The 72,089-nt window shown below is 38.4% G+C and overlaps 2 protein-coding genes across 3 annotated transcripts in view; one reads left to right on the top strand and one right to left on the bottom strand.

Moving 5' to 3' along the window:
* Positions 1 to 15,772: 15,772 nt before the first annotated feature.
* CDKL3 (cyclin dependent kinase like 3) lies at positions 15,773 to 66,539 on the bottom strand (the record flags this gene model as incomplete). Its single annotated transcript, XM_079701811.1, has 12 exons — positions 66,491 to 66,539; positions 66,042 to 66,224; positions 62,529 to 62,723; positions 54,290 to 54,468; positions 29,672 to 29,784; positions 27,284 to 27,423; positions 22,080 to 22,168; positions 19,878 to 20,031; positions 19,443 to 19,771; positions 18,235 to 18,325; positions 16,649 to 16,811; positions 15,773 to 15,837 (listed from the first exon to the last, which is right to left on the bottom strand). Exons 1-12 carry the CDS (start codon positions 66,536 to 66,538, stop codon positions 15,773 to 15,775), a joined length of 1,749 nt encoding a protein of 582 aa, XP_079557937.1. The 5' UTR covers position 66,539.
* A 3,902-nt stretch (positions 66,540 to 70,441) lies between these two features.
* Positions 70,442 to 72,089, top strand: part of UBE2B (ubiquitin conjugating enzyme E2 B) — a gene marked incomplete at its 5' end in the record, with an annotated part of 12,763 nt that continues 11,115 nt past the window's right edge. For both annotated transcript variants that reach the window (XM_079703861.1, XM_079703860.1), the window contains one exon: positions 70,442 to 70,485. In XM_079703861.1, coding sequence (XP_079559987.1) covers positions 70,442 to 70,485 — 44 coding nt within the window. The remainder of the gene's footprint in view (positions 70,486 to 72,089) is intronic.

Genomic DNA, 72,089 nt, shown 5'->3' with positions numbered 1-72,089 from the left:
AGGGGCACAGAGACCACGTAATAGCCCCTGGATACCTGCTATCCATTAAATGAAAAGCCAATTGTGAAGAGCAAGCACCTTAACCCAAAGTTAGTCTGAAAGTCAATCGGAAGCAAACTTCATTTTATTTACCTCTTTGAGTTATATATTTCGTTTATTCTTTCGATACCATCCAATTAAGCAAGCAAATTACTTCACTTATTCTAAGCCAAGAGAGTTAAGTGAGAGACCTTCATAACACTGAGACAATACTCACACAATTTCTCACTCTATGGCAAGTACTAAGGGTACTAATTTAGGACTTGCCTAGTCTCCTGACACGCAGTCACTAAAGAAACAGATATGTGGTGACTTAAGGTGGATAATTTAAAATTCTGACCCAGATACTGTAACTCACTTTGTAGAGCATTATTTCTTTTTACCCTTTCACTTGCCTTACCTGAATTTCCTTGTCTCTTTATAAATTTTGAGATACAATTTTTCTAACTTATCTGAGATTCCTCTGAATTCTGTTCCTAAAAAGCATCTTCCAGTTTTACCTATAAATGTAACTAAGTTTCAATTCCTCCGTTAAAACACTAACAAACTGGGCTTCCCTGGTGGCGCAGTGGTTGAGAGTCCACCTGAAGATGCAGGGGACACAGGTTCGTGCCCCGGTCCGGGAAGAACCCAGGTGCCGCGGAGCGGCTAGGCCCGTGAGCCATGGACGCTGAGCCTGCGCGTCTGGAGCCTGTTGCTCCACAACGGGAGAGGCCACAACAGTGAGAGGCCCGCGTACCGCATAAAAAAAACAAAAAGCAAAAAACAAAATACACTAACAAACTAAGTTCACCTTGTCTACTTCACATTTAAACTCCATGCTAAATGACCGCTATTCATTCCTTGTTCAGCTACTTGAACAATATTAGCATGCTATAGGAAGCACATTCTACCACACCAATAAAATTATTTCATATTTTATTCTTTGGTTTTTTTCAAGTGATTACTATGTAGGTGCTTAATAAATTCATTCATTCATTCACAAAGAAAATGTTATTGAGTGTCAATATATGCTAGGCACTATTCTATGCTGGGGAATATAGCAACAAACAGAACACTAAATTCCCTGCCCTCATGTAGTTCATAGTTTATTGGAGAGACACCATTAATAAATAAAGCTTGTCAGATAGAGAAATGCTATATGAAGAAGTAAAACAGGAAATAGGAATGGGAATGGGGAAAATTATCATTTTAAGTAACATGGTAGAGAAAGCTTCATATATGAGTAAAAGGAGGTTGTCCTGAACAAGAGAAGGTAAAGGAGGGAACCATGCAGTGACCTGAGGAAAGATATTTCTCAGCAGAGGAAACAGCAAAAACAAAGGTTCTGAGGCAGACAGATAGTCAGGAACATCAAGGAGGCCAGTGGGCCTGGAACAGAATGAGCAATAGAGAAGAGAAGTAGCAAATAGCGTCAAAGAGAGGGTAGAGGCATACTGTGTAGGGTCGTGGAGGTTATTGTAATGACTGCGCTTTTACTTTGTGTGAAGTGGGTAGCATGGGGGGTTTTGAGCAGAGCAATGACATCATCTGATTTATGTTTTATTAAGAATACTCAGGCAGGGGGAGGAGTCAAGATGGCAGTGTGGGAAGACACGGAGTTGGCGTCTCCCCACAACTAGGGCTCCTGCTGGCCGCTGGTAGGAGACTCTGACCCCCAAGAAGATGGGAGGAAGCCCAGAGTGAACCGGTAGGATGTAGGGGGACCAAGAGGGGAGGAGAAGTGGAGGCCACACAAGATCGGCATCCCTGAGGCTAGGGAGATCAGGAGAGGCAGATGGGAGAGACTCTCCAGGAAGAGCAGGAGAGGAGGGGAGGGTGACTGCCCCACCCACTTGGGCCCAGGGAGCCTGCTGAGCGGGTCCCCTGCCCTCCAAGACCCGCCCTTAGCCCTCCCCGACCCCCGACCCCGGCTGCATTGGTCCTGGGGGCATAGGAGGGAAGCGGGTGTGGGGGTGGTGGGGGGGGTGGGATCAGGAGAGGCAGGTGGGAGGGGCCCTCCCAGACCCCAGACCAGAGGAGCAGGAGAGGAGGGCATTTGCTCTGCCCACTCGAGCACAGGAAGCCTGCTGGGCTCCCAGGTGAGGTTCCCTGCCTTCTGAGACCAGAGGTGGGGGTTCCCGCCTGGGCCCCTTCTGTTCCCTGAACATAAGCCGCACTCGCCAGAGCTCCCAGGGCCTTTTCCAGCCCTGTGGGTCCTGAGCATTGGCCCTGCCCACTGCCCAAACCTCGCCCTTGCTTAGGCCCTGCTCTCCACAGTCAAGACCTTCCCCAACCCCACATCCCCGCCTTTTTTTTTTTTTCTTTTCCCTCCTCCTCTTTTTTACTATTGTGGTACTGTTGTGCCTTCTGGTTGTTGATTCATCTATATTTTTATTTTTACATTCTTTCTAACATATCTGTTAGTTTCCTAGTCTAATTTTATTTTTTACTTTGTTATTATTCTTTTTTTTTTTTTTGCTGTCCCACGCTGCTTGAGGGATCTTGATTCAGGAGGCTGGGGTCGGGCAGAAGCTCCTGCAGTGGGAGCTCCGAGTCCAAACCACTGGACTGACAGAGAACCTCAGACCCCAGGGAATATTCATCAGAGTGAGGTCTCACAGAGTTCCTCATCTCAGCACCCAAACCCAGCTCTACCCAACAGCCTACAAACTCCAGTGTTGGAAGCCTCAGGCCAAACAACCAATAAGACAGGAACACAATCCCACTCATAAAAATTTAAAAAAAAAAGAGACAGAGGAAGAAGCAAGGCAAAAACCTATAAGACCAAATAAATGAAGAGGAAATAGGCAATCTACCTGAAAAAGAATGCAGAGTAACCATAGTAAAGATGATCCAGAATCTTGGAAGTAGAATGGAGGCACGGATTGAGAAAATACAAGAAATGTTTAACAGAGATCTAGAAGAACTAAAGAACAAACAGATGAACAACAAAATAACTGAACTGAAATGAAAAATACACTAGAAGGAATCAATAACAGAATAACAGAGGCAGAAGAAAGAATAAATGAGCTGGAAGAAAAAATAGTGGAAATAACTGCCGAGGAGCAGAATAAAGAATAAAGAATTGAAGACAATCTCAGAGACCTCTGGGACAACACTAAATGCACCAACATTCGAATTATAGGGATCCCAGAAGAAGAAGAGACAAAGAAAGGGTCTGAGAAAATATTTGAAGAGATTATAGTGGAAAACTTCCCTAACATGGTAAAGGAAATAGGCACCCGAGTCCAGGAAGCACAGAGAGTCCCATATAGGATAAACCCTAGGAAAAACACACCAAGACACCTATTAATCAAACTAACAAAAATTAAATTCAAAGAAAAAATATTAAAAGCAGCAAGGGAAAAACAAAAAAATAACATACAAAGGAATCTCCATAAGGCTATCAGCTGATTTTTCAGCAGAAACTGTGCACGTCAGAAGGGAGTGGCAGGATATACTTAAAGTGATGAAAGAGAAAAACCTATTACCAAGATTATTCTACCCAGCAAAGATCTCATTCGGATTTGATGGAGAAGTCAAAAGCTTTTCAGACAAACAAAACCTAAGAGAATTCGGCACCACCAAACCAGCCTTACAAGAAATGCTAAAGAAACTTCTCTAAGCAGGAAACACAAGCTACGAAAAAGACCCACAAAAACAAACCCAAAACAATTAAGAAAATGTAATAGGAACATATATATCGATAATAAACTTGAATGTAAATGGATTAAATACCCCAACGAAAAGACACAAACTGGCTGAATGGACACAAAAATAAGACCCATATGTATCCTGTCTACAAGAGACCCAGTTCAGACCTAGGGACACATACAGACTGACAGTGAAAGGATGGAAAAAGATATAACATGCAAATGGAAATCAAAAGAAAGCTGGAGTAACAATACTCATATCAGATCAAATAGACTTTAAAATAAAGACTGTTACAAGAGATAAGGAGGGACACTACATAATGATCAAAGGATCAATCCAAGAATTATAAATGTTTATGCACCCAACATAGGAGCACCTCAATACGTAAGGCAAATGCTAACAACCATGAAAGGAGAAATTGACAGTAACACAATAATAGTAGGGGACTTTAACCCCCACTTACACCAATGGACAGATCATCCAAACAGAAAATAAATAAGGAAATACGAGCTTTAAATGACACAACAGATATAGACCAGATACATATAACTGATATTTATAGAACATTCCATCCAAAAGTGGCAGAATACACTTTCTTCTCAAGTGCACACAGAACATTCTCCAGGATAGATCACATCCTGGGTCACAAATCAGGCCTCAGAAAATTTAAGAAAATTGAAATGGTATCAAGCATCTTTTCTAACCACAATGCTAGGAGACTGGAAATCAATTACAGGAAAAAAAAAAACTAAAAAACACAAATACACGGAGGCTAAACAGAGTGCTACTAAATAATCAAGAGATCACTGAAGAAATCAAAGAAGAAATTAAAAAATACATAGAAACAAATGACAATGAAAACACGATGACCCAAAACCTATGGAACACAGCAAAAGCAGTCCTAAGAGGGAAGTTTATAGCAATTCAATCTCACCTCAAGAAACAAGAAAAATCTCAAATAAACAATCTAACCCTACACTTAAAACAACTAGAGAAAGAACAAAGAAAATCCAAAGTCAGTAGAAGGAAAGAAATCATAAAAATCAGAGCAGAAATAAATGAAATAGAAATGAAGGAATCAATAGCAAAGATCAATAAAACTGAAAGCTGGTTCTTTGAGAAGATAAACAAAATTGATAAACTCTTAGCCAGACTCATCAATAAAGAAAGGGAGAGGATGCAAATCAATAAAATTAGAAATGAAAAAGGAGAAATCACAACTGACACTGCAGAAAAACAAAGGATTATAAGAGACCACTACCAACAACCATATGCCAATAAAAAGGACAACCACAAAGAAATGGACAAATTCTTGGAAAGGTACAATTTTCCAAGACTGAACCAGGAAGTATTAGAAAATATAAACAGACCTATCACAAGTAATGAAATTGAAACCATAATTAAAAATCTTCCAAGAAACAAAAGTCCAGGACCAGATAGCTTCACAGGCGAATTCTATCAAACACTTAGAGAAGAGCTGACACCGATCCTTCTCCAACTCTTCCAAAAAATTGCAGAGGGAGAAACACTCCCAAATTCATTCTATGAAGCCACCATCACCCTGACAGCAAAACCAGAAAAAGATACCACAAAAAAAGAAAATTATAGACCAGTATCACTGATGAACATAGATGCAAAAATCCTGAACAAAATACTAGCAAACAGAATCCAACAACACATTAAAAGGATCATACACCATGATCAAGTGACATTTATCCCAGGGATGCAAGGATTCTTCAATATATGCAAATTAATCAGTGTGATACACCACATTAACAAATTAAGGAATAAAAACCATATGATCATCTCAATAGATGCAGAAAAAGCCTTTCACAAAATTCAACACCCATTTATGATAAAAACTCTCCAGAAAATGGGCATAGAGGGAGCCTACCTCAACATAATAAAGGCCATATATGACAAACCCACAGCAAACATCATACTCAATGGTGAAAAACTGAAAGCATTTCCTCTAAGATCAGGAACAAGACAAGGATGTCCACTCTTGCCAGTCTTATTCAACATAGTTTTGGAAGTCCTAGCCACGGCAATCAGAGAAGAAAAAGAAATAAAAGGAATACAAATTGGAAAAGAAGAAGTAAAACTGTCACTGTTTGCTGATGACATGATACTATACATTGAAAATCCTAAAGATGACACCAGAAAACTACTAGAACTAATCAATGAATTTGGTAAGGTTGTAGGATACAAAATTAATGCACTGAAATCTCTGGCATTCCTATACACCAACAATGAAAAATCCGAAAGCGGAATTAAGGAAACAGTCGCATTTACTACTGCAACGAAAAGAATAAAATACCCAGGAATAAACCTGCCTAAGGAGGCGAAAGATTTGTACTCAGAAAACTATAAAACACTGATGAAAGAAATCAAAGATGACATAAACAGATGGAGAAATATACCATGTTCTTGGATTGGAAAAATCAATATTGTGAAAATGACTATACTACTGAAAGTAATCTACAGATTCAATGCAATGCCTATCAAACTACCAATGGCATTCTTCACAGAATTAGAACAAAAAATCTTACGATTCGTAGGCTTCCCTTGTGGTGCAGTGGTTAAGAATCTGCCTGCCCATGCAGGGTACACAGGTTTGAGCCCTGGTCCAGGAAGATTCCATATGGTGCGGAGCAACTAAGCCCATGCGCCACAGCTACTGAGCCTGCACTCTACAGCCTGCGAGCCACAACTACTGAAGCCCGCGTGCCTAGTGCTCGTGCTCTGCAACAAGAGAAGCCATCCCAATGAGAAGCCCACACACCGCAACGAAGAGTAGCTCCCACTCACCACAACTAGAGAAAGCCTGAGCACAGCAACGAAGACGGAACGCAGCCAAAAAAAAAAAAAAGAAAAACAAATCTTACAACTTGTATGGAAACACAAAAGGCCCCGAATAGTCAAAGCAATCTTGAGAAAGAAAAACGGAGCTGGAGGAGTCAGGCTCCCCAACTTCAAACTATACCACAAAGCTACAGTAATCAAGACAGTATGGTACTGGCACAAAAACAGAAATATAGATCAATGGTACAGGATAGAATGCCCAGAGATAAACCCATGCACATATGGGCACCTATTTTATGACAAAGGAGGCAAGAACATACAATGGAGAAGAGACAGCCTCTTCAATAACTGGTGCTGGGAAAACCGGACAGCTGCATGTAAAAGAATGAAATTAGAACACTACCTAACACCATACACAAAAATAAACTCCAAATGGATTAAAGAACTAAATGTAACACCAGACACTTTAAACTTTTAGAGGAAAACATAGGAAAAACACACTTTGACATAACCACAGCAGGATCTTTTTTGACCCACCTCCTAGAGTAATGGAAATAAAAACAAAAATAAAGAAATGGGACTTAACTAAACTTAAAAGCTTTTGCACAGCAAAGGAAACCATAAACAAAACAAAAAGACAACCCTCAGAATGGGAGAAAATATTTGCAAATGCAACAAGGGACAAAGGATTAATCTCCAAAATATACAAACAGCTCATGGAGCTCAGTATCAAAAAAACAAACAATCCAGTTAAAAAATGGGCAGAAGACCTAAATAGACATTTCACCAAGGAAGATATATAGATGGCCAATAGACACATGAAAAGCTGCTCAACATCACTAATTATCAGAGAAATGCAAATCAAAACTACAATGAGGTATCACTTCACGCTGGTAAGAATGGCCATTATCAAAAAATCTAGAAACAATAAACACTGGAAAGGGTGTGGTAAAAAGGGAACCCTCCTACACTGTTGGTGGGAATGTAAATTGATACAACCACTCTGGAAAATAGTATGGAGGTTCCCTAAAAAACTAAAAATAGAACTACCATATGACCCAGTGATCCTACTACTGGGCATATACCCTAAGAAAACCATAATTTAAAAAAGAGACATGCACCACAATGTTCACTGCAGCACTATTTACAATAGCCAGGACATGGAACCAACCTAAATGTCCACTGACAGATGAATGGATAAAAGAGACGTGGCACATATATACAATGGAATATTACTCAGCCATAACAAGAAACGAAACTGAGTTATTTGTAGTGAGGTGGATGGACCTAGAGTTTGTCATGCAGAGTGAAGTAAGTCAGAAGGAGAAAAACAAATACCATATGCTAAGGCATACATATGGAATCTAAAAAAAAAAAGAAAAAATGGTACTGATGAACCTAGTTTCAGGGCAGGAATAAAGAGGTAGGCATAGAGAATGGACTTGATGACATGGGGTGGGAGGGCAAAGCTGGGGAGAAGTGAGAGTAGTATCGACATATATACACTACTCAATGTAAAATAGTTGGCTGGTGGGAAGCAGCAGCACAGCACAGGGAGATCGGCTCAGTGCTTTGCGATGACCTAGAGGGGTGGGATAGGGAGGATTGGAGGGAGGCTCAAGAGGGAGGGGATATGGGGACATGTGTATGCATATGGCTGATTCGCTTTGTTGTGCAACAGAAACTAACACAGTATTGTGATGCAATTATACTCCAATAAAGTTGTATTAAAAAAAAAAAGAATACCCAGCCGGTGAGTTGGTAAGAAAATGAAGGTTGAACAAGTGTGAAAGTAGGAAGATCAGTTACTAGAAGACTACTACAAAATCCAGGCAACAAATGTTGTCAATAGCAGTAGAGTGGTAAAAAGTAGTCAAATCCTGGAAATAGTTTAACGGTAGAGCTGAAAGGACGTAGGTTAGAGATGTAGAGAGAGAGAGAAGTCAAGGATTACTGCAAGATTTTTCTCCTGAGCAACTGGAAGAAATGGAGTTGCCCTTAGCTAAGATGGGGAAACACGGAGGAGCAGCAGAGAGTGGGGCAGAGATCAGGACCTTAATTTGGGACATGATAAGTTTGAGATACCTATTATACATTTTAGCAGAGCTATTGAATGGACAACTGGAAATTTGAGTCTGGAGTTACATGGTCAAGTCCAGGCTAGAGAGAGAGAATTAAGAGTCATCAGTATATAAATGATATTTAAAGTCATGCATCTGGATGAGCTCACCAAGGGAATGTAGAGAGAGTGTGGTCTATTCACACTTGTCTAATATATTGTCACTCATCCTAGGATTGCTAAGAAATAGTTATAATTGATTAGTTATAGTTGTTATTTGGAAACCTATCAGAAGGCAGACAAACATAGCACCCTTCTTCAAAATGTCATTGGCAAAAGAAGAACAGATTTGTGCACCTTAATTTTGAAACTTGAAGACCCAGAAAGAATGACCAGTTGGTTTACAGTCATTTGGAAGAACAGTAGATAATAATCACTATGAACTAATAACTTTTGACAAGTATTAGCAGCCAATAAACTATCCAACCTGTCTAACTATGTCTACTGCTAAAGTTCTACTGGCAAACTTCATACTTCAAACTTTCATATTATTGGCAAAGAATTTACAGAATAAATGATCATTACAATAACCAGAATAAGAACAACAAAAAGCACAGGCAAGTCCCTACAAATTCCTGTCCCCATATCTATATCCTTAGGGATAGTCTTAAACTAAAAGAACAGACAATCAGAGACATTTTTTATAAGATAGGGCTACAACTAGTGACTAGATCTCTCCACTTTCAGAATTCTTTAACTAAACTTCTAGTTCCAGCCATGATTAATAGGTATTGATATTACATTAAACAATGGTAAAACTGGAAAAAATAAATTAAACAACTGTTTTCAGACAATGAACAGCAGATAAAGGTCAATTTCATCAGATATATAATAGTCCTAAATATATATGTACCCAATAACAAAGCTTTAAAATGCAGAAAGCAACTACTACTAGAACTGAAAGGAGAGATAAATATATAATTACAGTTGAAGACTTTAATATTCCTCCCTCAGCAATTAATAAACCTGTATACTGAAAATTAGTAAAGATATGAGACATAAATACCTCATTAGCATAAACTCAGGTATGGTTGAAAGGGGTTTATTATGAATAACAAAGATGCTCCTCTCACTCCTATCAGTCAGGAAATTATAAAGGTTTTGGGACCTCTGTGTCAGGAAAAGGGGACAAAGACCAAATATTTGTATTTCTTATTATATCACAATATTACAAAGAGCAAATTAAACACAAAATAGAGGAAAGAAAAGATCATAAATCAGTAAAATAAGAAACAAACAATAGAAACAGTAAAACCAAAAGTTGGTTCTTCAAAAAAATTAGGAAAGTTGATAAACCTCTAGCTAGACTAACCCCCCAACAAACCCCTACAAATTACCAATACAAAAAATGATAAGGGGAATATCACCTCTTAAATGATAACAAGGGCAAATGATAAACAGTGTTTACGCCAATAAAAATCAACAACTTTGATGGAATGGATAAATTCCTTGAAAGAGGCAAATTACCAAAACTGACACAGGAGGGACTTCCCTGGTGGTCCAGTGGGTAAGACTCTGAGCTCCCAATGCAGGGGGCCCAGGTTCGATTCCTGGTTGGGGAACTAGGTCCCACATGCATGCCACAACTAAAGATCCTGCATGCCGCAATGAAGATCCCGTGTGCTGCAACTAAGACCCAGCACAGCCTAAATAAATAAATATTTTAAAAAACAAAAAACAAAAAACCTGACACAGGAGAAACAGCAAATCTGGATAGCTCCATATTTATTAAATAAATTTAAGGAAAATTGAAGTTGCATCTTAAAATCTTTCCACAAAGGAAACTTTAGGCCCCGCTGGCCTCACTGGTGATTTTTTTTTTTTTTTTTTTTTTTTTTTTTTTGTGGTATGTGGGCCTCTCACTGTTGTGGCCTCTCCCGTTGCGGAGCACAGGCTCCGGACGCACAGGCTCCGGACGCACAGGCCCAGCGGCCATGGCTCACGGGCCCAGCCGCTCCGCGGCATGTGGGATCTTCCCAGACCGGGGCACGAACCCGTTTCCCCTGCATCGGCAGGCGGACTCTCAACCACTGCGCCACCAGGGAAGCCCTCACTGGTGATTTTTAACAAATGTTTAAGGAGGAAATAAAATCAATCCTACACAAATCCTTTCAGAAAAGAGAAGAGGAGGTAAAACTTCCCAACTCATTTTATAAAGCACCTTAACACTGATATCAAAAGCAGGCAGGGCTTCCCTGGTGGCGCAGTGGTTGAGAGTCCGCCTGCCGATGCAGGGGACACGGGTTCGTGCCCTGGTCCGGGAAGATCCCACATGCCGCGGAGCGGCTGGGCCCATGAGCCATGGCCGCTGAGCCTGCGCGTCCGGAGCCTGTGTTCCGCAACGGGAGAGGCCACAACAGTGAGAGGCCCGCGTACCGCAAAAAAAAAAAAGCAGGCAAAGACAACACAAGAAAAAAAAAGGGACTAAAATCCCTCATTAGTGTAGATGTCAAAATCTTAATAAAATATTAACCAATCAAATTCAACACAATACTTAAAAAGGATCAAGTGGAGCTTAACGCTAGGAATGTAGGGTTAATTTAACATTAAAACATCAATTAATGTAATTCACATTAACAGAACAAAGGAGGGAAATCATAAAACATCTCAGAAGATACAGGAAAAGTATTTAACAGAATTTAATACCTGTTCATGGTATGCACACTCAACAAACAGAAACAGATGGAAACTTCTTCAATATAATAAAAATTATCTAATAAAACCTACTATTAACATCATACTTAATGGAAAAGGGTGAATGTTTTCTCTCTGGTATAGGAAAAAATGTAAGAATGCCCACTCTCACTACTTCTGTGCAACACTGTCACACATCATAGAAACACTGGAAAGGAAGAAGTAAAACTATCTTTATCGGCAGATGTTATAATTGCTTATATAGGAAATCCTAAGGAATAGACTAAAAAAAGAAGGAAGGAATGAAGGAATGAAGGAACGAAGGAAACCTAATAGAATAAATAAATTTAATTTAGCAAGGTCTCAGAATACAAGATCACAATAGAAAAACAAATTGTATCTCTGTAATACTAGCAACAACCAACTAGAAGATATTAAAAAACAATACCATCTATAATAACATGAAAAACTAAGACACATGGGAGTAACTTTAATGAATGATGTATAAGACTGCTACAAAGTATTACAGAAAAAATTTTAAAATCTAAATAAATGGAGAGTTTATACCATGATTCTGGGTTGGAAGACAATTTCTAAGATATCTATTCTCCTCAAATTGATGTATAGATTTTAACACAATCCCAGTCAAAATCCCAGCAGGCATTTTTGTAGAAATTGAAAAAAAAGGACAATCCTTTGATGTAAGGATCAACAAATATATAAATGTAATAGGCAATGGGCAGAACTATATTTACCGAACCCACCACAGGAACAACTCTTAATTTCCCTGGATGAGATTAGTTACTAAAGCTAACAGGGAGTCTGTTAGAAAGATATGTTATATATAATAATCTGAGCTGTTAATTTTAATCAACCTTTTAATGAGTTGAAAAGAGATCATAATATTGTAATAAAGAAATTATGTTTCCTTTGTTTTTCATGTCTATTTAGTAAATACAAAATCAGGCAGAGTCCTTGTAAAATACCAGATAATCCCACTTTATTGTTTTTTGAAAAATATGACAATCAAGAATTTTGGTAGTATACCTCTTCTGGGTCATACATAAATAGAAAAAGTTTGTACCACATAAAAGGCACTATCAGACTGAACTAGGAAACTGGAAGAGTGCTGTCAGTTGTTGAAAGGGATAAAAAAATTAACATTTAAAGACCATATAATTTTCTGATACTTTATAAATATTATAAGTTATAAATATTATAACAGAACATGTTAGTCAGCTATGTAATCATGTAATAGTAATGAACTGCTTTTAGAAAAATGTCAGATATTTCATTGAGCACTCACTTCAGGAAGCCTGAGCATTCTAGGAAATAACTAACACTTAGGTTATGTGACTAGCAGAGGGCAGAGAGCAGTATAAATACAGTGTGTGTTACCTACTCAGTAATCACGGCAAGTAAAGAAGCAGGCAGAGAGGAGATGACTTTATAATTCCAAATCAAGACATCACATCAACAGAATTCTTAGAAGAAAGAAGAAAACAGTGAATGGTTTGCTAACAAAACAAAGTTGGATGATGGTACCAACGAATTGCTGTCTCAACAGCTCATGTTACATTTCTATTGTACATAAAATTAAAAGGGAAGACTTGCCAATTTGTATTTTTAAGATTTAAAAGAAGACACTACCAAAAAAAAAAAATCTGTTCCTCTTCAAATTCTTCCCCTTACAATGGCCATCTCCACCCTAAAATTAGAAACTAAGCCAATAAGTGGGATAAGAATGTAAATACATGTTGCCAAAACCTTGCCTGTATTAATGTTAAATTATATGTAACAATATATTCTATATAAACTACTAAATGATAAACATGCTGGTCAAGCCAAAAGATTTGCTTCAATGCTTTGCTCAATTTCCATCCTTTTAAACAACCTTCATGATGTTTAAATACTGCTCCAGAACGTCCAGTGTGAAACCAAACCCACGTTTCATGCTTATTAAGTGTATTTGTTTGCTCAGAAATGTTTGGTGCTCCCAGACATTGAGATCTCACTTTATTACACACTTAGAAACTTTTCCATCTATAATTATAAAGTTCTGAACCAAAGCTAAGAATGAGCACTAATCAAACATGACTGAGATAACAGGTCATCAAATAAAATTATATGACTTAACGCAAGCTGTAGTTTTATTAGGATGTACCAGTCAGGAATTTTTTATAAATTAATGTTCAAATTAAGAAAACATGAATAATTTAAAGATTAATAAATTTTAAAACAAATTTAGGTGAGTATACACATAACTACACCGGATTTACGATATATCTGTAGAATTCTCTAGTCAGCATTTTTGTGTATGTAATATTAATAAAAAGGATTTTTTTTAACCATACAGTGATTCTGGGATTCCCTGAATTTTCAGCTGCTGCATTTTCTACTCTACATCTGGCAGGTTCTTCTTCCTTTCAGTTTGTGCATTTCCTGTATTCTAAAAAGTAAATAGAAACAGGACCTTAATTGAGGAAATGGTGAGTCTTTGGCTAAGGAAATACAGCCACAGATAAGTACTTGTAATTTGCACCTAGTGGTTATTTTATAAGGTACAGGAAGACTATTTAGCAAAGTATTCCTTATTATCATCATGAGACAAAACTGAAGGTGGCTCTCCTATGGACTCTTCTCTCTTGCCTAACTCACTCATCAGCAGTAATTAGAATTTCTCTCTAGGTCACAGAGTCTATTCAGTTCATGTATATACTATTAACTGGGAAGTGCCTGGATGTGACTTGGTAATTCAAAAACAAATCAATGAATAGAACAAATAAGTTGCCATTCCCTATCTTAGTTTTTAAAAATATGTCATATTCTCTCAAGCTCTAAACTAACAAACTACCAACTCGAAATTTAGGAAATTTTCTTAATTCTGACATTAATTTATTAAAAGCATTTGAACCAGTCATATGCAATTTGAGTAGCTTGTCAAAACTGCATTTGAATGATTAGTACAAATAAACTACAACCATCATTGATGACTTCTGGGTATTTCTAACAACTACAACTCTTTAAACGTTACTTTTTTTTTTTTTTTTTTTTTTGCGGTACGCGGGCCTCCCACTGTTGTGGCCTCTCCCGTTGCGGAGCACAGGCTCCGGACGTGTAGGCTCAGCGGCCATGGCTCATCGGCCCAGCCGCTCTGCGGAATGTGGGATCCTCCCAGACCAGGGCACGAACCCGTGTCCCCTGCATCGGCAGGCGGACTCTCAACCACTGCGCCACCAGGGAAGCCCTCAATGTTACTCTTAAAAAGATCGTCTTTTCAGGAGTTCTACACCATATGTACAAAAAGGGGTTTTCCTTTCCTACTTACTTTTGTATTTTTAAAATGACAGAACTGTCTTAAGAGTTCCTTTCTTCCTGCATTAAAATGTAATTTTAGTTCTGGGGGCTCTCATAGGACAGTAGGATAAACACATGTAGCACATTACTAGTCTGCCCAAACTCAAGAGCCCTAACTCACCCAATCATTCAAAAAATGTGCAAATGGTGTGCTGTTCAACATGCTGTGACCCAGGTTTAAAAGTTTAAAGCCACCTTATTACTTTTTATAACAAACTAAAAGATGACCATTAATGCCTTTCTTGTTCTACTTAGAAAATATTTCTTTTCTGCAAAGTTGACTGTGGAGTTGTTAACAAGTTCTAGTCCAGGAATAAGGCATAAATGTCACTGTGAAAATATATCTAACAGTGTCTGATAACTCTTACCTGAATGTTGTAGAGATTAAATAGACTTAGTTAAAATACCTTCTTACATAATTTCAGATCAAAGTTTCTATCTTCTAATTTCTTCAAATTTCCTTAGGAAGTATGTACTAATTTTATCATGAATAAAAATGTAGTCAATTTTATTTAGAAAATAAGAAACTGAGATAAAGTTAATGACCTCACAGGTGTACAGGATAGAAGGCTGTCAATATAATTTAATTCAGTGGGTGCTCAGCATAATCCCTTTCCCTTAAAAGAGTACCTTTAAAGAGTATTCATTTAGATGTTGATGGCTTCAAGATTCCCAAATAAAATTCAAGATTATCTGATAGCTGAGAGCAAATCTTTGAAGATAGGACAGTAGGTAGAGAGCAGAGATGGGGGAGTAAATTGTACAAAAAAACAGGAAGAAAAAGGCCAAAGACAAAATACATATGTTCTTGTGGCCAGTATAATCCTATGTTTATACCATTATTCCTTTCCTCTGGCATGGTTTACCCACCACCAGGTAGTACACATAACACACATACTATTTTCCCTGAGTACCATATATTCAATCACTCAACATTCAAATGAGAGTTCGTATTTACTACCCTCAAAAAATAACTTTTAAAAACCTTTCATAATTGGTTATTCTAGGAAATTTTAGTTCTGTTTCTAGAGGTCAAAGATTACAGAATTATGAATTTTTATCTGACTTTCCAACAGTAATAATTAAAAATATATACTCAGTCAAGGGTTCTAAACAGCATTACTTAGTACAAGCTATAAATAAAAAAGTCTTACCTCTTGTTTTTCTTGATATTGATCTGTATTAAGTTGGTATTTTAGATGAATCTGTTTTCTTTGATTCCCTCTTCAGCACTTTTATCTGTTTAACTTTTGCAAAAATATATACAACAATGAGAACTTGTTACTCCTACCTTGAAATTTTACTTTCCTTTTCAAGAGTTTTAAATGGAAATTCTGATATACACTAAAGTCAGTTTCTGAGTTTATTATAAAGGAACTGAACAAATCATGAGTTGTAATGGTATGATGTGCCAAATATAAATGATTTGTTATATAATTTTACTAACAGTCTACCAGCCTGTCCTCTAAATAAAGAGGACATTTATTTATAAAATTCTGAGTATAACTGATAAGTGGATCAGATAATTCCTCTTGAGCTATGCAAGTACTATTTTCTTGCTATTATATTATCTTTTCACAAGGTGTCACTGTTCTTCAAAGAAACATAATAGCACTGCAAAGAAATGAGTTTCATTTTATGAGCTCAGTACATGTTATAAATCTTAATCTACTAAATCCTTGGATGCCTGAAGCACACATATCATTCCTCCTATTATATGGGCAAGTTATCACAGAGAAACAGAAGAAACTGATTTACCCCAGGTCATATACTAAACCAAAACACCTTCCTCAAATACTGTTCTAACATTCCAACAAAATTGAGCTAATGAAAATTTTACTTTTTAAAGTTTTCTTAACCCTTTTTTAAAGTTATCTCCTTTAAGTCTTACCCATTATTTGATTATGGGAAAAAATTTTTCATCAGCTGAAAATATTTTGCATAGCAATATACTCCTTTCTACCTAAATCACATTATAACATCTAAGTTATATTACCAAAAAAGGTCTTGTAAAAGATTAAGTCTGTAGATTTCCAAAGCTATGCAACAAATGTGTACCTTCCACTCCTTTCATCTCCTTTGACTGTACTGTGAAAGGCAATTCTGGGAAATGGAATTCGTTCCTGTTAGTTCTGGAAAAATTCAGCTTCCTTTTGTTTCCATTTGCCATTTGGTCACTTTGACCTGTTCGCTCATTAAACACACCCTTCTCCATTTGGCTCTAAAAAAACCCAAATAAACAAGAGTTAATTTGAAGAAAGGTATGTAACTACTTATTGAATGACAAGCCTACGAATGCCAGCCATTTCGATGGTATAAGATAGGCATACAAATAACTATCTTTGCAAGGTTATTTTAATAAGTAAGAAGTAGAAGAGAGTACCATCAAACATATAAACAGATCAAACTCCAATAAAAATTTTATAAAGTAAACTTTTTCTAGCATATTCAATATGCTGAGAATAGTCTTGATCACGAGAACCACAGTCTCAACTTTTAATTTTTGATCCTATTCATTGCATTTTGACTTTGGACAAATTGCTTCAGTTCGTTTTATTAATAACTTATTTTTCTATTTACAAAATGATGTGCTCTGGACACTGGGAAAACCCAAAGGAAAAAATTACTTGTGAACTCAGCATTTTGGAAAAACTTTTGTGTTACCTGTTTTTGCTCACTTGACAACAGATGATAGAAACTTTCCTAGGTTAATGAACACTCTTCTACAATGTAATGCATAGTATCCCACTGTGTGGATATACTTTAACGTACTTAACCAGTCACTTGCTCTTGGATGGATTTGTGTTGTTTTCAATGTTTTACTATTATAAATAACACTGTGTTTCAATTTTTTTTTTTTTTTTTTTTTTTTTTTGCAGTACGTGGGCCTCTCACTGTTGTGGCCTCTCCCGTTGCGGAGCACAGCCTCCGGACGCGCAGGCTCAGCGGCCATGGCTCACGGGCCCAGCCGCTCCGCGGCATGTGGGATCCTCCCGGACCGGGGCACGAACCCATGTCCCCTGCATCGGAAGGCAGACTCTCAACCACTGTGCCACCAGGGGAGCCCCTGTGCTTCAATTTTTAATTGAACTATTTTCCTATGTGAAAAATGAGGAAATGAACTACATTGATTATGTTTTTTTGTGAAAAGATTTATCGATTTGGTAATTGCTCTTAATCTAAAAAGTAAGATATTAAAATCATTTCTTGGAAGTGAAAAACCAAAAAGTCTTGTGACTTTTTAAAAATATATATTTATTTATTTATTTGGCTGTGCCAGGTCTCCATTGTGGCATGCAGGATCTAGTTCCCTAGCCAGGGATCGAACCCGGGCCCCTGCACTGGGAGTGTGGAGTCTTAACCACTGGACCACCAGGGAAGTCCAGTCTTGTGACTTTTAAAGGTGAAAATCTTAACTTCTTTTCCCAAGTCACACATTAAATACACAAATCAAGTTATAAGAAATTAAAATTGTGAAAGCACTAAGGAAATGATGACCTATTTTCACCTCAGGAAAAAAAAAAAAAAGGAAACTAAAAGCACGTTAAAAAAAATGTTAGAGCCCCAAACATAGAGAAAATGACAGAAGGTGGGGGGATAATGTTGAAAGAGGCCATATTTTAATGACGAGCTTCTTGCCTTACTTGAGTGGGACTTGTATCCTCATGCCTATTAGATATAACTTGTCCAACAGATTGTGAAGAAGTACGTCTCTTTTTTGCTCTTTCAGTTAACCTATTATTTAAAAAAATGAGAAGTTATTAGAACTTCCCAGAAGTGCTTCTGTTTTAGCTTCAATAATGATGTTATACCATGGTAGTCTACTATTTGAACAATAAGTGCGAAAATGCAACTGTTAGTCCTTAAGTACCAATTGCTCTAAGTAAAAAGGTGAAAACAGTGCAGAGAACAACTCACTCATGGCTAACATCAGTGGTGACAACCATGTTGTGAGGTTACTCCAGCTGGCCTACTTGGTCCCTTCTGTCTGTTCTGAACCTGGATCTCTTAACTACTGGGTTCATGAACTTCCGAGCTGTCTGACCAAGGCTAGTTTGTAACTATGGTTATTGCAACTATGGTTTAGGAGTCACCTCAAGAACGATTGGACACCTGCTGTCTATATTCTGTTGTACAGACATGTCCACTTGCCACCTCTGCAGACCACTAAGCTTCACAACTTATAGCCCAAATCAGTCTGTTAGGATTGGCTTAGGATAACTGAACTAAGCCTCCTTCTCCAACTAGAGCCATAGTAATTTCCCTAAATTTAGAATGGGCCCTGATGCCTTGCTAGGCAGACCCTTGTCATCCATTACACTGCCCTTGATTAACCAGACTCATGGTACCAGTCTCTCAATCTGTATTAGTAGTTAAATCTAAAATCGGTCCAATATGCTGTTTTTCTCCCAAAATTTGACCTTGAAAAGCTACTTGACTACACACGATTATTTTCAACTATCTTTTCTCCATTTAGACAATTTGCTATGATACAAAAATAAAGCTTACTTTATTATTCAAAGGCACATCAATACCAAAACTGAGGTCACACTACATTTTTCTCTTCAAATGGGAAGTAATTTTTCTGAGGGACTTTTTTTTTTTTTAATGAGGTTTTTCCAAACAGCATTAGTGAAAAACTAAACACCTAGATAGCCAAGAAAAGTTAATTTCTTCTGTAGCATTCATACGAAGCACTTAGTAATGGCCCATTATATGATTATAATTTCAATATACCTTCAAATTCATTTATATATAGACACTACGAAGTTGATTCTTTGAAATACCATTATATAAAAACACTGTATTACTTATGTCCATTATCTTCTGTTTCTTTTCTATTAAAACTCACCTTGAATTGTAATGGGAGAGATTTGAATTAGGATTTGAAGCCATCAAATTCCTGCTAGTTAGACTGATGGGTGGCATCCTCATACTACTTCCAGCATGTGGATTGTCTTTCATGACCACAGAGTTAGTGCTGGGATTGACAGGGTTTGGTGGTTCACTGATTACAGGTTTTATATCTTGAGACATAGTATGAGCAGTTTCAGCTGCATCCTGTTGACAATGTCCACCTTCACACTCTATCTTTTTTGGTTCTAAGATATCTCCTTTTCCTCCTTTAACTTTAATAACTCTGACTTTGATTTCCTTGGGCTTTTTCTCTTTTTCCATTTCCTAGAAAAGATACATCCAAAATCTGAGTCAGGAGAACAGTTATTTTTATCATTAGAGTACTAACTATAAAATAGTTATACTGGCTAAAAAGAAGACCGATTTTTACCTTTCCCAAAACTGAAGTACTTGGCAGTGTATTGGTATAAATTGTTTTTCTATCATCTTTCATAAATTCATTTTCTTTAGAATTCTCTTTTGGCTTTATGAATGAATTGACTTTTGCTTCTTGTAGCAATTTAGCTCTCAGTTCTGGTATGAATCTGATAAAACAAGCAATATCAAATACTTTTATTTATGTTGATAGAGTATTTTATCTTTAAAAGACTTTCTAATCAATTAATTTGCATTTGAGCTACAGCATAAATAAGTTATCAGTAATGCATGCCGAGAGATGGCACAATATTTACCTAATACAAATTGTTTCCTGGTAAAGATACATCTTTCTAAAATTTTTCCATGGTAATCTACTATTAATAAAACTTTTACAAGATAGACATATGAATTAGATTCCTTTTGTGATGCAAAGTTTACTTAATAAAAACATCTTTTTTTTTTTTTTTTTCGGTATGCGGGCCTCTCACTGTTGTGGCCTCTCCCGTTGCGGAGCACAGGCTCCGGACGCGCAGGCTCAGCGGCCATGGCTCATGGGCCCAGCTGCTCCGCGGCATGTGGGATCCTCCCAGACCGGGGCACAAACCCGTATCCCCTGCATCGGCAGGTGGACTCTCAACCACTGCGCCACCAGGGAAGCCCAAAAAGCATAGTTTTTAATTTTGATAAATATACTATTATTTTCAAGGAAGACTCAGCCCACTTTGTCCCTTTTGTGGTTCTTCAAAGTAACAGGACTTAAAAGATGAACTAGTTTCTAAAATCTTACTCTAGACAAATATTTTCAGAACAAAATGTAATAGAATACATCAATATTGAAGGGAGATTGTTTTGGTTTTAGTTAGACTTTTTTAAAGTTATTTATTTTTTAATAGAAAATCCATTCACATGGCTCAAAACTCAAAAGGTTATACCGAAAAGTCTCCTTCCCACCCCTCTCCCGGAGTTGCACAGTTTCCCTCCTTGAAGCAGCCATCAGTTTGGGACTGAATGAATTCTACCATGAATGAATTCTTCCCTAGAATTATAGTAAAGGGTAGTGTGAGGAGATGAAGAAAATAACCAGTATCATTAGTTTGGCTGAATAAGAAAATGCACATTTCTGTTAAAACTTCCTTGCATTGCAGAAGGTCCATGAAAAAAAGAGGCCTCTTATCCAAGTAAAAGGTCTTCCCCCAAACATTTTCTGAGGCTTCTATTATTGGAACTCAAGAACTTTCACCCCATAGTAGTAAAATCCTAATATCTAAATACCCAAGAGAAATCAGTCTATGTAGAATTGATAGGAAGCAATTTTTTTATTCAGTAACTGACACTTCTTATCAATGGCACTTTTAATATATCTTCTCATTTTTTTAGATTAAAATTCCTGAAATGCCTGAAGTTCTAGTTACTCTCAAAGATTCCCTTTTCTTTGCCTTTTTCTATTTTGGTCTATCTTCAATGGAGGTCCTGGTCTTTTCTATGCCTGATCTTAACTCCATCACATTTTTAATTAATATTCATGTTTGTGACCTCGTATCCAAAGGCAAACTGAATGATTTTTCAATTAATGGGAAACTTTTCCTGTTTCTTTCAAAGCCCAAATAGAAAATGGTGTGTTTTTTTAAAAAGCATGGCTGACTTATGAATCTACATTGTCATTATATATTTTAGATACAATGTGAGACAGAGACAGGCTTTAAGAGGCATGGTCCCTGTCTTCAAGGAACTTCCAGTTTGATGGGGAGAACAAAACAACAGGAACTGCAACAGAGAATATGTAAAGCAGAGAAAAAAAATCATCTGTGAAATGAATGCTAATTGTAATATGTAGATCAGAGATGCTATCAGAGAGGAAAAACTGGACTATTCTGAGTCAGAGGTCTAAATGGTAACAAAGCTAGAAACTATTGATTGTTTATTTAATGTTATCTCTGGCCTATAATGAGAACTGAAAATGCATGTGAAGAGCTTAGCACACTGCCTAGGACATAGTAACTGTGTAATGAATGTTATGTACACTTTTTTTTATTATTAGAATTTTCACCATGACACCTGTAAGTCTACCATATACTTAGTCAATACAGAAACTCAGTAAGTTTTTGATAAATTGAATTCTTCTGTTGTGTAACATTAACCTACATAGCAATTTTCATGCTAGTAAAACATCCTAATATAAAACACGAAAAAGTCCACACTCACTCAAAATGCTTACTTTTCAATAAATCCATCTCTAGTAAAATACTCATGATGCAAAAGATCAGTAGATGATATCCTCTTAGAAGGATCAATTTGTAAACAAGCCTAGAAAATGAAAAAAGATTCTATGTTAAACAAACTCTTAACAGGGTTTCTAAAGGTAAATGTTAAATTTATTTCACAAATGTAGGTGTAATTAATTACCCAGAGCTAAAATAGTTCTTGAAAAGATGGAATTAGACCTCAGGAACTTCTGACAGTGAGTTCTGACCACTTATTTCCCTAAGAAATTTGTACTTGTAAGGCATTATTACAGGTTAAATGGTCTGTGATTCTAGCCAAAACAGAAGTCTATTTCTGCTGGAATTAGCAGGAATTAATTAGCTCATTTTGATCCTCTTATCAGCCCTGTAAGGTGGAAAGTTCATGGATTATCATTTCCATTTTACAGAACTAGAGGCATGATTAGTGATTTTCCAAACTAGAATTTTAATTCATATTGTCTGATTACTAATCTGGTGCTCTTTCTATGGCATAAAAGTTTCACAAATATCCAAGCCCCCAAATCTTTCAATAACCCATTATCAGAACAGCTCTTTTCTGTTTCCCTATCTTGGGAGGACTTCAACTGAATAGAGAACCAAAAAAAACCCCACAAAACAAAAAGAGACAATGGAAGTAAGAGTTTTGGATAAGGGGCTTCCCTGGTGGTGCAGTGGTTAACAGTGTGCCTGCCAATGAAGGGGATGTGGGTTCGAGCCCTGGTCCAGGAAGATCCCACATGCTGCGGAGCAGCTGAGCCCACGTGCCACAGCTACTGAAGCCCACGTGCCACAGCTACTGACGCCCGCGCACCTAGACCCTGTGCTCCGCAGCAGGAGAGGCGACCACGGTGAGAGGCCCGCGCACCACAGCGAGGAGTGGCCCCCGCTCGCCGCAACTAGAGAGGGCCCACGCACAGCAACGAAGACCCAATGCAGCCAAAAATAAATAAAATAAATAAAAAATTTTAAATTATTTTAAAAAAGAGTTTTGGAAAATAAGATGCACATAATGAATCTATATATAATTAAATAATATAATTATAAATAGAACACATTTCTTTAATCAAAATATTAAATATAGAATTTGAATAAAACCTATTTGCCTTATAATATTCATTCTTCCTCTAAACGAAGGCAAAACATACTAATAATAGTTAACTTCTATTTATGCTTACTATGTGCCATACAACACTCTTATCTAGCCTTTTCCTATTACTTGATCCCAACAACAATCCTACAAGGTGGGTAGTATTACTATCCTCATTGTACAGATGAGAAGACTAAGGCCCAGAGAGGACAAGTAAGTTGCCTAAGATCTCATAAATAGAAAAGATAGTTAAAGTCCAAAATATCCAAAGTAATTGCATACGATATTACACTTTTGTTTATTTCAAAAGGTGTATGTTTAAATTGATTCACAGAAAAAGTTGTAGAGATCTGCTATACAACAATGTGAAGATAGTTAACACTGTATTGTACATTTTAAAATTTGGTAAGAGGATAGATTATATGTTATGTGTTTTTTACCACAATTAAAAAAAAGTTGACTCACAAAGTAAAACTGAGTCCGTTATCATCTTTATGATGTGGGAATATTCAGATCCTTAAGACTGCAACTAGCTAAAAATATGTACTTATTTTATTTTATTTTATTTTATTTTATTTTATTATTATTATTTTTTTGCAGTACGTGGGCCTCTCACTGTTGTGCCCTCTCCCGTTGTGGAGCACAGGCTCCGGACGTGCAGGCTCAGCGGCCATGGCTCACGGGCCCAGACGCTCTGCAGCATGTGGGATCTTCCTGGACTGGGGCACGAACCTGTGTCCCCTGCATCGGCAGGCGGGCTCTCAACCACTGTGCCACCAGGGAAACCCTGTGCTTATTTTAGAACATAATAGTTATCCAACAACAAAACTTAGGAAGAAAAATGCTAAAAGGTCATAGCCTATTAGAAGCAGATAAATATTCTTTCTGTGAATAATATAATTCACAAAATTTAAATACTTGCCCTAGTTTGGAAAATGTAAAATACCATACTTTGAGAAACAGACTGGCAGTTCCCCCCGAAAATAAAAATACACATCTACACAAAGACTTATAAGTGAATGTTAATAGTAATTTTATTTGTAAAAGCCAAAAAAGAAGAAACAACCCAAAACAGGAGAATAGATAAAAAATTGTGATATATCCATACAACGTAATACTACTCAGCAATAAAAAGGAACAAACTACTGATACACACAAAAACATGAACTGAATCTCTAGACTACAATGCTGATAAAGAAGCCTGACATAAAAGAGTATATACTGTTTGATTCCATTTGTAGACTATTCTAGAAAATGTAAACTATAGTGACAAAGTAAATCAGTGGTTATCTGGGGATAGGAATGAAGGGAAAGATGGATTACAAAAGGACGCAAGGACATTTTGGGGAGTGATGGAAATGTTAGGTATCTTTGTTGTAGTGGTGGTTTCACAGGTGTATACATCTATCAAAACTCAACAAATTATACACCTGAAATACATATAGTTTGCTGTACAGAAATTATACCGCAATAAAATTGTTTAAAAAATTTAAATCTAGGAAAAAAATACATTCTACACCAGGTATTAAGATGTATTTTAGGGAATTCCCTGGTGGTCCAGTGGTTAGGACTAGGTGCTTTCACTGCTGGGGCCTGGGTTCAATCTCTGGTAGGGGAACTAAGATTCCGCAAGCCGTGTGGTGTGGCCAAAAAACAAAAAGATGTATTTTAAAGTTACACTAATCAATCAAAACTGTATCTGTACTAGAATAAAGAGAGAAATCAACAAAATAGAAACAGACCCAAGCATGTATAAGCATTTTGTCTATGATAAATGTGGCATTCCAAATCACCAGATTATTCAAGTTGAAAAAAAGTAGTTACAACATATACAACAAAAGACTAATATGTTTATTATTTTGCAAATCAATATAAAAAGGTACTTGAAATGACAAATAGGTTAAGGATTCTTAAAATAAGAAATACAAATGAGCAATTAATATTAGTAAAATGTCCAACTTTCCTGTAACAACCTAAGTGCAATTTTAAGAAAGGTACTTTATTTCTAGTTTATTAAGTTGGCAAGTATTTTTTAAATTATAATATTCTGGGACTTTTTTGGTGGTGCAGTGGTTAAGAATCCGCCTGCCAATGCAGGGGACACAGGTTCGAGCCCCGGTCCAGGAAGATCCCACATGCTGCGGAGCAACTAAGCCCGTGAGCCACAACTACAGAGCCTGCACTCTAGAGCCCGAGAGCCACAACTACTGAGCCCATGCACCACAACTGCTGAAGCCCACGCGCCTAGAGCCCGTGCTCCTCAACAAGAGAAGCCACCGCAATGAGAAGCCCATGCACAACGATGAAGAGTAGCCCCACTTGCCACAACCAGAGAAAAGCCTGCACACAGCAACGAAGACCCAATGCTGCCAAAAATAAATAAATAAAATTTAAAAATAAAAAAATTATAATATTCAATGTTAGATTGAGAATGGAGATTTATATCCAATGCTACTTGAGTATAAATTAATGAAAGCTTTCTGGAGAAAAAAACAGCAAAATATATCAAAAGTCCTAAAAAGTGTAAACCCTTTGGCCCACTAGTCACACTTCTAGGAATTTATCCCAAGCAAACAATACAAGTTCATAAAGACATATAAAAGATGTTCACTGTAGCAACTTTACCAATAGTGAGAGAAAAAACCTGAAAACAAATGTCCAAATTGCAAGATCAGTTAAATAAACTATAGTACAGTCATACAATGAAACACTATGTAAACCCTAAAATTATGATGTAGCTCCACATTTACTGACATGGTAGTATGCTTAAAATATACTGCTAAGTGAAAATAAACAGGTTACACAGCAGTGTGTAAAATATGATACCTTTTAAAAAGCATAAACTTCTATGCATGTAGTTGGTTGGGAAAAGCCCAGAAGTATATAAACCAAAATGTTAATAGTAATTTTTCCTGGATTGTGGGGTTGGGAAAATCTTAACTTCTCCTCTCTGTTTATCAAGTATTCCTATTTTTCTAATGATCATTATGTATTCTTTGTATGATCAAAACTATGACATGAAAAAAGAAAGAAACTGAAGTGAAAATATAGTAAACAAGTCTTATCCTTTAATAAACTCTAGTTCTTTCCAAGTACCAAAGAAACAACCTTCTTCCTTTGATAATAGTCTTTAGATGTTACATGTCATATGTTTAGTTTTATCTAAATAACAGCAACAACAGTTAATATTAACAACATTTGTTGATAGCTTATTCAAGGCTCTGTGCTGAGAATATTTCTACCATTACCTCATTTAATCCTCCAGCTCCAGAAAATAAATATTGTTAATGTTGTTTTATAGCCCAGTAAACTGAGGCATGGAGATTGACTTGCTCAAGTTTACAGAGCTAATTAGTGACAGAGCTGGGTTTTAAACAAAGTTCATGTGAATCCAGAGCCCCTTCTTATAAACACCACACTATACTTGCTTTGAAATTTAGGTAACTACTTTTTTAAGGGCTGTACATTGGAAACAAGATACCTTAGTTGACCCTGGGAAAGGAAATTGGCTGGAAAGAGAAAATAAATAGAAACAAGTAACTCTCTCACATTTTGAATTTTGTACTAAGTATGCTGGTGTATTTATTATGTAGTTCAAAATAAAATTTAAATTTTAAACTAACTTAAAAGTGCTATATAATGTTTTTGCTTCCTCCGATTCAACCTGAATTTTGGTACTGGTGTATCCTCAAACAACATTAAAACTGCAGCTGCGAACGCCTTGTGCATACATTAGAATACCACTGTACAAGGAACAAATCCCCTGGGTAGATTGCTAGGAAGACTGGCTGTTAAGAGGTGTTGATAAACATGGTAAGTCCTTTAAATTTTCCAGTTTATCCCTAATTATCAATAAAATTGGGATAAACAAAAAATAATAGAAAGGATTACCCCAGGGGCCTTTCATTTCTAACAGTCTGTGACTTTTAATTTCTCTGAACTTAAGACATAAAGACAGAGGAATATAGTAACTTTTAACAGATAACATTACTTCATGAATCCTTTCAGAATTTCATTAAAGTAATATCCTAAAACTGTATTATAATTTATTCAAATTTCCCAGTATAAATCCTTAATCTCTTAACATACATGAACAATATCTGCCAACAATCCATTTAGCTTTGGGTATTTTTTTCTTGCATTTTTGGGGTGTTGAACTTGAGGAAGGACCATCCCAGCAAAAATGGGATTCTTGGAAAAGATATTCTGCAAGTGAGGTGTCAAATTGCCTGAAAAGAGAAAAAATATATACATAAGAAAACCAGGAAATTATTCTACAATCAAAATAATAAATTGTTATGTAGTCTGCATTAAATTACTAAAAAGGGAGAATAACAGTTAAGTTCTTTTAATTTTTTAAAGTTGAACAAGGAACTATCTGAATACAGCAAAAAAAATGTGAGTTTCCCCAGTAATCTATTGATAGTACATAGGCAGTAGAAAATATAAAACCACGTGCATATTCTTTTCCCAAAATACAAGACGTATAATGCCACTAGAAAAGGCACATTCAAACTTTTACATATTTCTATAAGGGTATATAAATGGTTTAACTAGCAAGTGTTCATCAGCAAAGCCTTACTCAAAACAGCTAAAATACTAAAATTATATAGAAATAGGAACCCTGCAAAGAAGAAACAAGGCTATAGAGTAGTAGTAGAATGGAAAGAACTATAAATAGGAGTGGAGAGAGCTAAGTTCTAGCACTAGTTCTGCTATAACTAATTCTGTGACCTTGGGCAAATCTTCCTTTTCTGTGCCTTGGTTTCCTCATTTGTAAAATAACAAAATCGATCCCACCATCTCTAGAGGTCCTTCTAACATTAATCTCATAACCAGAACTTTAAAGATGACAGAAAAGGGGCTTCCCCGGTGGCACAGTGGTTGAGGGTCCGCCTGCCGATGCAGGGGACGCGGGTTCGTGCCCCGGTCTGGGAGGATCCCGCATGCCGCGGAGCAGCTGGGCCCGTGAGCCATGGCCGCTGAGCCTGAGCGTACGGAGCCTGTGCTCCGCAACGGGAGAGGCCACAACAGTGAGAGGTCCGCGTACCACAAAAAAAAAAAAAAAAAAAAGATGACAGAAAAAAGTTTGATGCTTTAAGGCTCTGAACTGTATCTTTAATCAATATTTACCCAGATACACGGTTTTTATAGTTGTTCACAGTACCTTTCTCATGATCCTGTAATTACATGTTTATGTATAGCTTCCTCACCACAAAAAAGGCTCCTCAAGCTCCTCATTCAGAGGTATATATATATAAAATCCTTGAAACTGCATGAGCAATGCTAACCATGAAAATGTTTTGGTAGTCAAAGCAGATCAGCTCTCTGCTTATCTACTGTGGTTTAAAAAAAAGTTTTCTCAGTAAATAATTGGTTTTCTATTTCCAAGCACTTTTATTTATTTATTTATTTATTTATTTATTTATTTTGGCTGTGTTGGGTCTTCATTGCTGTATGTGGGCTTTCTCTAGTTGTGGAGTGGGGGCTACTCTTTGTTGCGGTGCACGGGCTTCTCTTTGCGGTGGCTTCTCTTGTTGTGGAGCATGGGCCCTAGGTGCGTGGGCTTCAGTAGCTGTGGCGCTGGGGCTCCGTAGTTGTGGCTCGTGGGCTCTAGAGCACAGGCTCAGTAGTTGTGGTGCACGGGCTTAGTTGCTCCATGGCATGTGGGATCGTCCCAGATGAGGGCTCGAACCCGTGTCCCCTGCATTGGCAGGCAGATTCTTAACCACTGTGCCAACAGGGAAGTCCTCCAAGCACTTTTAAAAAGCATCAAAATCAACTCTATTAAAAGTCCTCTTTGAAAGAAGCAAATATTTGTAGAAGCCAAACTTTTAAAACAACTTTCAGACAAATTGAAGTAGGTTCCTATTTTACTATTTTTCTTAGTATCAACCATCAAAACATGGCATAGCTATTTGCATCCTGGCAAAGAAAAATATTATTTGCAAAAACAGAGGAGAGGGACTTCCCTGGTGGTGCAGTGGTTAAGAATCCGCCTGCCAATGCAGGGGACACGGGTTCGATCCCTGGTCCGGGAAGATCCCACACACCACGGAGCAACTAAGCCAGTGTACCACAACTACTGAGCCTGTGCTCTAGAGCCCGTGTGCCACAACTACTGAAGCCCATGCGTCTAGAGCCCATGCTCCACAACAAGAGAAGCCACTGCAATGAGAAGCTGGAGCACTACCATGAAGAGCAGCCCCTGCTCGCCACAACTAGAGAAAGCCTGTGTGCAGCAACAAAGACCCAACGCAGCCAAAAATAAATAAATAAATAAATTTATATTAAGAAAAAAAAAAGGAGGAGAATTTTCTACCTTTTTTATCAGCCCAAAGCATCCATCTACTCCCATCTATCAAAAAAATACACTTCCCTGTTCTTATAAAGAAAACACTAAATTTGAAAATCAAGCAGAATTGATCTGGAAACACTTATTTGAGGCATTTAACAGTATATTTCAGTAATACCTACCTACATTTAACACAACTTTATGAAGTAAATCCAAATCAGAGCTGCTAGGAAGATAGGGATTTCCAGTGGCCATCTCAATGATCACACAACCCAAAGCCCAGATATCCACAGGTCTGAAACAGACAAGAATAAATCACTTTTCATAGAAAAATATATAGAACATCTTTTCTGAAAAAATTTTTTTTTTCTTTTTTTGGCTGCACTGTGGGGCTTGCGGGATCTTAGTTCCCCAGCCAGGGATCGAACCCATGCCCCCTGCAGTGGAAGTGCAGAGTCCTAACCACTGGATCACCAGGGAATTTCCTAAAAAATAACTTTTAAAATAAAGTCAAGGCTAAAGAAAACAGAATGGTTAAGTGGTATCATTTATCAATTTTCACTACAATATCATATAGCAACTTTAGGATATATATTAAATATTATCATGTTTTATTAGTAACTTAAATAGTTTATATTCAAATTGCATGAGAAGCCATGTAGCAGTCCAAAATAATTAATTATAATTCTAAAATTGTTTCAAATACTTATATAAGGACATTATGATAAATGGTTTATGATGTAGAATAGCTGAATACTAAAATCATCTTGTACTTAGAAAGTAAAAATTAAAAATCTTAAATATTTTATCACTTACTTTCATTTATTTATCTTAATGCATTGTGAGTCATCCATAATTCAAGCTTTTTTCCCCACATAATCAGTTTTTTAAATAGATAAAAAGATGCCCAAACTTACATTCAGAAGAAATTATAAATAAACACTATAATGAGATTTTTCACTGATCCAACTGACAAAAATTATAAAATTTGATAACTGCTATGTTGGTGAGGCTATGGAAAATGAATACTCACATGTACTGCTCTGGGAGTATAAATTTAAACAACTTCTTTGGAGGAAAATTGGCAAAAGCTACTAAAATTTTAAATGTACATACTTTTGACTAAACACCTTTATTCTTAAGAACTTATCCAAAGATCTACTCACACTTGTGCACAAAGATAAATTATAAGAGAATTTCACTGCAGCAATGCTTGTAGTAGAAAGATTGGGAACAACCTAGACATCCATCAATACAGGAATAGCTATGTAAGTTTTTGTACAACCACACAATGAAATATTACTCAGTTGTTAAAAAGAATAAGGTAGGTCTATCTGCATGTGTTAATATAAAGTGATCTCTGAGATAAACTCTCAAGTAAAAAAAGCAAGATTCATTAAAGAAATCAGAGGAGATCTAAATATAATAAATGGAGAGACATTCCATGTTCATGGATAGGAAAACTCAATATTGTCAAGGTGTCAGTTCTTCCCAACTTGATCTACAGATTCAATGCAATCCCAATCAAAATCCAATTTGGAGGAGACTTCCTTGGTGGTGCAGTGGTTAAGAATCCACCTGCCAATGCAGGGGACATGGGTTCGAGCCCTAGTCTGGGAAGATCCCACATGCCGCGGAGCAACTAAGCCCGTGCACCACAACTACTGAGCCTGCGCTCTACAGCACACAAGCCACAACTACTGAAGCCTGTGTGCCCGGAGCCCGTGCTCCACAACGAGAAGCCACCGCAATGAGAAGCCCATGCACCGCAACAAAGAGTAGCCCCCGCTCGCCACAACTAGAGAAAGCCCACACGCAGCAATGAAGACCCAACGCAGCCAAAAATAAATAAATACATTTATTTTTAAAAATCCAATTTGGATATCAATAAATTGATTCTAAAGTTTATATGGAAAGGCAACAGAACCAGAAAAGCCAACATGATGTCGAACAAGAACAAAGTCAGAAGAAAGACACTATCTGACTTCAAAATGTACTATAAAGCTACAGTATGTGAGACAGTGTGATATTGGTGAAAAAATAGACAAAAAGATCAAGAGAACAGTATAGAGTGCCCAGAAATAGACTCACAGAAATATACTCAACTGATCTTTGACAAAGGAGCAAAGGCAATTCAGGAAAGAAAGTCCTTCTAATAAGTGATACTGGAACAACTAGAAATCCATACACAAGAAGAAATGAACCTAGACATAGAGCTTACACTTTTCACAAAAATTAACTCAAAATGGATCATAGACCTAAATGTAATATGCAAAACTATAAACTTCTAGACAATAATATAGGAGAAAATCTAGATGACCTTGGGTTTGGTGATGAGTTTTTAGATACAATACTAAAAGCATAATCCACAAAAGGATAAAAGGCTAAGAAGTACATCATTAAAATTTAAAACTTTTGCTCTATGAAAGACACTGTTAAGAGACTGAAAAGAGAAGCCACAGAGTTGGAGAAAATATTTGCAAAACCCATAACTGATAAATGAACTGCATCCAAAATATACAAAGCACTCTTAAAGCTCAATAATAAGAAAACAATCAGGGACTTTCCTGGTGGCACAGTGAATAAGACTCCACACTCCCAATGCAGGGGGCCCGGGTTCAATCCCTGGTCAGGGAACTAGATCCACGTGCATGCCGCAACTAAGAGTGCATGGTACAGCTAAGGAGCCCACGTGCTGCGATTAAGGAGCTGCTGAGCCGCAACTAAGGAGCTAATGAGCTGCAACTAAGAAGCCCACTTGCTGCAACTAAGACCCTGTGCAACCAAATAAATAAATAAAAAAGAAAACAATCAAATTAAAAATTGGGCAAAATATCTGAATAGACACCCTACCAAAGAAGATATACACATGTCAAATAAGCATATGAAAAGATGTTCAACATCATATGTCATCAGGGAACTGTAAATTAAAACAATAATGAGATAGATACCACCAAACACCTATTAGAATGGCTAAAATCTAAAACACTGACGATACCAAATGCTGGTAAGGACGTGGAGTAACAGAACTCTCACTCATTGCTGTTGGGAATGCAAAATGATACAGCCACTTTGGAAGACAGTTTGACAGCTTCTAACAAAGCCAAACATAGTCTTACCATACAATCCAGCAAAAATTGCACTCCTTGGTATTTAGCCAAATGAGTTGAAAAACTTATGTCCACAAAAAACCTGCAGATGAATGCTCATAGCAGCTTTATCCATAAGTACCAAAACTTGAAAGCAGGTAAGATATCTTTCATCAGGTGAATGGATAAACAAACTGTCAGACATACATACAATGGAATATTAAGTGATTACAAAGAAATGAGCTATCAAGCCATAAAAAATATGAAGGAACCTTAAATATACATTGCTAAGTGAAAGAAGCCATCTGAAAAGGTTGCGTAATGTATGACTCCAATTATACGACAGTCCGGAAAAGGCAAGTGTATAGAGAGATTTAAAAGATCAGTGGTTGCCAGGGGTTCAGGGAAAAGGAGGGAAAGATAAAATGGTAGAGCACAGAGGATTTTTGGGGCTGTGAAACTATTCGGTATGATACCATAATGGTAGATACATGACATTATACATTTGTCAAGACCCATAGGAAACACAATACGAAGGCTGAATATTAATATAAACTATGGACTTTAATTAATGATAATGTATAAATATTGGTTTATCAATTCTAACAAATGTATCAAACTAATGTTATATGTTAATAATAGGGAAACTGTGTTGTGTGGGTGGGGGTAGAGAGGATATAGGGAAACCCTGTACTTTTTGTTCAATTTTTCTATAAACCTAAAACTGCTCTAAAAAAGTAAAGTATATTAATTAAAAAAATTAAAAGAGAGAAAAAAAGCAAGATTCTATACAATATATATAGTATGTTGCTATTTCTGTTTAAAAGGAAGGAGATGTGTGTCTGTTTGTGTGTCTGTGTTTCTGTGTGTATTGCTAGATAATGATTTTAAGGAACAAACAACTTAACTGTGGTGTATACAATTTGTTAAGCCCACATTACAACAAAAACTGGATAATAGGAACTTAAAAGCTTGCTTACTTCACAAGTTTTAAGAACTTACAGCAGAAACTAACACAACACTGTAAAGCAGTTATACTCCAATAAGAAAAAAAGAAAAGGGCTTCCCTGGTGGTGCAGTGGCTGAGAGTCCGCCTGCCGATGCAGGGGACACGGGTTCGTGCCCCGGTCCGGGAGGATCCCACATGCCGCGGAGTGGCTGGGCCCGTGAGCCATGGCCACTGAGCCTGCGTGTCCAGAGCCTGTGCTCCGCAACGGGAGAGGCCACAACGGTGAGAGGCCCGCGTACCGCAAAAAAAAAAAAAAAAAAAAAAAAAAAAAAAAAGAAAAAAAGAAAAGAAAAAAAAGAACTTAATAGAAATTTATAAGTTTTAGTGAGAAACATTAAAATTAAAACTTACTGCCTTCAAAGTTTTAAGTAAATTATTTTTAGGCACTCTCCCTACAGTATGAAATTCCTACTCACCTCCTCCACTTCTAACAGAGGCACTAAAAACACTCCTACACAAATAAGTTCACTTTTTCCCAGCTTGTTCTGAACTTTCACAGTTAAGTTTGGTAAGGTAAGGCATTATCTGCAGAATTGTAAAGAATTATCTAGGCAGGCCTTTCAAAGAGCAATAGTAGACAAAATACATATAGTTGATTGTCACTGCAGTGCTAATCTTAATGGACTCCCCCATTATCTGAAGTATGAATAAGCCCTAGGATAACATGCAAGAATAAGAGGCGGATTAAAAAGAATCACATGGGGGAAGAACTTGGAGATCTGCTGACCTACTCTCCAGTGAAACTGCTAAAAATTATGGAAAAAAACCCCACAATAATTAAAACCTCTAGAAATAGTCCTAAGGGCAAACAGTGGGGGAAGGACTTGGAGATCTGCTGACCTACTCTCCAGTGAAACTGGTGAAAATTATGAAAAAAACCCCACAATAATTAAAACCTCTAGAAATAGTCCTAAGGGCAAACAGTGGGGGAAGGACTTGGAGATCTGCTGACCTACTCTCCAGTGAAATTGGTGAAAATTATGAAAAAAAACCCACAATAATTAAAACCTCTAGAAATAGTCCTAAGGGCAAACAGCAAATGAAGAAATAACTATTCAAGAAAATCTATGAAGGGACCTCCCTGGTGGCACAGTGGTTAAGACTCCAAGCTCCCAATGCAGGTGGCCCAGGTTCAATCCCTGGTCAGGGAACTAGATCCCACATGCATGCTGCAACTAAGAGTTCACATGCCCAACTAAGGAGCTGGTGAGCCGCAACTAAGGAACCCAAATGCTGCAACTAAAACCTGGCGCAACCTAATTATTTATTTATTTATTTATTTAAAAGAGAAAATCTATGAAAATTTGTTTAAAAAGGTGAGTCTGTGGTATCTGAATCAAGACCATTCTCTCCCTCCTCCACTCTAGCTCAGTAAGGCAAAGACACTACCCTACACAGTTCCAGCCAAGAACTTCAGGCTTCCTTTTTCCCTAGCTCCCAGTCAGAGGGCTTTATTCCCAAGAGGAAAACTTCAGTATTTCTCATATTTCCCCCAGTTACCTGTTCCTGAGGCTAAGTCCTGGGTGAGTGTGGAGAAAAACTGCAAAACAGCAAGAGAAAAATAATTCATCACTTACAGAGGAATCTCCTTCAGATTAACAGTCAACTTCCCAATAAAAACAATCTAGGCCGGGGACTTCCCTGGTGGTCCACTGGGTAAGACTCCACACTCTCAGTGCAGGGGGCCTGGGTTCAATCCCTGGTCAGGGAACTAGACCCTGCATGCATGCTGCAACTAAGAGTTTATATGACGTAACCAAGGGTCCACATGTCGCAACTAAGGAGATCCCGCATGCTGCAACTAAGACCCAGCACAGCCAAAACAGATAAATAAAAGTAAATAATAAATAAATATTAAAAAAAAACAATCTAGGCCAGACGGCAGTGGTACAACATATTCAAACTGCTCGAAGAAAAAATTATTAACTAAAAATCCTATATCCAGCAAAGTTATCTTTTAAAAATGAAGGTGAAATAAAGACTTCCCCAGATAAACAAAAACTAAGAGAATTTGTTACCAGCATGCCTGTGTAACAGGAAATACTAAATGAAGTTTTGCAGGCTAAAAACAAGTGACTCCAGACAGTAATTTAAGTCCACACAAAAAACAGTGAGCCCAGGTAAAGGTACTTATGTTATTATAAAAGACTGTACATTACTTAACCATAAAAAAGAATGAAATTTTGCCATTTGCAACAACATGGATGGATCTAGACGGTATTATGCTAAGTGAAATAATTCAGACAGAGAAAGACAAATACTGTATGATATCGTTTATATGTGGAATTTAAAAAACAAGACAAATGAACAAACATAGCAAAACAGAAACAGAATTATAGATATAGAGAACAAACATGTGGTTGCCAGAGGGGAAGTGGGTGGGGGAAGAGAGAACTAGGTGAGGGGGGTTAAAAGGTACAAACTTCCAGTTACAAAAATAAATGCGCCAAAGAGATGAAACATACAGTATGGTGAACATAGTCAGTAACTATGTAATATTTTTGCATGATGACATATCATAACTAAACTTATCATGGTGATTATTTGAAATGTATAGAAATATCAAATCACATAGGGTTATAGGTCAATTACATTGGGTTGGCCAAAAAGTTAGTTCGGGTTTTTCTGTAAGATGTTATGGAAAAACCCAAACGAACTTTTTGGCCAACCCAATACTTTAAGAACAAACAAACTCATAGAAAACGAGATTAGATTTGTGGTTACAACAGAGGCAGGGGGTTGGGGGGGAGGGGAAAATGGATGAAGGTAGTCAAAAAGTATAAACTTCCAGATATAAGATAAATAAGTACAAGGGATAACGATAAATATAATTAACACTGCTATATGTTACATATGAAAGTTGTAAGACAGTAAATCTTAAGAATTCTCATCACACAGAAAAATTATTTTCTATTTCCTTAATTTTGTATCTATGTGAGATGATAGATGTTTACTAAACTTACTGTGATAATCATTTCATGATGTATGTAAGTCAAATCATTATGCTGTATACCTTAAACTTATATAGTGCTGTATGTCAATTACATCTCAATAAAACCGGAAGAAAAAAAGAGTATAAATTCCTATTTTTCTCTTTTATTCTCTTGATTTATTTTTAAAGCAATTGTATAAAATACTGTGCATATAGTATATTGTTGGGCCTATAGCATACAGAAATGTAATATATGTGTAACATTATTTGCCAATAACAGCAAAAAGGAGGTAAGAGAGAGCAAAACTGTTTTGGCTAAGGAAATTACTATAGATTATAAAGTAATAATTACAACAAGGCATTTTTGGGTTTGTAACATTAATAAATTATTATACACAGCAAAAATACCACAAAAAGATAGAAAAGGGAATAAAGCTATATAGGAGTAAGTTTTCTATGTGTATATATCACTGGAATTAAGCTAATATAAATCTGAAGCTGATTATGATAATTTAAGGTGCACATAATAAACACTAGAGCCACCACTAAACAAATCCCCAAAAACTATAGTAAAAAAAATCATTAAAGAAATTGAATTGAGGGATTTCCCTGGCAGTCCAGTGAGTAAGACTCTGCGCTTCCAGTGCAGGGGGCACAGGTTCAAACCCTGGTCGGGGAGCTAAGATTCCCACATGCTGCACAGTGTGGCCAAAAAAAAAAGAAAAAAAGAAACTGAATTGATACATTACAAGATATTCACTTAATGAAAAAGGAAAGCAGTAAAATGGGAACAGAGGAACAAAAAAGACATGGGACACAAATAAAGAAATAAAGCAGGTGTATGGACTTCCCTGGTGGTGCAGTGGTTAAGAATCTGCCTGCCAATGCAGGGGACACAGGTTCAAGCCCTCATCTGGGAACATCCCACATGCCGTGGAGCAACTAAGCCTGTGCACCACAACTACAGAGCCTGTGCTCTAGAGCCCACATGCCACAACTACTGAGCCCACATGCCACAACTACTGAAGCCCGCGTGCTTAGAGCCTATGCTCCACAACAAGAGAAGCCACTGCAATGAGAAGTCCATGCACCGCAATGAAGAGTAGCCCCCACTCGCCACAACTAGAGAAAGCCTGTGCACATCAACAAAGACCCAACACAGCCAAAAATAAAATAAATACATAAATAAATTTATTTTTTTTAAAAAAGGATATATTAAAAAAAAAAGCAGGTGTAAATCCAACTATATCACTAATAACATTAAATGTGAATAGATTCAACAATCTACTTAAAAGGCAGAGATTGTCAGCCTGAATTTAAAAAAAAACATAATTCAACTATATGCTGTTTACAGGAGACACATTTAATAAATTTTACACATTTATTCAAAGATACAAACAGATTGAAAGTAAAAGGAATGAAAAAGCTACATCATGCAAACAACAACCACAAGAAAACTGGACAAAGTAGACTTCAAACAGAAAATGTTACTAGAGATAATGTTATAATGATAAAAGTGTCAATTCATCAGAAAGCTATAACAATTATAAACATGTTGAGAACTGGAAAGAAGATCAACAAGGAAATAGAAGACTTGAATAACACTATAAACCAGTTAGACCTAATAGACATCTATCGAATACTTCATCCAGTAACAGAATACACATTCTCTCAAGTCACATGGAACATTCACCAGGATAGACTATATGGTAGGCCATAAACAAACCTCAATAAATTTAAAAAGACAGAAATGAAACAAAGTATATTCTCCTATCACAATAGAATACAATTAGATATAAGTAATAGGAAAATTTGGGAAATGACACATTACTAAATAACAAATGTATCAAAGAAGAAATCAAAAGGGAAAACAGAAAATACTTTGAGATGAATGAAAATGAAGAAACAAAACAAAATTTAGGGTATGTAGGTAAAGCAGTGCTTAGAGAGAAATTTACAACTATAAATGCCTATATTAAGAATTAAGACAGACAACACACCTATCCCTATCTACACAGTGGTACTATATACAATAGCCAAGACATGGAAACAACTTAAATGTCCATTGACAGATGAATGGATAAAGATGTGGTATACATATACGATGGAATACTACTCAGCCATAAAAAAGAATGAAATAATGCCATTTGCAGCAACACGGATGGACCTAGAGATTATCACACTAGTGAAGTAAGTTAGAAAAAGACAGACACCACATGACATCACTTATATGTGGAATCTAAAATACAACATAAATCAACTTACCTATGAAACAGAAACAGAAACAGACTCACAGATATAGAGAACAGACTTGTGGCTGCCAAAAGGGCTGTGGGGGTGGGGGAGGGATGGATTGGGAGTTTGGGATGAGCAGATGAAAACTATTATATATAGAATGGATAAACAACAAGGTGGTACTGTATAGCCCAGGGAACTATATTTAATATTCTGTAAGAAACCGTAATAGAAAATAATATGAAAAAGAATATATAACCATGTATCAATATAACTGAATCACTTTGCTGTACAGCAGAAATTAACACAACATTGTAAATCAAATACGCTTCAATAAAATTAATTTTTTAAAAAAAGAATTAAGACCTATCAAATCTACAACCTAACCTTCCATCATAAGACACTGGAAAAAACAGAACAAACTAAAACTACAGCAACCAGAAGGAAGGAAAACATTATTAGATTAGATTAGAGTGAAAACGAATGTAACAGAATTTTTTAAAATAGAGAAAATCAATGAAACCAAAAGCTGGTTCTCTGTAAAAATCAACAGAATCGACATTTAGCTAGAATGACTAAGAAAAAAAGAGTGAAGACTCAAATTACTGGAATCAGAAATGAAAGAAGTAACACGACTACCAACCTTACAAACATAAAAAGTACTATCAAAAAATACAATGGGGGGCTTCCCTGGTGGCACAGTGGTTGAGAGTCCACCTGCTGATGCAGGGGATACAGGTTCGTGCCCCGGTCCGGGAAGATTCCACATGCCGCGGAGCGGCTGGGCCCGTGAGCCATGGACGCTGAGCCTGAGCATCTGGAGCCTGTGCTCCGCAACAGGAGAGGCCACAACAGTGAGAGGCCTGCGTACCGCAAAAAAAAAAAAAAAAAAAAAAAAACAATGAGCAGGGACTTCCCTGGTGGTGCAGTGGTTAAGACTCCGAGCTCCCAATGCAGGGGGCCTGGGTTCGATCCCTGGTCAGGGAACTAGATCCCACATGCATGCCCCAACTAAGAGTTCGCATGCCACAACTTAGGAGCTGGTGAGCCTCAACTAAGGAGTCCGCCTGCTGCAACTAAGACCTGGTGCAACCAAATAAATAAATAAATAAATAAATAAATAAAATATTTTAAAAATACAATGAATAACTGTATACAAACAAATTAGAGAATTCAGATTAAAGGATAGTTTCTGAGAAAAACACAAACTACTGAAATTGGTTCAGGAAGAAGTTGACAGGTACTTCCTTGGTGGCCCATTGGTTAAGACTCCACGCTTCCACTGCAAGGGGCACGAGTTTGGTCCCTGGTTGGGGAACTAAGATCTCACATGCTGTGTGGTGCAGTCAGGAAAAAAAAGAAAAAAGAAAAAAAAATAGACAATCTAAATAACCTATAGCAAGTGAAAATTTTGAATTAGTAATCAAAAAACTACACCCAAAGGAAAGCACAGGCTCAGAGGGCTTCACTACTGAATTCCACCAAACATTTAAAGATGATCATGTGAATTCTTCACAAACTTTTCAAAAAATAGAAGAGGTATGAACAGTTCCCAACTCCTTTTTAGAAACCAGTATTATCCCAATACCAAAATCAGACAAAAACATCACTAGATCCAAAAAAAAAAAATCACTAGAAAAGAAAACTACACACCAATATCTTTTACACATATGGACACAAAAATTCTCAACAAAATACTAGCAAACTGAATCTAGCAACATATAAAAAGAATTATACACCATGATTAAGTGGCATTTATCCCAGGAACACAGGTTAGCTCAACATGGAAAAATCAATTAATGTAATACATTATATCAATAGATTAAAAAACAAAAATTCACATGATCATCTCAGCAGGTGCAGGAAAAGCATTTGACCAATACCCTTTCATGATAAAAACCCTCAATAAACTAGGAATTAAAAGGAAATTTTGTCAACACAATAAAGGGTACGTATGAAAAACCCACAGCTAACATCATACTTAATAGTGAAAAGATGGGGAGCTTTTCTCCTAAGATTTGGAATAAGACAAGGATGTCTGCTCTTACCACTTCTATTCAACATTGTGCTGGAGGTTCTGGTCAAAGAAATTAGGCAGGAAAAAGAAATGGAAGGCATCCAGACCAGAAAAGAAGTAAAATTATCTCTACCCACAGATAACATGATCTTTTATACAGAAAGTATAAATCCACTAAACAATTATTAGAACTAATAAGTTCAGCAAGGTTGCAAGATACAAGATCAATACACAAAAATCCCTTGAATTTTTTTAACTTGCAATGAACAATCTGAAAATGAAATTAAGAAAATTTGATTCACACTAGCATCAAAAAGAATAAAATACTGGGACTCCTCTGGTGGTCCAGTGGTTAAGACTCTGCACTTGCACTGCAGGGGGTGTGGGCTCGATCCCTGGTCAGGGAACTAAGGTCACACATGCCACGCTGTGTGGCCAAAAATAAAAAAATTCTTTAATTAAAAAAATAAAAAAATAAAATACTTAGGATAAATTTAACAAAATAAATGTAAAATGTAACAAATGGGGCCTAATTAAACTCAAAAGCTTTTGCCTAGCAAAGCAAACCATAAACAAAACAAAAAGACAACCCACAGAATGAGAGAAAATATTTGCAAATGATGCAACCAACAAGGGATTAGTCTCCAAAATTTATAAACAGCTCATGCAGCTCAATAACAAAAAAACAGAAAACCCAATCAGAAAATGCGTGGAAGGCCTAAAGAGACATTTCTCCAAAGAAGACATACAGACAGCCAACAGGCACATGAAAAGATGCTCAACATCATTAATTATTAGAGAAATGCACATCAAAACTACAATGAGATATCACCTCACACCAGTCAGAATGGCCATCATCAAAAAGTCGACAAACATAAATGCTGGAGAGGGTGTGGAGAAAAGGGAACCCTACTACACTATTAGTGGGAATGTAAATTGGTAAAGCCACTACGGAGAACAGTATGGAGGTTCCTTAAAAAACTAAAAATAGAGGTCGTCGCGGATATTCACGCCCTCGGCCTTGTCCAGTAGGTTTACCCACTGCATCTTTACCTCGAGCTCCCGGGCCTGGCCCGCGTCCGCGGCCCGCAGCTCCTCCAGCCGGGCCCGCCGCGCTCGCAAGCGCCTCGGCTGCTGCCTAGGCCTTGCCTGTTAGCAGTGTCAGGTTGCCCTTCCCCTTCTGCCTCTTCTCCTTCCTGTGCTGCGCCTTGCGGGACGGCTTCTCTTCGGTCACCTCCACCTTGTTGAAGAGCAGCCCCGGCCGGCCTTACGCCTCCTCGCGGGGCGCCTCAGGGGCCGCTCAGCGTCCTCCGCGCCCTCAGGGGCCTCGGGCGCCTTCCGCTTTGCCCTCAGCGCCCTCGCTGCTGCTTCTTCCGGTCGCGCTCCTGCTTCCTCCACTTCCTCCGACGTCTTTTCTCCAAAAGGGCGGGAGACAGCTCCTTGGCGCTGCCCTGGCCCCGCGCCTCCGGTATCTTTTCAGGCAGGCGCTGCCGCAGAACGTCCAAGGAGCCCAGCAGCTTCTAAGACTCGAGTTTTGCCAGCCGACTTGCGCTTCTGCGGCTCGGGCCTGGGCTGGGAGCAGATCTTCTTGGCCAGGCTCTGCAGGATATTGAGCTTCCGGGTAAGATGGCGGAAGAGTAAGACGCGGAGATCACCTTCCTCCCCACGGATACACCAGAAATACAGCTACACGTGGAACAACTCCTACAGAACACCTACTGAACGCTGGCAGAAGACCCCCAGACCTCCCAAAAGGCAAGAAACTCCCCACATACCTGGGTAGGGCAAAGCGGAGGGATACCCGCACAGAGGATCGGTGCCGAGCGGCACTCACCAGCCCGAGAGGCTTGTCTGCTCGCCCGCCGGGCCGGGCGGCACTGGAAGCTGAGGCTCGGGCTTCGGTCAGAGCGCAGGGAGAGGACTGGGGCTGGCGGCGAGAACTCAGCCTGAAGGGAGCTAATGTGCCACAGCTAGCCGGGAGGGAGTCCAGGAAAACTCTGGAGCTGCCGAAGAGGCAAGAGACTTTTTCTTCCCTCTTGGTTTCCTGGTGCGCGAGGAGAGGGGATTAAGAGCGCTGCTTAAAGGGGCTCCACAGACGGGCGCGAGTCGCGGCTGAAAGCGCGGAGCCCAGTGACGGGCGTGGGACGCTGGGGCTGCTGCCGCCGCCGCCAAGAAGCCTGTGTGCGAGCGCAGGTCACTGTCCGCACCGCCCTTCCGGGAGCCTGTGCAGCCCGCCACTGCCAGGGTCCCGGGATCCAGGGGCGGCTTCCCTGGGAGAACGCACGGCGCGCCTCGGGCTGGTGCAACGTCACGCCGACCTCTGCCGCTGCAGGCTCGCCCCGCACTCCGTGCCCCTCCCTCCCGCCCGGCCTGAGTGAGCCAGAGTCCCCGAAGAGGCTGCTCCTTTAACCCTGTCCTGTCTGAGCGAAGAGCAAACGCCCTCCGGCGACCTACGCGCAGAGTCGGGGCCAAATCCAAAGCTGAGACCCAGGAGCTGTGAGAACAAAGAAGAGAAGGGGAAACCTCTCCCAGCAGCCTCAGAAGCAGCGGATTAAAGCTCCACAATCAACTTGATGTACCCTGCATCTCTGGAATACATGAATAGACAACAAATCATCCCAAATTGAGGAGCCAGGAGTCAGTGCTGTGCCTCTGAGGTGGGAGAGCCAACTTCAGGACACTGGTCCACAAGAGACCTCCCAGCTCCACATAATATCAAACGGCGAAAATCTTCCAGAGATCTCCATCTCAACACCAGCACCCAGCTTCACTCAACGACCAGCAAGCTACAGTGCTGGACACCCTATGCCAAACAACTAGCAAGACAGGAACACAACGCCACCCATTAGCAGAGAGGCTGCCTAAAATCATAAAAAGTCCGCAGACACCCCAAAACACACCACCAGACGTGGACCTGCCCACCAGAAAGACAAGATCCAGCCTCATCCACCAGAACACAGACACTAGTCCCCTCCACCAGGAAGCCTACACAACACACTAAACCAACATTAGCCAGTGGGGACAGACACCAAAAACAACGGGAACTACGAACCTGCAGCCTGCAAAAAGGAGACCCCAAACACAGTAACATAAGCAAAATGAGAAGACAGAAAAACACACAGCAGGAGAAGGAGCAAGATAAAAACCCACCAGACCTAACAAATGAAGAGGTAATAGGCAGTCTACCTGAAAAAGAATTCAGAATAATGATGGTAAAGATGATCCAAGAGTCTATTTCCAAGATCCAAAATCTTGGAAATAGAATAGACAAAATGCAAGAAACAGTTAACAAGGACCTAGAAGAACTAAAGATGAATCAAGCATCGATTAAAAACACAATAAATGAAATAAAAAATACTCTAGATGGGATCAATAGCAGAATAACTGAGGCAGAAGAACGGATAAGTGAGGTGGAAGATAAAATAGTGGAAATAACTGCTGCAGAGCAAAATAAAGAAAAAAGAATGAAAAGAACAGAGGACAGTCTCAGAGACCTCTGGGACAACATTAAACGCACCAACATTCGAATTATAGGGGTTCCAGAAGAAGAAGAGAAAAAGGGACTGAGAAAATATTTGAAGAGATTATAGTTGAAAACTTCCCTATATGGGAAAGGAAATAGTTAATCAAGTCCAGGAGGCACAGAGAGTCCCATACAGAATAAATCCAAGGAGAAATACACCAAGACACATATTAATCAAACTGTCAAAAATTAAACACAAAGAAATCATATTAAAAGCAGCAAGGCAAAAACAACAAATAACACACAAGGGAATCCCCATCAGGATAACAGCTGATCTCTCAGCAGAAACTCTACAAGCCAGAAGGGAGTGGCAGGACATATTTAAAGTGATGAAGGAGAAAAACCTGCAACCAAGATTACTCTACCCAACAAGGATCTCATTCAGATTTGATGGAGAAATTAAAACGTTTACAGACAAGCAAAAGCTGAGAGAGTTCAGCACCACCAAACCAGCTTTACAACAAATGTTAAAGGAACTTCTCTAGGCAAGAAACACAACAGAAGGAAAATACCTACAATAACGAACCCAAAACAATTAAGAAAATGGGAATAGGAACATACATATCAATAATTACCTTAAATGTAAATGGACTAAATGCTCCCACCAAAAGACACAGGTTGGCTGAATGGATACAAAAACAAGACCCACTGTCTACAAGAGACCCACTTCAGACCTAGAGACACATGCAGACTGAAAGTAAGGGGATGGAAAAAGATATTCCATGCAAATGGAAACCAAAAGAAAGCTGGAGTAGCAATTTTCATATCAGACGAAATAGACTTTAAAATAAAGACTACTAGAAGAGACAAGGACACTACATAATGATCAAGGGATCGATCCAAGAAGAAGATATAACAATTGTAAATATTTATGCACCCAACATAGGAGCACCTCAGTACATAAGGCAAATACTAACAGCCATAAAAGGAGAAATTGACAGTAACACAATCATAGTAGGGGACTTTAACACCCCACTTTCACCAATGGACAGATCATCCAAAATGAAAATAAGTAAGGAAACACAAGCTTTAAATGATACATTAAACAAGATGGACTTAATTGATATTTATAGGACATTCCATCCAAAAACAACAGAATACACATTTTTCTCAAGTGCTCATGGAACATTCTCCAGGATAGATCATATCTTGGGTCACAAATCAAGCCTTGGTAAATTTAAGAAAATTGAAATTGTATCAAGTATCTTTTCTGACCACAATGCTATGAGACTAGATATCAATTACAGGAAAAGATCTGTAAAAAATACAAACACATGGAGGCTAAACAATACACTACTTAATAACGAAGTGATCACTGAAGCAATCAAAGAGGAAATAAAAAATACCTAGAAACAAATGACAATGGAGACACGACGACCCAAAACCTATGGGATGCAGCAAAAACAGTTCTAAGAGGGAAGTTTATAGCAATACAATCCCACCTTAAGAAACAGGAAACATCTCGAATAAACAACCTAACCTTGCACCTAAAGCAATTAGAGAAAGAAGAACAAAAACATCCCAAAGTTAGCAGAAGGAAGGAAGTCATAAAAATCAGATCAGACATAAATGAAAAAGAAATGAAGGAAACGATAGCAAAGATCAATAAAACTAAAAGCTGGTTCTTTGAGAAGATAAACAAAATTGATAAACTATTAGCCAGACTCATGAAGAAAAAAAGGGAGAAGACTCAAATCAATAGAATTAGAAATGAAAAAGGAGAAGTAACAACTGACACTGCAGAAATACAAAAGATCATGAGAGATTACTATAAGCAACTCTATGCCAATAAAATGGACAACCTGGAAGAAATGGACAAATTCTTAGAAATGCACAACCTGCCAAGACTGAATCAGGAAGAAATAGAAAATATGAACAGACCAATCACAAGCACTGAAATTGAAACTGTGATTAAAAATCTTCCAACAAACAAAAGCCCAGGACCAGATGGCTTCACAGGCGAACTCTATCAAGCATTTAGAGAAGAGCTAACAGCTATCCTTCTCAAACTCTTCCAAAATATAGCAGAGGGAGGAACACTCCCAAACTCATTCTACGAGGCCACCATCACCTTGATACCAAAACCAGACAAGGCTGTCACAAAGAAAGAAAACTACAGGCCAATATCACTGATGAACATAGATGCAAAAATCCTCAACAAAATACTAGCAAACAGAATCCAACAGCACATTAAAAGGATCATACACCATGATCAAGTGGGGTTTATTCCAGGAATGCAAGGATTCTTCAATATTCGCAAATCAATCAACGTGATACACCATATTAACAAATTGAAGGAGAAAAACCATATGATCATCTCAATAGATGCAGAGAAAGCTTTCGACAAAATTCAACACCCATTTATGATAAAAACCCTGCAGAAAGTAGGCATAGAGGGAACTTTCCTCAACATAATAAAGGCCATATATGACAAACCCACAGCCAACATCGTCCTCAATGGTGAAAAACTGAATCCATTTCCACTAAGATCAGGAAGAAGACAAGGCTGCCCACTCTCACCACTCTTATTCAACATAGTTTTGGAAGTTTTAGCCACAGCAATCAGAGAAGAAAAGGAAATAAAAGGAATCCAAATCGGAAAAGAAGAAGTAAAGCTGTCACTGTTTGCAGATGACATGATACTATCCATAGAGAATCCTAAAGATGCTACCAGAAAACTACTAGAGCTAATCAATGAATTTGGTAAAGTTGCAGGATACAAAATTAATGCACAGAAATCTCTGGCATTCCTATATACTAATGATGAAAAATCTGAAAGTGAAATCAAGGAAACACTCCCATTTACCACTGCAACAAAAAGAATAAAATATCTAGGAATAAACCTACCTAAGGAGACAAAAGACCTGTATGCAGAAAATTATAAGACACTGATGAAAGAAATTAAAGATGATACAAATAGATGGAGAGATGTACCATGTTCTTGGATTGGAAGAATCAACATTGTGAAAATGACTCTACTACCCAAAGCAATCTACAGATTCAATGCAATCCCTATCAAACTACCACTGGCATTTTTCACAGAACTAGAACAAAAAATTTCACAATTTGTATGGAAACACAAAAGACCCCGAATAGCCAAAGCAATCTTGAGAACGAAAAATGGAGCTGGAGGAATCAGGCTCCCTGACTTCAGACTATACTACAAAGCTACAATAATCAAGACAGTATGGTACTGGCACAAAAACAGATAGATCAAGGGAACAGGATAGAAAGCCCAGAGATAAACCCACGCACATATGGTCACCTTATCTTTGATAAAGGAGGCAGGAATGTACAGTGGAGAAAGGACAGTCTCTTCAATAAGTGGTGCTGGGAAAGCTGGATAGGGACATGTAAAAGTATGAGATTAGATCACTCCCTAACACCATACACAAAAATAAGCTCAAAATGGATTAAAGACCTAAATGTAAGGCCAGACACTATCAAACTCTTAGAGGAAAACATAGGCAGAACACTCTATGACATAAATCACAGCAAGATCCTTTTTGACCCACCTCCTAGAGAAATGGAAATAAAGACAAAAATAAACACATGGGACCTAATGAAACTTAAAAGCTTTTGCACAGCAAAGGAAACCATAAACAAGACCAAAAGACAACCCTCAGAATGGGAGAAAATATTTGCAAATGAAGCAACTGACAAAGGATTAATCTCCAAAATTTATAAGCAGCTCATGCAGCTCAATAACAAAAAAACAAACAACCCAATCCAAAAATGGGCAGAAGACCTAAATAGACATTTCTCCAAAGAAGATATACAGACTGCCAACAAACACATGAAATGATGCTCAACATCATTAATCATTAGAGAAATGCAAATCAAAACTACAATGAGATATCATCTCACACCAGTCAGAATGGCCATCATCAAGAAATCTAGAAACAATAAATGCTGGAGAGGGTGTGGAGAAAAGGGAACACTCTTGCACTGCTGGTGGGAATGTGAATTGGTACAGCCACTATGGAGAACGGTATGGAGGTTCCTTAAAAAACTGAAAATAGAACTACCATATGACCCAGCAATCCCACTACTGGGCATATACCCTGAGAAAACCATAATTCAAAAAGAGACATGTACCAAAATGTTCATAGCAGCCCTATTTACAATAGCCCGGAGATGGAAACAACCTAAGTGCCCATCATCAGATGAATGGGTAAAGAAGATGTGGCACATATATACAATGGAATATTACTCAGCCATAAAAAGAAATGAAATTGAGCTATTTGTAATGAGGTGGATGGACCTACAGTCTGTCATACAGCGTGAAGTAAGTCAGAAAGAGAAAGACAAATACTGTATGCTGACACATATATATGGAATTTTAGAAAAAAAAATGTCATGAAGAACATAGGGGTAACACAGGAATAAAGACACAGACCTACTAGAGAATGAACTTGAGGATATGGGGAGGGGGAAGGGTAAGCTGTGACAAAGTGAAAGAGCGGCATGGACATATATACACTACCAAACATAAGGTAGATAGCTAGTGGGAAGCATCCGCATAGCACAGGGAGATCAGCTCGGTGCTTTGTGACCGCCTGGAGGGGTGGGATAGGGAGGGCGGGAGGGAGACGCAAAATGGAGGGGATATGGGAACATATGTATATGTATAACTGATTAAATTTGTTATAAAGCAAAAAAATAAAAAATAAATTAATTAATTAAAATAAAAAGAAAAAAAAAAAACTAAAAATAGAGCTACCATATGATCCAACAATCCCACTCTTGGGCATACATCTGGAGAAAAACATGGTTTGAAAGGATACATGCACCCCAATGTTCATTGCAGCACTGTTTACAATACCCAAGACATGGAAGGAACCTAAATGTCTATCAACAGATGAATGGATAAAGAAGATATGGTACATATAAATACAGTGGAATATTACTCAGCCATTAAAAAGAATGAAATAATGCCATTTGCAGCAACATGGATGGACCTGGATATTATCATACTAAGTGAAGTAAATCAGACAGAGAAAGACAAATATCATGATATCACATATATGCGGAATCTAAAAAAAAATGGTACAATTGAACTTATTTACAAAACAGACTCACAGGCTAAGAGAAGGAACTTATGGTTACCAGGTGGAAGGGTGGTGGGGAGGGATAGATTGGGAGTTTGGGATTGACATGTACACACTGCTATATTTAAAATAAAATGCCTCGGGCTTCCCTGGTGGCGCAGTGGCTGGGAGTCCGCCTGCCAATGCAGGGGACGTGGGTTCGTGCCCCGGTCTGGCAGGATCCCGCGTGCCGCAGAGCGGCTGGGCCCGTGAGCCATGGCCGTTGAGCCTGCGTGTCTGGAGCCTGTGCTCCGCAGCGGGAGAGGCCACAACAGTGAGAGGCCCACATACCACAAAAAAAAAAAAAAAAAAAAAAATGCCTTACCATGAAAAAATGTAAAATGTATGTGCTAAAAGCTATAAAACATTGTTGAAAGAAATGAAAGATCTGAAAACATCTTATGTTCATAGATGAGCAGACTTAACATTAAGATGGCAATATTCTCCAAACTGATTTATAGATATAAAATCCCTATCAGAATCCTACCTGTCTTATTGGCCAAAAGAAAAACAAAATTGATAAATCTGATCCTAAAATTCACATGGAATTGCAAGGGTCCCATAACAGCCAAAACAATCTTAAAAAAGAAGAACAAAGTTGCAGCACTCACACTTCCTGATTTCAAACTAGCTACAAAGCAATAGTAATCAAGACAGTGTGGTTCTAGAACAAGGATAGAGATACGGATCAATGGAACAGAATCAGAGGTCCATAAATAAACCATCTGATTTTCATCAAGGGTACCAAGACCATTTAATAGGGAAAAAAATCATGTCTCCAACAAATAGTGCTGGAACAACTGGCTAAACACATGCAAAAGAATGAGGTTAATTAAATTAACTTCATTTAAATTAACTTCATTAAATTAATTAAATTAACTTCACATTTAATTAAAAATTAACTCAAAACAGATGAAAGACAAATCTAAGAACTAGAAGTATAAACCTCTTAAAACAAAACAGGGGCTTCCCTGGTGGTGCAGTGGTTGAGAGTCCGCCTGCCGATGCAGGGGACACGGGTTCGTGCCCCAGTCCGGGAAGATCCCACATGCCGCGGAGCAGCTAGGCCCACGAGCCATGGCCGCTGAGCCTGCGCGTCTGGAGCCTGTGCTCCTCAACGGGAGAGGCCACAACAGTGAGAGGCCCGCGTACCGCAAAAAAAAAAAAAAAAAAAAAAAACAGAGACGTAAATCTTCACAACCTTGGATTTGGCAAAGGATTCTTAAATATGACACCAAAAGCAAAGGCAACAAATGGAATAAACAGATAGAATGGACTTCATCAAAATAAAAAAATTTGTGTGACAAAAGACACCATTAAGAAAATGAAGACAACTACAGAGTGAGAGAAAATACTTGCAAATATATACCTGATAAGGAATTTGTATCTAGAGTATATGAAGAATTCTTACAATTTAATAATAAAAGCCAATATAATTTAAAAATGGGCTATGGATCTGAACAGACATTTCTCCAAGGAAGATATATAAATGGCCAATAAGCACATAAAAGATCAACAATGAAGTTCAACAATCATTAGTCATCAAGGAAATGCAAATTAAACCCATAATGAGATACCACTTCACACGCATTAGGATAACCAGAATCCAAAAGTCGGATAATGACAAGTCTTGGTGAGGATGTGGAGAAATTTGTAACCCTCATACTCTGCTGGTGGGAAAGTAAAATGATGCAGACACTTTGAAAAACAGTCTGGCGTTTCCTTAAAAAACTCGACATGGGGCTTCCCTGGTGGCGCAGTGGTTGAGAGTCCGCCTGCCGATGCAGGGGACACGGGTTCGTGCCCCAGTCCGGGAAGATCCCACATGCCGCGGAGCGGCTGGTCCCGTGAGCCATGGCCGCTGAGCCTGCGCGTCCAGAGCCTGTGCTCCGCAACGGGAGAGGCCACGACAGTGAGAGGCCCGCATACCGCAAAAACAAACAAACAAACAAACAAAAACTCGACATGGAGTTACCATATGACCCACAATTTCAAATCCTAGGTACATACCCAAAAGAAATAAAGACACATGTCCACAGTAAAATGTGCATACAAGTATTCACAGCAGTATTACTCATAATAGACAAAAAGTGGAAACAATCAAAATGTCCATCAACTAATGAATGGGTAAATAAAATGTGGTATAACCATAAAATGGATATTATACAGCCAAAAAAGATAAAGTACCGATACATGCTGCAACATGGATGAATCTTGAAAATAGTATGTTAAGTGAGACAAATCAGTCCCAAAGGACCAGATATTGCATAATTTTACTTATATGAAATGTCCAGAATAGGCAAATCCAGAGAAAATGAAAGTAGATTGGTGGTTGCCTAGGCCTGGAAGGGTTGGGAGGAAATGGGGAGTGACTGCTTAATGAGCACAGGATTTCTTTTTGGGGTGACGAAAATGTTCTAAAATTGAATGTGGTAATAGTTGCATGACTCTGTAAATATACTAAAAACCACTGAATTGTACACTTTAAATCTGTCAATTGTATGGTATGTGAATCATATCTTTAAAAGAGCTGTCATTAAAAAAGGCTAGATTAAACTAAGTAGATACACTTTTGCGTAATAAAACTATTAAAAATGCAAGAAACTGATTATAATAAAAGTCAAGGGACTTCCCTGGTGGCTCAGTGGTTAAGAATCTGCCTGCCAAGGCAGGGGACACAGGTTCAAGCCCTGGTCCGGGAAGATCCCAGATGCCGTGGAGCAATGAAGCCCGTGCACCACAACTACTGAGCCTGCGCTCTAGAGCCTATGAGCCACAACTACTGAGCCCATGCGTCTAGAGCCCGTGCTCTGCAACAAGAGAAGCCATCGCAATGAGAAGCCCATGCACTGCAACGAAGAGTAGTGCCCGCTCACTGCAACTAGAGAAAGCCCATGCGCAGCCATGAAGACCCAATGCAGCCAAAAATAAATAAATAAATCTATTTTTTAAAAAAAGTCAATATCATGGTTACTTTTGAGGTTAGAAAGAGTATTGTAAGTGGAATAGGGAACATAGAGGGTTTTCTGGGGTAGCCTGCAAAATTCTATTTTTCCATCTGGTGATGGAAGTATACATTTGTTGTGTGAGCTTTTCTTGTATCTGTGTTTTATTTTACATGTTTTAAAATGTAAAGATGTTAAAATTTAACATGTTTTAAAAACTCACTGGCAAATTTATTTCAAACACAATGTGAAGCCTTGCATTAGAATCCAAACTGACTATATACAAGGCATCAATTTTGGCTCTCTAGAATACAAGAGATTACACCTATCCTCAAGGAATTTATTTTTCAGCAAGAAGAATATTTTAAAAAGAGGTAGATAGAACTAGGCCACATTAAATATTAACTGGCACAAAATTTACATATAATGTACAGCAGGATTTAGAGGAGGATATGATTTGGGGGAAGGGATAGGAATAAGGGGGTACATCAGGAAAGGAATTTAAGTAAAGTATCACAAACAGGGTAAAACTGGGAGAGATCTTACAGAGGCTACATTGATTGAGCATTTACTGTATTTTCATTTTTCTCATTCATTAAATCATTTAATCCTCACAACAAACCTATGAAACTGGTTCCATTATTATTTCCATTATACAGATAAAGTAACTGAGGCACAGAGGTGGTCTGCATATGGTATCAGTGATAAGTACAGTTGAAAACATACCCTGGATAGACTTTGGGTAAATTAGTTTACTTTTCTTAGTAAACTTACTCACTTTCTTACTTTTTTAGTGTCTTACTACCTGCCTTAGTGTTGTCTTATTTGAAATGGGGATAAAATACTAGCACCTTCATCAGAGGGTTGTTGTGAAAATTAGATAATTTAATGCATGTAAAGCATTTAGAACAGTTTCTAGCTTTAAAATAAGTACTTAATGATGTTAGATTTTTTTAAAAATAAATTTATTTATTAATTTATTTACTTATTTATGGCTGCATTGGGTCTTTGTTGCTGCGCGTGGGCTTTCTCTCTAGTTGCGGTGAGTGAGGGCTACTCTTCATTGCCGCGCACGGGATTCTCATGGCGGTGGCTTCTCTTGTTGCAGAGCACGGGCTCTAGGAGTGCGGGCTTCAGTAGTTGTGGCACGCAGCCTCAGTAGTTGTGGCTCGCAGGCTCTAGAGCACAGGCTCGGTAGTTGTGGTGCACGGGCTTAGTTGCTCCGCGGCATGTGGGATCTTCCCGGACCAGGGCTTGAACCCGTGTCCCCTGTATTGGCAGGCAGATTCTTAACCACTGCACCACCAGGGAAGCCCCGATGTTAGATATTATTATAATAACAGAACAATGGCTTCTAGGAAAAGCATGTGAGAATTATCCCCCCTCCCATTTCTTGTATTCAGTTGTACAACTTGGTCCCTTTGTTCTTCTAGATTCATTATTTGTTTATTAGATTGCTGTTTCCTATACTGTTTTGCAATAGACTGAGACCTTTCTACTTTTTGAGGCATCTAGAACAGTTCAATTTAAAAATTATTTGCCAGTCTTTGCAAAGATTGTGCCGTATTCAAGAAGCAGGAAATCTGGCAGATCCTGTGGTAACACTGGCAGAGTACAGTAAATGTAGAGCATACAGATAAGCGGAGGAGGCAACTCTGTTAAGGGTGGGGCACAGCTTAAAGCAAGCATGGATACAGCCTGAGGGGTGACTACATAGGTCTTCTGGGGCTGGGGCCACTCAGCCCCAGAGGGCAAGCGTGGTAATGTCAGTAGCAGCAGGGCAGGTGCCTAGGGTCTCTCTGCTCTATTTTGGGGTGTCCCTTTTCTAGCCCAAACCCAGATGCAGAAGGCAGAGGGTGTTAGTAGTATGGGTAGTAGTCAGTAGTATGGGTGACAGATACACCAAGGGAAAAAAAGAGACGGCTAGGAAAGGCCAAGCAGGATTCCCAAATATACTTACTTTCCATAAGATGTATCTTTTAATACTAATTCTGGAGCTCTATACCAGCGTGTGGCCACATAGTCCGTATAAATGTCTCCAGGAGCTGCTAGCGTTCGTGCAAAACCAAAATCACAGATTTTAGTAATTCCTGACTGGGATACTAAAATATTCTCAGGTTTTATATCTCGATGAATGATCTAAAAACAAACAGAAGATGCAATAGATTAAAATGAGGTTTCATTATCTAGAAAATCTCTCAACAATTACACAGAGAGAATCTAGCTGATTAAGACAGTAAAGCTATTTTCTTACCAAATGCAAATGATTAACTACACAATGCAAAAGCTAAATAGTTATATACTTTCAGTTCTTGCCCCATCCATCATCTCCAAACAAAGCCAAGAAAACAGACATAATACTGAAAAGGTAAATCACATTCATAAAAGGAAAAGTAATTAAAAGAACTTAATGGAAAAAGTTTAACTTTCCTTTAACCCCATGTCACACTCCAAGAACTGCTCTTTCATTTCCTTCACAGCTAAACTTCTTGAAGACATTATTTTTACTCAGTCTTCACTCTCTGTCTGACCACTCATTCACTCCTCAAGGTAATGCAATCTGTCTTCTGCTCCCACATTCAAACTGCCCTAGCCAAAGTCATCAACAGCCTCATTGCTACATCCAACACACACCCCTCAATACATATCTTACTTGGTATCTTAGTGTAAAAGATATCAACCAGTCTTCCATTCCTGACTTCTGGGACCTAAAATTCCCCAGTCTCCTCCTATGGCAGTTCCTTTTTCTCTATCTGTCTGTAAATGTAGGGTTCTGGTCTTGGGCTTCTCTTCTCTTACATCCTGTTTCCTGCACAATCTCAACTACTTTTTTTTTTTTTTTTAGCACTTTGTTCACTTAGTTATGGGAACACCATATTCTTTTGGGCTTCTTCCCATCCATTGGCTGTTCCATCTCAATCTCACCTACTATTACAGCCTTAGTAACTATCCATAAACTGATGACTTCCGTATTTCTATTTCTATCTTTCCTGGCTTCCACAAGGAATGGAAGTCCATAAGAAGTCCCACAGGGCTGAACCACACATCCCACAAACTCAGCAAATCCAAAACTAAACGCATCATCTTTTCTCCCAAACTCATTTGTTCTCAACAGTCCTTTAGCTCAGTAAATGGAACCAACATAGATCCCATGGCTCAAGCCAGAAATCAAGGCACTTTTCTCCTTCAGGTTCCATACTCTCTCAACCTGTCTACTTCTCTCCCTAGTTCAAGTTCCCTCAGTTCTCTCATCAAAATTACTAGCTTACCAAATGGTCTCCCTGAATTCACTCTAATCCCCTCCAATCCATTGTCCACAGTGAAATCACAGTACTATTTTAAAATCACATGTATGATTATGTCACTCCTTCAAGGATTCCCTACCCCACAGGACAAATTTGAAGCTACGTAAAATGGCTGGTAAGGCCTTATAGGATTTGGTCTCTGCTCACATTCTCAATGTCCCTTCGCTAGCCTATTGAATATTAGCTTCCCAATTCTCCAGATTTGTGTCATCATTTTTTGCATTTGCTGATGCTGTTCTAACCGCCTAGAACACTTTGCTTGGCCAACTATTTCCTCAGGTCTCAGCTGAGATGTTTCTATTAGATGTTCCTTCTATATGTTCTCACATTATTCTGCACTTCCCCCTTCACAGCATTTGTCATGCTTGTTATTAATTGCCTATTTACTTTTTTGTCACTCCCATTAGACTGTAAGTTCCATGAGGGCAAGATGTATGTCTGTTTTGTTCAGGCTATATCCCCAGGGCCCAGTACAATGCCTAAAACAAAGAAGGCATTTAAAACCTCTATCAAATGTATTAAGCATATTCTCATCACCAGAAAAGTATCATGACACGAGTGAAAATATCTTGGTGACAGAAATGTGGGATCTTTCCTTTTTTATACAACTTGCTGCTATAAGCCTTTGGGGTTGGCTCTTTTTCTGCCTCACTCTTCCTCCTAAATGGCCAAATAATTAATTTAGGGTAATGAGTTACCTTAAAGGAGACATCTATAACACTATATTAGTCCTTTTTTACTTCTACAACTTTTATTGAGTGACTACTATATGCCAGGCACTATACCAAGATCTGAGGATATAACATGAGAAAAAATAGACATGGAAAAGCACGTTAAGATACCACTTCACACATTTTGCCTACTACACATCCATCACCCTCCTCCTCAGTGCTCTAAACATGGGGGAGAAAGATTCACTCAGCTGATGTCCTAATGTTCTCACTCGTTTTAACAACTAACACCATGACTACATGCAGAACTCTATCCTTGAGAATCAAGCACTCTCTGAATCCCAACTTTTAAAATTCTGTGTTTTGACAACATCCTCCTTGGTCTTACACAATCACTGAGACCTCTATAAACACAGTATTTCTTTCTATGTGTTTAGATCTTCTTTAATTTCTCTCATCAATGTTTAATAGTTTTCAATGTATAGGTCTTATATATCTTTTGTCAGATTTTCTCTAAGTATTTTATATTTTTGATGCTGTTACAATGGTATTTTTAATTTCAATTTCTGATTGTTGCTAATACACAGAAATACAATTAATTTCAGTATATTGATCTTGTATCCTACAACCTTGATAAACTTACAAGTTAGTTCTCTTAACTTTGTTGTAGAGTCCATAGAATTTCCTACATAGATGATCATGCCATCTGTGAATAAAGACAGTTTTACTACTCAAAAAAAAAAAAAAAAAAGATACCACTTCACACCCACTGGAATAGCTATGATCAAAAGACAAAACAGGAGGATGCAGAAAAACTGGAATACATTGTTGATGGGGATGTAAAATGGTATAACCACTCTGGAAAAAGTTTGGTAGTTTCTTTAAAAAGTTGAAACATAAACTAACCATGTGATGCAGTAGTATTCTTAGCTTGTTCTATTTCTATTCCTCTCTCCCCAGCTCCTGGTAGCTTTGTAAACTAACAGCCCCCCAAATCATGGTGAAAACTAGCAGCCACCAGAGGGAGTAGTATAGGGTTGTATCTCCTCCAAAGCGCCATTCCCAGGTAATAGTCATTATTTGACATGTCTGGCAGATCACTGGAAAATCGCACTAGAAGTCTTGTCTTTACTGACCTAACTCAGAGCTGGCCCAAGCAATCAGCCTTCTTAGCAGCCACTATATAACATTAAAGCCACCTGAGGAAGCTATAACAGGACAAACAACAAGCTGACCAAAATACTTAATTAAAAAGAAAGGCTGTTTAGAATGGATAAACAACAAGGTCCTAATGTATAGCACAGGAAACTATATTCAATATCCTGCGTGATAAACCATAATGGAAAAGAATATAAAAAAGCATGTCTCTATGCGTACAACTGAGTCACTTTGCTGCACAGCAGAGATTGCCGCAACATTGTAAATCAACTATACTTCAATTAAAAAACAAAAGAAAGGCTGGAGTTGAAAGGTATTATAAAGTTTAAGAGCACAAATTGTGGTGAGACCAACAGGTTCAAATCCCTACTTTACCCCTTGATATTGTGAGAGTGGGGCAAGATTCACAAACATGGCTTCTTCATCTATAAATGGGGGTGAAATAAATATATATTTCCTAGTGTGGTTTTGAAGAATATGCCATTACATATGCCTTAATATCTGTAAAACACTGAAAATATTTAAAAAAGTGCCTCATGCGTGCTAACTGCCATAAAAATGATTACTATTATGATTCTTCTGTAAAAAGAATTGAAGACATTCTCTGTATTCTGACATGGTGTGACCTCCAAGATACAATGTTAAAACAAAATATGTGTGTAAAACAAGAGAAAGAAAGAAAGAAAGAAAGAGAGAGAGAGAGAGAGAGAAGAGAAAGGAAGGAAGGAAGGAAGGAAGGAAGGAAGAAAGAAAGAAAGAAAGAAAGAAAGGAAGGAAGGCTGGGAGTGAGATGTCCATAAAGGGTTTGAAAAGTTCCAACATATTCCTGAGAATCATAAAGGGTACATGCACAGCTGTGCACACACCCAGGAAAGACCTGAGATTGTCCCTAAGCTCTCAAGACTGGCAGACTTTAAGGTTCTACACAAGCAGGAAGGCAAGGCTAAGGCAGAGTTGTGAACTGCCTGCCTGAACATTGAAGACATGGCCCAACAGAGAAAGAGCCCTCAGTAAATATGGCTGAGAGATTTACTGGTTTCAAGAACTGAAGGAAATTTCTGTCCAAACCTTAGCTGACCACTAAACTAACTGAGCAGAGATTTTAGTGGTCAAACATGATAAAGAATTCAGACTTCACAGAATTAGTTCAGCAAAGTAACTAAACAAATAGCAAAAACTACAAACCCTGAGAGATGGGAAATTCTGACTTCCAGAGTTACCACATATTATTTTAAATGTCCAGTATTCAACAAAAAATTACAAATGTCCAAAAAAAATCCCCCCAAATAGGTGTGCAAAGAAATAAATATGGCCATGCACAGGGAAAAAAAAAGCAGTCAATAAGAAGCTTTCCCTGAAGAAGCCCAAACATTGAAGCCACTAGACAAAGACTATAATTGGCTATTTTAAATATGTTCAAGGTTAAAGGAAACCATGTCTAAAGAAAAGTATGAACACGTCTCACCAAATAAAGGATATCAATAAAGAGAAAGAAATGATTTTTAAAAAAACCACTATCAAGAAGGCAAAAAGGCAATCCACAGAATGGGAGAAAATATTTGCAAATCATGTATCTGATAAGGATCTAGTATACAAAATACAGAAAATACAACTCGACAATAGAAAAACAAATAACCCAATTTAAATATGGGCAAAGGACTTGAGACATTTCTTCAAAGAAGATATACAAATACAAACTTGCTTATTCTGGATTTTTCATTTAAATGGAATTTATACTTATGTCTTTTGCATTTTGGCTTTTTTCATTCAACATGTTCTCAAGGTTCACTCATTTTGTAGCACGTATCAGTACTTCATTACTTTTTGTGGTTGAATAAATCCCACTGTAGGGTTGTACCGCATTTTGTTTATCCATTCGTCAGCTAATATACATTTGAGTTGTTTCCACTTTTTGGCTACTTTGAATAATGCTGCTATGAACATTCCTGGGCAGGTTTCTATGTGAATATATGTTATCAATTCTCTTGGGTAGATACCTAGGAGTAAATATGCTGGGTCATATGGTAATTCTATGTTTAACTTTTCGAGGAACTGCCAAGCTGTTTTCCATAGCAGCTGCACCATTTTACATTACCACCAGCAGTGTATGAGGGTTCCAATTTCTTTACTTCCTTGCCAACATTCATTCTTGTCTGTTTTTTAAATTACAGCTAGACTACTGGGTGTGAAATGGTATCTCATTGTGATTTTGATATGCATTACCGTAATGACTCAGGATATTGAGCATCATTTCATGTGCTATCAGCCATTTTTATATCTTCTTTGGAGAAATGTCTTATTGAGTCCTTTGCCCATTTTTAAATTGGGTTGTCTTTTTGTGTTGAATTGTATTTTATATATCCTGGATGCTAGTTGCTTATCAGATATATGATTTGCAAATATTTTCTCCCACTGTGTGAACTGTCTTTTTACTTTCTTGATGGTGTCCTTTGATGCACAAAGTTTTTAATTTTGATGAAGTCCAACTTGTCTTTTTCTTTGATTGCTTTTGATGCATTAATACATGATCACACAGATTTACACCTATGTTTTCTTCTGAGTTTTATAGTTTTAGCTCTTATGTTTAGGTTTTTGATCCATTTCAACTTAATTTTTGTATATGGTGTGAACTATCAGACTTTGGATTCAGTGAGTTTAATCCTCCTTTATTTTGTAGTGAAATGCTCCAAAACTACATAGAACTCCATATTACAATGATTTATAATAACTCTGCTCCATGTGCTTGAATATTTTTGTTTAATTTTTTTTTTTTCCGCTGCACCATGCAGCTTATGGCATCTTAGTTCCCCGACCAGGGATCGAACCCTGGCCCTTGGCAGTGAAAGCACAGAGTTCGAACCACTGGACCACCAGGGAATTCCCCTTGAATTTTTTTGACTATTGATTCACTTTCTTTGTTAGTTTTAAGATCATTTATATTTTTTTCCATTTTGATTCCATTAAGGCATTTTTGTTTGTTTTAGTGAACTATTGTTGACTTACATTATTGTGTTAGTTTCAGATGTACAGCAAAGTGATTCAGTTACATACTTTTTTTTTCAGATTATTTTCCATTATAGGTTATTACAAGATATTGAATATAGTTCCCTGTGCTATACAGTAAATCTTTGTTGTTTATCTATTTTACGTATAGTAGTTTGTTATCTGTCAACCCCATACTCCCAATTTAACCCTCCCTCCCTTTCCCCTTTGGTAACCATAGTATGTTTTCTACGTCTGTGAGCCTGTTTCTGTTTTGTATATAGATTCATTAGTATTATTTTTTAGATCCCACACATAAGTGATATCATGTATTTGTCTTTCTCTGACTTATTTAACCTAGTATGATATTCTCTAGGTCCATGCATGTTGCTGCAAATGGCAATACCTCATCCTTTTTATGGCTCAATAATATTATATATATCTATTTAGATATATATATATATATCATCTTCCTAAACCAATCAACTGTTGATAGACACTTGGGTTGTTTCCCTATGTGCTTGAATTTAAACACCCATATAAGTTCAAAATTGTTACTTTAGTTTTACCTCCTCTTTGAAGTTTTCTACTCTCAGTCTAGCCCATACTGGTGTCTCCCATTATTCAAGAAATATTTTTAAAGTCTACTACAGGCAAGACACTATAGGGATACAGATAACATATAACTATTCCTGACTCCTTATCTGCACTATTTAATGAGCACTTAAAACACACCTAGTGTTAAACACTACCTACTACCTAATTTGATCTTTATAAAAAATCTGTGAGGTACTATAGTATCATTTTACAGATGAGGAAAATGAAGTTCAGAGAGGTTAGATAACTTCCTGGGGCCACAGAGTAATGGGGCTACCACCTTTCATTGTGCAAGTGTGAACTCCACAAGTTGTGTGGTTATCCATACATAAGCTGGTGGGTGAAAATCCAGGACAGTCTGATTCCAAGGACTGTGTGCTCTTAACTATTACATTATACTGCCCCCCCACACGGATCCAGTCAGCAAGGAAATTACAATCTGAATTTCCAGTTGCTATCACAACCACATTTTTCAAAGCTGCAACGTGAGATGCACTATTACCAAGACAGCAAATTAGAAATTAAGGTATCTGAAAAAGCCTAGGGTATATAGATGTTATGCCTATATCACTTATTAATAAAACTATTTTTGAGGCTTGTACTGTTATTTCACAAACATACATCTAACTTTACAGAAAGTAGAGCTCATGTTGGGAACAAAGTATGTCCATAAAAACCTGCTGAGATAAACATTAACTAAACAATGCTAAGAGGCAGCACTAAAAATCAAAACAGTTGATCTTCTTTCCTTTCTTGACTTAAATGACAAGGCTCTACACCCCTCAGCCACTCTCTCTCTTTTCTTTCCCTAAAGGCATCCACCTTCTCTTGCCATTCCCCTGGCCTAGTTTCCAGTTCCTACCTCCAAACCTCCCTTCATCTGAGCTGGCTTGACTTTCGATATTTTAATGTACTTTCATTAATAAAAGATGCCCCAGTTGACTGTTGATTCCTCTATACCTCCTTTAGCATCCCATAGTTGGTCTGCCCTATAGTTATAATTATTATGTGTTCAATATGTTTTTTGGTTCTGCAACTGAATTATAAGGTAGTAACTCCCATGATCTTTTCTCCATTTTCAGGATGTCAATTAATATTGTCCAGAAAAATAATTTAAACAACTTTCATAAAAACAGAACAATGTTTAAAGGGCACTTACAATTCATATTCATCCTACAGTTTGGCTTATTTTTAAGCACTTACATTATTTTTTTTTAACATCTTTATTGGAGTGTAATAGCTTTACATTGTTGTGTTAGTTTCTGCTGTATAACAAAGTGAATCAGCTATGTGTATACATATATCCCCATATCCCCTCCCTCTTGTGTCTCCCTCCCACCCTCCCTATCCCACCCCTCTAGGTGGTCACAAAGCACCGAGCTGATCTCCCTGTGCTACGCGGCTGCTTCCCACTAGCTATCTATTTTAAATTTGGTAGTATATATATGTCCATGCCACTCTCTCACTTCGTCCCAGAAGCACTTACATTATTATTGTGAAGATATTCAATTGCTCGAAGAATCTGGAAGAGGTATTTTCTAAGTCGTTTACTCTCTAGTCCATGACAATAATGTTGTAACTCATCTAATACTGTGTGGTCAATAAATTCAAACACCAAATGAATTTTCTTTTTCTGTCTAAAAACTTCAATCAGATTGACCAGGTTTTCATGACGAAATTGCTATTAACAAGAGAAATGGATTTTTAGTATTTCATGCACCATAATTTGAACATATAAGACCCATATAATTTTAAAAAGAAGAAATATTCTGTTTCTTTTCCTCCATGCATTTCAATAAAAATTTCTCAACTGATTTGCTTACATTCCTATTTTTTTAATGTTAATCTATTTAATAATTAATATTTATAGAACAGAGGGAGATGTATTGCTTTACTTCAAGTTGACATTTGGTTGCCTACTAAAATAATTCAGAGTTAATGTACTAAAATGTAACTTGGTATTCTGCTAAGAGATATCTTCCTATCTTTTAAATTGGTTTGTGATTAAAAGGTCCTTATGATTTCAAATGAGCATGGATTCCAGTGCCACTGAGCATGTAATCTGAATTTACAGAAGTTAATTACTCTCTGAGATTTGTCCTGAACTCTCAAGAGTAAAATATAAGTTCCAGGTGGACGTTATAAATTTACCACACTGTAACAAAAGGGTATCAAAATATCCAGAAACTTTTCATGTATGTGAAATACCAATTTATATTCATAGGAACTCTACATAAATATACAATTATTTGTGGGTACATTTTTGTTCATTGTCTGTAATATTCTATTAAGCAACCAAACACATTTTTAGACTGGTAAGCACTCACTGTCAAGATAATTTCAAAATGTCAAAAATGGCATGTATCAGCTTAGAAAACAAAAGGTTTATAATTTTATGCTGCTTATTCTATTTTTTAACACACTGACTTAATTACAATCAATTCTCAAATATTTAACTTTTTCAAATTACCAAAAATATTTATTCATTTGGCTAAAAATTAAGGGGTATATTTTTGATGTTGGATTCATCAAAAAGCTATACTTGTAAGAAAAAAAGTTTGCCTTTATTCCAATGGCACAACATCCATTTTTCTATTTATCTGTACTAATACATAGACTAAATTCCTCAAGACATGACTAATAGAAAAACATGCCAAAATATAATGCCAGATTCCTTTCCTATTTTTGCTCCCAATCCAATTTCCCTGGCTGGTGGGGTGCCAGAGTGCTGCAGCAACAACATGCTGGCAGTAGCAAAAAAAAAAAAAAGACTGCCTTTAGACACTATAATATTAATCCTTCAACTAAGGACTGGTTTCTTGACCAGTCTTAATTTTAAAGGCAAAAGCAGATAAGGGTGAATGCAAGTTAATAAGCATTAAGGAACATCCATCCAGGGGTAAGGAATCAGTGACTTTCTCAGATAAACCATAAAACCACTAGAAATACTCCATTATCCTTTTTCAGGCTGTTTACTTCTGTTTTACTTTATAAATAGAAAACTTTTCTACAGATATTCTCACTAATTACTCTAATTTATTTAATGAAATTCTAGCAGATAAAAATTTAGTTCTAATTAAGTCATTATGGCAGTGTTTTTAGACTAAGAATGTTAACTAATCCAAGAAATCTCTCGTGGAATTAGATCTGATCAAACTAAAAATTCTACAAGAAATAAGCCAATGAGAAAAAATAGTTAAGCTATCTCAAAACAGTTTGCATAATAGTTGTAATAGTAAATTTTCAAATTCATCTCTGTGTTCTTGCCACTTATTGGTTATTTTTACAAAACAATTAAGAAGAAAAAAATAATTAGCTTAAATGCAACAAAAGTGAAGAAAGAACAAAAGATATTGCCTGGGAAAAGGTCTCCTTCTAGTCAGATTTTCACTTACGGTGCACAACAGTTGTCTTACAGTATTATTATGTTTTAGGTCATCAGGATAAGGATAGGTATCGCTCACAAAATCATAACATCTTTACTGACTTTAACTTTCCTTTTCATTGTCTAGAAATAGAGAAGTTCCAACAATCCACATATGCCTAATATATTTCTTCTATTTAGAAAGCAAACTGATCCATCATATCTAATATAGACTTACAAAGAAAGAAGAGAATATTACTTTTGTATCAGATAAAAAAGAACAAGAACAGTATCTGTTTTCTTCATCACATGTAAAAACATCTAGGCAATGAACCTTAAAGCATCTAGATAAATTCCAATAAACAAAATACATTATGTATATTTATTTTTAAAATCACTAGTTTTGTACCCAATTGCCAATGAATCTTAATGCTCCTTTCTTTACACTCCTGAGGTCTTTCCACTGAGTGGACCTATCATACCTACATGAAATTCTATCTTGTCCCCTGATCTCTCCTGTTATTGTTCTCCACCTCTAAACGCCTACCTATCATCTTTACTGCACTGTATTTGTCACCTCAAATTCAACATTTCTAAAACCGAACTAGTTCCCAAACCATGTCTCTTTTGGGTCTTTCATATTTCTATCAATGGTAGCAATCACTAAACCTCAAAGATACCCTTGATTCCCCTTCTGTTTCCTTCTACACTTTCATGTCTTCTTTAGTAATATATTATGTTCTAACTCTACTTTCCATTCAAATTGCTGCATTCTAGCAAGGACCCTCACATTTAACAGGACTCCTGAATTAAAAACATAACAGATCTCCCTATTTTTACCTTCTCAGTCCTCCAATCTATTCTAAAAAATAATGCTAGATTAATATTTACAGTTTCTTTACTCTGAATTCAAAACCTCACACCTCTCACAAAATCAAGTTTTGATTCCTTAGCCTAAAAGACAAGACTTTAAAACCTACCTCCAGCTTACTTCTCTAATCTCACCTCCTTCTATTTCCATATAAGAAACTCTGCAGGCAAATGCTCTGTGTCCTTTCTGCTCTGCTCTTTGTCCTGCCTTCAGCCTCTCTGAGCTTATGCTGTTCCCCTAACCTGGAATACAACAGTCTCTCCCTCTTTCCTAAATTCTACATACCCTTTAAGGCCAAATTCATGTTCCATTTCCTCCAAGAAACATTCCCTACCCAACAGGACTTTGTGTTAATCACTTGGCTTTTGTTATCAGCCACTTAATATTCAGTATTATTTTTATATGCCCTCTTGTCTAATTAATAAAAGTCCTGAAGAGCAGGTACTGTCTTTTACGTCATTATAGTCACAGCATCTGGCACAAAACCCTGCACAAAGCAGACATTTTTACTAAGTATTATACCTGGATATTTCTGAATAATTATTTCACAATATTTGGCATAGCTTTTGTTACATTATACATAAGAACATATATCTAGTATCATTGTAAAATTACAAAATGTACACAGTAAGGTAAGCTATCACACTTGTTTTTCTATTATATGTCCAAATACATGTTAACTGAAATATTCATTATATAATTTTTTATTCCATAACAACTTCCCTTTTGACTTACAGAGAGCAATTAAGGCAAAAGAAGCAAACCTTTAGCAACTTTATTTCTCTCGTTGCAATTTTGTTGACAGACTTTTGTGGTTTCTCATAAAACATCTTAATGGCCACTATCTGCCCAGTATCCTTATGTTTACACTTCATGACTGTTCCATAACTTCCCTCTCCCACTTTTCCAAGGGTTTCATACATCTCCATTTTCAAGCCCAGCTTCTTCTTTATGAAAAGAAAGGGGGTGGGGAGGAAGAAGGTTAAACATTTATACCTTTATTTATTCAAGGCGGATAATGCATTTCCACAATAAACCCACACTTAAAAATACGGAAACAGGAAAAGTAGGAATCTTTTCACAGATTCTGTTTGTCTTTGGGAACTCTGCCAGTTCGGCAGTAAGGGGGCCTTGTGGGGCTCTGGCCCCCACCAGAACTTGGGGAGCTTCCTGCTGTCAAGATCATTCCCACCAAGAGTTAAGATTCGCTCACTACATGTCGCCTATTCATCATGAGTGGGGTCTCCACACGTCCAGTCATGCCCGCGTCAAATATGAGGTTCCCGCAAAGCTGCAGTCGCCAACAGGTCAGGCCTTGGGGCCCAAGAAAACCTCGGTTCCACCCGCTCCTCAAACCAGGCGTCTTAGGGTCCTGGACCAGTGCCGCGCCCTTCGCCCCTCAGTCGACCTCGTCCGGACAGCCGCCGCCGCCTCAGCCCATTCTGCAGTCCCGCCGGCCCGGCACCGCGCAGTCTCAGCCGGGAACCAGACACCGACCCTACCTATCCCGTCAGCTCCCAACGGCCTACTGCCATGGCAACGGTGCACCGGGCCTCTCGCTCGGGGCCTAGGGCGCAAGACCGGAACACCGGCCAGGCCCGACCCGGAAGGAAAAAGAGGGAACAAACAGAAAAGCGTTCCTGGTGGGCGCTAACTGGAAGCCTCCTTGAGGGTGTAAGTGGGGAATACGAGCTGCTGTCGATCAAACTGGGGCCACTACACAAGGTTGGTTTTGAGCGGCGATGGGGGAGGGTCGCATTTTGACGGCAGCTTGAGTGACAGCGGATCCTCTAGGGAAGGGGAACCGGCGTGGAAGTTTATCCGACCTGCATCTTAGATGCCCCCAGGCCCGTGAACACTTGCGACTTGTGCCGGATCCTAAAAGGATGCCTGGTGTCACCAGGCAGAGATTTCTTGTAAAACGAGACTTCCAAAGAAGTCTTGTGTAAATATAGTTTTCTAAGTTACCTAGTTACGTTAATATTCCATAGATCTGATTTCGACCTCAGTTGTTGACATTCATCCTTAAAACAGGGATAAAACGATTCATAAATCAAGAACATTTCTTGAACACCTTATATGCTTAAAACTTTTTTTTGAACTCATAGTAGTCCTCCTTTTAAAAAACTCCCTTCCTACATGTCAAAACTCTAAAAGTCCCTCTTGAAAAGCAAATAATTCAGAGGGCTCCACCCCCCCCCCAAAAAAAGAGGCCTTAATCTAATTGCTTAAGAACTAGACATGAGGTTCTGCTGGAGTGCCAGCCTCCGATGAATAAACTGAATATCACTGGAAGCGCCCAAGGAGTGCTGTCTTTGTTAGGGCTTTCATTTCTTTTTTCCGTAAAAAGAAGTTAAGTGTAAGAGGCCGAATCTCACTGTGCTGCTTGGAAATAAGAGAAAGCACTACTACTATCCAATAAATGCTAATCCAGTTGGTCTCACCCCACCATGCACGTTAAAATCACACCTACAGAGCTTTTTAAAAGGTCCCATCCCCAGAGATCGTGAGTTAGGGTAAAGGAACAGGTATTTTAAAACCTTCCTAAGTGTTTTCTATGCTGCTAAGGTTTATACTGAAAGAGGTGTGGGGGAGGAAGGAGAGGTGGTCATGGTTTTTTGCTTATCACCACCAAAATACTCAGAATTGTCTTTCCTTTTGAAAAGTTATTCAACCATGTTATAAAATACTTTACATCTATGAATAAGAATATCATAGTAGGGCTTCCCTGGTGGCGCAGTGGTTGAGAATCTGCCTGCTAATGCAGGGGACACGGGTTTGAGCCCTGGTCTGGGAAGATCCCACATGCCGCGGAGCAACTAGGCCCGTGAGCCACAACTACTGAGCCTGTGCGTCTGGAGCCTGTGCTCCGCAACGAGAGAGGCCGCGATAGTGAGAGGCCCGCGATAGTGAGAGGCCCGCGCACCACGATGAAGAGTGGCCCCCGCTTGCCACAACTAGAGAAAGCCCTCGCACAGAAACGAAGACCCAACACAGCCAAAACTAAATTAATTAATTAAGAATAGAATTCTTAAAAAAAAAAGAATATCATAGTAAATCTTACAGTGGACCCAGACTTGCTGTAAAGCACATTTATTAAATATTTGTTGTTGGCTTAATATTGACAAGGGACAAAGCATGAATCAGAGTACCTGCTGTCAGTGAGCTCACAATCTAAAGCTACAGTCTCTACAGTATAAAATTATAGCTTTAAAACTATTCTTTCTACAAATAGGTTATGGCAGGCCTGGTAACCAGGACAGCCTATGATTCTTTCTTATACAGTAAAGCTCTAGGACTTAAATGAAATCGCCTCACTTGATTTTCTCAAAAGCGTTACTTCATTTTGGAAAAACCATAATCTGTAGATTTCCAAAACAATTATAATAAATTGCTAGACAAATGACATAACGGATTTTAAAAAAAAGTTTCTCTTTGGCATTTCACTGTAGGTAACCCTACCAGTGTGTCTTCATCCTTAGTTATAGAGAGGATAAGGATTGCTGTGGCAGGAAGGCAAAAAAATAAGAATATTCACCTTATTAGAGAACTACATTTGTGAATGCATGTCTATCAAGAGTTAGGCCTGGCTAACTTGATTACCAAGGCAGTTACTAAAAACAAGAGAAAGAATTCAGGGATTGAAGAAAGGGAGGTACCAGCAAAGTAGAGAACGTTAACCCTTTCTGGTTCCATGAAAGTATGGGCAACGCTAAGTTCCTCATTCTATCTTCCTATAACACCTTGGGCTGAGGAATTGCCCGAATGGGTTAAAAGAGCACAGAGTTCAGACCAACAAAGCCCTGAAGAACAGAAATTGGCGGCAATAGAGGAAAGGAACTCAATGACTAGAAGTAATGTCAGAATCCCAATGGTCAACATCCCCGAGCCCCCTAGAGGGGGACATTTCAGGTCATTTACTTGCTAGTGTAGAAAACCTGAAATAAGTTACTCAGGCTAGATACATAACCCCCACCCACGTTTGCATGCTCTCTGCCCCAGATCTGAATCATAGTATTAGGTTTCTCTGACAACCAACCACCTATTGATACACTCTCTTGCGATCACCCCCACATTTCCTGACAAATACAACGGTACCCTATTGTAGACAAATCCATGGACTCACACAAAACCTCAAATAAGAGCAGACCCATAAAGGAAAAACAATTCCGTAATTCTATGGGGATTGTAAACAAATATTAGATAATCTATACACCGTTCTTTTATCTCTGCCCAGAATTTCCAACCCTGGAAACCCACTGCAATGCACATGCAGGATTTTTGGTGGCCCTAAGGAAGCATTTCAGGGGATTTTACTTAGTATGGGCTTCAGCATTGAGCTGGGGAAAACGGAGGTCCCTTCACTGTTCCCCACATACCAGATTTGATAAGCCATTGAGCTAACTAGGGGGCATTTTAAGTCCAAATTATTTTTGGCTCTATTTTAAAGATTGAAGAAGCAAAACAAACTATTGCTTCCGACACCACCTCATCAATTGCCGTTCATTAGACAAACTGGACGGAAGACTAATAAAGGTGTATACCCGCCCTCAGCCCCGTAAATTTAACTACCCGGTTCAAAGACCTGGCAGAAACTCGAATCCAGGCGACGCTCTCACGTGATCCGTTCTAATCGCGTCATAGGGACACGTGGTTCTAGATACTTCGTCCCCTCCCCCTCAGGCGTGGATTGTTGACAACGCCGCCGGCAGTCACGTGATCTTACGTCATCCTACCTTCTTTCCCTGATATCTCTGGCCCCGGATGCATCCCTCTCTCCCCACCCGGTTGAGCCTAAACTAGTAAAAGAGGGGGAAACGGGTTGGTGTTTCGGTTTCGGTGTTTCTTAATCACAATCTCCAACCTGAACACAGAAAACAATAATTGGTCGACTAGTTCAGGAAGCCAAAATGGATAGGGTCCTTGCTAAAGGGCTCCCATAACGAGCTCTCCTACGTCCCGTCCCCTTCTCCCCACCCCTCACTCCATGGTACTGGCCGAGGGCGGAGGGATCTGGAGGCGGCGGAGGGAGACGTCATTGCAGGGTTGTTTGTGCAACCTCGGCTGAGGCAGTGACCCACAGTGATTCGGCCGCCGCGCCGGCGGGTGGGGGGGCTGCGCGGGACTCTTTTTTTTCAGACTGACCGCGGGGCAGCTGGGGAGCATGTCGACCCCGGCCCGGAGGAGACTTATGCGGGATTTCAAGCGGTAAGGGCCTTCATCTTCGCCTGGATGACGGCTCCTCCCCAAAGCTACGGGGCTGCAGGGCGGGGATCCGGGACATCTTCCTCTCTGACCCTAAGAGGGCCGCTGTGGGCCCAGCGGGACGGACGGAAGCCCAGTCCTAGCCCCCGTTAGCACTCTCTTGTCCTTGCCTGTTCATTCGTCCGACGTAAGAAATTTCGATACCTCCTCGCCACCCCCTCCCCCTCAAAAAGTAAAAAGATGGCCATGGGCTGTCCTAGGATTCCCTGCTGCCCACTTGTCCCAGTTGCCCGGTGTCTCGCCCTTGCGTTCAAACCTCATCCCCTGCACCTTGCGGTACCTCCTCTCTCTGCCCTAAAAGCAAGCGCGTGCAGAAGCCTTTCCCCCCGCTACCTGCACCAGTTAGCTTTGTTCGATGGCCTTGCGGTCGCCTTCGAGGGCCAGGGTTGGGGCCAAACCCTCCCTCCCTTCCCATTCTTTCTGCAGTGAGGGTGGGGTCTGATGCTCTAGGGCCGGAGGTTAACAGATCCTCCGAAACCCGACTCTCTCCCCGCCCTCCTGAAAGGACCTTGAGAACTAGCTTAGAGGGCTGGGACTCGGGCTGGCAACCCCAGCTGCCAGTGCTTTCTGGAACTCAGCTCTGTGGCCTGGTGTATAAAAGCCCTATCTATAGCCTCCAAAGCCTGGGGAAATGCCGCCTTGGAGACTGGCGCTAACCTGATACTCCCTGGGCCTCCTTTTGTAAAGTAGGGTTTTGTTAGGAGGTGTTGGGGTTAGAGAGGAGGAAGTGACTTTTTTACAGTTGTTTCCCGTTGATTGAATGCTTGGAGGTACGGGGAGAAAAATGACCGAGAACACTTAGCATTACGCTCCTCTGCGCATTTTTAAGTGTTTTTTTAGGGAGACCCGCCCTGCTTGAGGCAAAATACCTAGTGTAAAAACTTAGAATGGCGGCTCAGGAAGTAATCTCTCAACTTCATTATAAACCCTTAAATGAGGCACTTGGAAGCCATTGTTTGGGGCTTTGGCCAGTTTATCATTGAGTGTATTCGTAACTTAGCCTTTATCTTTGGTGGGCGGGCTTCAAGCAGCATATCGTCTAACGCTTCTGTTCGTTGTGGCCTATTCTGCTTGAGGCTGACTAAAAAGAGCCATTCTGGGGGGTGACTAATATCAAGTATCATACCACATGGCAGTCTATATATATATATAATGTTTATTTTTTTTTTTTATTTTTTACTGAGATGATAGTCTTTAAAAGGAGATGCTCTTTTTGGTGCAGAACTCGCTTTCTACAGCTTGAAACCAGTAGATTTCAGATTAGCTCCCATGAGTGAAATTCAAATATTAAAACTTCCCAGTTCGTGGCCATTGTTACCCTGGTTTCTCACTGCAATTCACTGCTTAATTCTGAGTTGTATACTTGGCATCTTTGGTAGTTTTCCAAGGGTCTTCGGTTGCAAGAATTTGATTATGACAAATGTTGGAAGGTAGCTTTGTATTGAGTTGCATGATCTGAGAGGTAGATTTAGTGTTGGTGCAGAGCTTTTAAAATAGGGACTGAGGGGAAAACCTAACCAAAGCTTTGATTACTTTAAAACCTATTG

Source organism: Hyperoodon ampullatus (genome assembly GCF_949752795.1).
Source record: "Hyperoodon ampullatus genome assembly, chromosome: 4".
NCBI classification, from domain to species: domain Eukaryota; kingdom Metazoa; phylum Chordata; class Mammalia; order Artiodactyla; family Ziphiidae; genus Hyperoodon; species Hyperoodon ampullatus.
This window is presented reverse-complemented; position numbering and strand designations above follow the sequence as displayed.